Genomic DNA, 72,089 nt, shown 5'->3' with positions numbered 1-72,089 from the left:
GAGACACTAAACATTGATTTTTTATTTGAATTCTGCAATTCTGCATTTTGAAATAAGGAATTGTTAAATTCAAACAAATATATTTTTTTCAAATGGAAAGAATTCTTTCAAAGAAAGAAGGAAGTCGTTAAAAAACACGCAGTGAATGCAAAATAAAATGCATTTGAATTTTAAATGTCATAAAAACGACAGCAACTTGCGATTTTAAAGACATTATGTCATATAGATAAACAGAAATCGGAAATTAGAATAAATTGTAATGCCAACGATTGCTATACATGCATATTAAGTTTTAAGAATCCTATCGTATTTTCAGACTTATTAACAAGTAAACTACAAAGACTCATTATTGGCACTAAAATCAAAACAATCGGAAAGCCAAATCAAAAACGAAGTTGAGGAGCCTTGAAATAGAAAAAAAACATGTACCAAAAAAACTGGCCAAGATCGTCTATGACTTGGGGTATAAAGGTTTCGAATGTTCACCACATTTTATAAACATTTATATGTACACGCAATGAGTATTAATGATATTACAGAGTAACAGACAGGTGCGCAATACTAGCCTGGTGATACCCCCGGGAATTTAATCTTTAACCTCTCAATCGAACGAGTTGGACATTATAATGTGCAAAATATGCCTTTATAATTCTTAAAAGTTGAAACAACATTTAACCCGGCAAAGAGGAACAGTTTTCATGCTTTATTTGAATCCTTTATATTTCTTAGATGACTGAAAGCTTATTTCAATAGCAAAACAGAGAGCATATTTGTTAACTATATATCCACTTGTTTTTAGATGTATCACAACACGAAAAAGACATTTTACGGCTGGTCATACATTAAAACAAAATTGATTAAAAAGGGGGAAAAAAACGAAAAAATATATGTCATCCACGGATTAGAAGTCCGGCGCGCTATCCCCTGCGCTACGCGGACATATACTAAAAAATGGATTATTTCAATACAAATACATGACATGTAAAAATAACAACATAACCTATTTTCGTTGCAAGAATGTAGTTTTTATTAACTTATTGACCTTTCTGGTGTTAGGATGTATAAATACCCTGCCACGTCAGATCTGTGATTTTACAAGACTGAAGTTTTTCTGCTCTCACACGTATCGATCTAAGATATTATAAAGCACTTTCCAACTGACGTTTTAATTTTATAGTTTGTTTTTTTTTTTTACACCACTGACATAGTTTGGGACTGGGACATAATATTAAAATTATAATATATCCACATGTCTGAGGGGCCGGGAGGATTTATTGCCGACAAACTAGCTTAAACCCGCCATGCACATTCTGTGTATATGTGTGTGTCATGCGTGAGGCCCCTCATGGGGGTGTCCAAGTCATCCGGCATAATCACACCATGATAAACTCATCATAGATATATACCAGGATTAAATTTTGTATTTTATATCTCTATATGTTAACGCTAAATGTAGTGTTGTATTATATATATATTATTGAGACTCAGAGATAAGACTTAGATAAAATATGGAATTGAATTGAATTGTAAAAACGTTAGTAAGCATGCCAAGAAATTGCCTCCGTTGAAATTCTGCAAATATTCCATAGAGCAAATTACATGGATGATTAATATTGACCATTTTGTATATGGTCGTGTTCTTAGCGAGACGTACATAAATGTCATAAATGAATTTGTTGAATGAAATTAAATCTGTATCTACTAATGGGTGCCGCAGGAGGGTCCACCGGAATTTCTAGCTAGGTTTTCTTGGCATGATTGGGATTTTTTTTTTGTGTAGTTTACATAGAGCTCTTAGACTACATGTAGCTGTTGTCTGAGCTAGTCTTCCTGACCGGTTTTCACATTTATTTTAATCATATTTGATAAACTAAATTACGCTATTTACGCTCACTTATTAGGCAAAACATAGTATTTGATTTCCTCCTTGGCCTCAGGCAAAGAAACGCAAACGTCTTGAAGCTTCTAGAACATGATTTCCACTTGAGGCAACTGTTTATCAATAATCCGCGAAAAAAGCTTTTCCAAATTCATATAATCGTAATCTTTCTATGTCAGCTTCAATAGGCATATTTGTTGGTAGACTCTTCAAAATTTCTAGACTGGAGAATATTGAGAAATTACAATTATAATATTGTATACAAGAGTACAAGTATGTCTATAATTGTTAAATACCGTTTGTTAAATCTTCTACACAGCTACTTTTGCATAGGTACAATTTCTGTACTAAAAATCTGTAGTACTGGAAATTTACTTTTAATATTCATTACTATTTTGTTACTTTAAAATTATTGTAATATTTAGGTACCGGTATTTTACAGTACTTAATTTATACTTGAAATTTAGGTACTACAGATTTTTGGTTACTACCGTTACATTTTCATCATTTTGAAAGTTTTTCTATTTCAAATCTCTTAAAATTATGATTTTCAAACAGGGAATACTATATTATTTCTGTATCAAAATATTTAGTACAATTCAAGTACTGTAAAATACAAGTACCTAAATATTACAATAATTTTAAAGTAAAGAAATAGTACTAAATATTAAAAGTAAATTTCCAGTACTACATATTTTTAGTACAGAAATAGTACCTATGCAAAAGTAGCTGTGTACTTTTTATGGATGTCATGCATTTGATATTCAATTTGCCTCTTGACATTATTTTCTTATCATATTAACCCCCCTTTTTTTTATTCTTTATATGTGCCGTATGCTAATCAACGATACAGAGGTCAACTTTGGAAATTTCATCCAACTACAATTACTGACCGATATCAATATATATACATTTAATGATGTACATGTATGATATGAATGTTCTGTCAATATATAAGTATATTATTAACCTATTTGATTGAAATGCTTCTCTCAGTTTCTTGGGGTTTTTTTTTATATAGTTTTTCCCCTTGATATATATAAATATATATTTACGAATGTATACCCATAAAAAAAAATAAAGTCATGTATTCAAGTTTTATAATATTTGCATACCATTACTATCATACAATTGTTACATTTCAATTTTTCAGAATTCTGTTTTATTTTTATTAATTGACATCGTTTATTATAAGTTGTACGATCATATGTATGATTATAAAATATTCTGATTTGAAAACACATAGTTCAATTGTTTAACTTAGATATTATTGACAATCAAAACTTAACTTAAGATATTCAAAAACACCATATGGAATTTTAATAATTCTTGATAATATACTGCATTTTTGGTGAAATAGAAGTGGTTTACATCCTCATTAGACTCATGAGGGAAGATTTTTCGTTGGCGACCACACCACATCCTTTAATAAGGTAGCTCCCATTTGATTTTTATTTGGAAAAGGGGGGGGGGGAGTAGGGCGCAATTTGAAAAAAGGCAGGACATGAGATTTGAGTGAACCCCACAGTTAAACATCAAATGGTATCTTCCTAATGAAGTATAGGTCGAAAAAAAAATGAGATGTGTGAAGTAAAGGGGGACTTGTTACTTTTTGTAAATGTAATTTTTTAAATATACTTATAAGAACTAATTGTGAATCATAATATCGTTATCTAATCATAGTTGAAGTACGTGTTCACTCCGGTCAGGGCGAATTTGTAGGATGAAACCGATTTCCGTTTCCTGTTTACCTTCAATATCGGTCGCTGGCCTTGAATTTAGTTTTATCTTAATATTGACCACTTAGACAGTAGACCCGGTAATATTTTCTAGAAAAATCTACACACCAGGGAATTCTCTGTCTTTTATTTTTTACTTTTTTAACGTCGTCTGCCAGTTTTAAAAGAAGCCTGTACTCCCACAAACAATCTTATTTTAGCTTTATTTGCGACGGAAGAGAGGATATTATTCCATCCCAAAGGCAACTAACACAGATTGTATCGTTTACACATCGCCAGATTGATTCAAGAAATGAATAAATTAATTCCGATCTCCCAGGCAAATATTGTCTCAAACATATGCGTTGGCTCACTTATTTTTAATTTAACATATATTTAAGGTAGAAACACGAGGAAACTCATCAAAGACAAAATATCATGTTTGGTACAAGTGTCATTATTATACGGATTGTGTTTGCATTAAATGCCTCGGATGACAATGTTTTACTCCGGGGGTAACAAACTGCATGCTATATCACCCTCTGGTTTATACATTGATAGTCATTCTTGTTGTATTATATTTACATTATTACCCGTCATGCACTCTCATATCAAATATACTAGAACTAACAACTAATGTAAGTCATACCTTTTTTTGTTAAAATGGGGAATGCTATAACTTATATTTCTAAACTGGTATAATAATAGAAATGGTTGAAGCTGATAAGTAAATGTAACTTTATTCAGTGCAAGATTTAGCTGAAAATGATGTTGCTAACGAGTAATTAACCTTATTCAGCACAATTCTATGCATGTCCTATATACAAGACTCAATTCAGGCACGTGTTACATACAACATATAAAGCATAGTATATGTAATACACAAACTTATTACAACAATACTGATTTTATAGTACAAAGTACAGTGGCTCACACCGAACAGCAAGCAACAAATGTTCCTAAAATGGCTTGTGTAAAACAATTAAAATAGGAAAACCAACAGTCTAATCTATTATATATATATATAAGACCGAAAACGAGAAACACTTATGAACTACACCAACAATCAACAGGCTCCTGGCTACATATGTAGTATACCATCGTATACGTTGACATCAACATCATATTGGCGGTTGCTGATAGTATAATTGGTAATTATAAACTTGATACGTATTTGTCATTATATCAATATAAAGGATTAAAGTGTATACAATGTATGTCATCACCTTTATTTGATGCGACAATGCATACAGCTTTGAGTTACATTTCTATATCCGATTTCTTCCATACCAGCCTTTACGCAACCGATTTGTTTTCTTCTTCAAAGAATAACTACTTTATAACATGACGATATAATTATGCATATGCAAAACTAACGTTGGAATAGAAAGTATGACGATATCAAAGGGATATGTAAAATGAAGTATAGAATCGAAGACAACCAGACAAAAAAAAAAGAAAAATCAGAAAAAAAACAGTCTGCAAAACAGAATGTAGAACTGCTTATTTAACTGAATTTATTTGGATAAAAATAGGTTAATAGGATATATGAGCAATACGAAGCAAGAAGGCAGGGATATTCGCCAAAATTTTCAAAATTCAGATTGTACTCGTTTTAGATTAATTGGTATAAATTAAGTATTTGTGGGTAAAAACTTGAATGGTATTTTTTCTTCTTCTCCAGGAAAGGGTGGGGTGGTGGATATGGTACCACAGGATTCAGACGGGTGTACTCGGAGGTGCGATACAAACTTGAACCCTTACTGGAAGAACACATGTAATAATTTAAAAGGTGAAATAAAAACCAATTTTGTATCAAAATACGGTCCTATATATTTATAACAGCCCCCAATATGACTATTTGAGTTTCTGTGCTCTTAGATAGTAAAAATGTAAGGCTTGGTATATGAAATAAGATAACAGTAATATTAACGAATGTTTCTCATGTGATTACATTCTCATAACATAATGAAACGTTATATACTTTGTACACAAGATCAATAATTTTACCCAAATCCAGGTGTAAAAATTGATACTGATTAAGAACACTCAGTTGTCGTCTCAAGTGCCGTACATTTACCCGCCATTAAATAGGGTACGTATACACTACCCAAGTTCAACTTTATTCATATTTTTTCTCTAAAACTCTCAGGTAGTTTATTCACCCTGTATAACCCCGATACAGATGAAACCGGACGTTGACGCGTTCGAATCGAACAAACCGTGTAACACTGAGTTCAGACAGACTTTTAAAAATACTTTTAAAGAAAATCCAATTAATATCTATTCTTCGGATATTTTGCTCCAATATATTCTTTGCCATAATACTCATTAGTTACTAAAAGGTTTTTCAAATGTGTGACATTTTTATATACAAACATAAAAAAACGCACGACGATATCAATGATAAAACGTGCTTGGTATTTTTAAATATTCAAAACTTAATGTTCCTCGTACCTCATAGTTTTTAAAATATACATTTTTGAAAATTTCATAGTATAAATTAACAAACTTATAAAGATCGTTTGTTTATGCTGTATCTAGAAACAAAAAAAATACACGTTTTTAAGTGTCTTTATTTTCATGTTGTGTACGCTTCGTTGTCGTTACACCTTTTTCTACTGTACGCTTCGTTGACACAATATTGCGTTTGTCAATGATATTGCATGTATTAAATTATGCTTTGTATGATTATAACCAATATGCATGTATGAAAATAATAATTTCCCACCATAACATGCAAACAGCAACCCATAATATCCGTTATATTGTCGAAACACTCTTGGAGGAAATTTGTACATGTAAAAAAATCCTTATGTATACGAAAGTGTATATTGGTAGGAATAGTTATCAACGGTAGGAAAATACAATAACTCGACAGATGCAAATATGGCTAAGCATACAGATACACACGTCCGATTTCTAATTTGATAGCATTTTTGAAAGATTTTACCATACGACATTTAATGTACGGTTAGGTGGTGGGTTGAGTGCCCGCTAAAATGTTTAATCCCGCCATATTCTGTATGTGCCAGGAGCGTGTTATTCAGTGGTTATATATATTTTTTGTTTACTGTTTTGTGCATAAATTGTGCCGGTAGTTTTCTCGAATGAATTGTTTTACATTTGTCATGTCGGTGTGTTTTATAGCTGACTATGCGGTATGGGCTTTGTTCATTGTTGAAGGCCGTACGGTGACCTATAGTTGTTCATTTTTGTTTCGTTTGGTCTCTTGCGAAGAGTTGTTTCAATACCATATTTTTTTTTATATAGACAGCAATCAAATACAATCAATGGATTATAGGTTAAGCCTGTTGGCCTGAATCTCAGAGGCGGGTCTTAGGGGTCATATATTACAATAGAGTTACATTAAGGCTAACGAATATGTGTATACAATAAACATTATAGTAATACAGTTACTTGTATGTGAAGATATAAAGATGAAGAGATAATTCTTAATTATAACTGGTTTGCTTTGTCAATTATGTTTTTTTGTTTGTCTAATTTTTAAGGTATAAAGATTATGCTTAATTTCCTCGAATATTACAGTCTTTCTACTGTGGTGCCAAAGTCTAAATGTTTTGGTCATTCTGGTTATTATAAGCACCTTAAAGTCTATACTCACCCACATGCATTTCATTAAAATGTTTACTTATTTCGGAGAAGACCAAAGGGACCATATTTATATTCCCAGTTACCCTTGGCGTCATGGGTAAATTATGCAGATGAGCAAAGCATCAATCATCAACCTAACCTTAGACATTTGCTGTGTTTCTTCTTTCATGTCTTAATAGTTATCAAACAAAATGAAACGTTTCGCAGTTGGTATTGAACAATTTCTGGACCCTTTTATTTGTTTATGACACGCGTACGTAATGGCTGATTGTTAGTTGCTTAACGTTCACTTGCAAATATGTCATGCATGTTCTGACTAAACACAAAGTAGCAACACATACTACATGTAGGTCCTGGAAGGAGGCCCTCCGGAATTACGTTAGTGAAGTTTGGACTGCGACTGGATAAAATGAGGTATATTGAATAAGGACACAAATGTTGCCTTTCAACCTCTCATAAAGTTTTTGCAGGGGTTCATACAGTGTAGTTAGCGTAGTACTCTCTTTACACAAGACATTGGATCTTATATTCCCATTCGGACTGGACGTGACTGCGTACTTTTACATCCCACACAACTAAACGGGTGGGCAACTTCGGTCATGTTTTACTGCCGGTCGAAAAAAAAAAACCAAAGTGACCATATCTAATAGTATATTTCCCAGTAATCCTTTACCAAATCCTTTCATGAATAAAAAAAAATTTGGCTACAATATAGAAAGTTATGCTGTACCGGTTAATCACTTAACATTATTACAAAATATGCACACTTATGAGAACTTATAATACCGTACATCCTCTCGATACTGTTTATATTTTTTTTGTGTCGGTCCAACGTCAAGAGCCTGTAATACATTGGTTATATAGATCTGTCATTTTTATTTCTTCTTTAATACATAATTCATAAGTTATAAAAATATTACCGTTAGTTTTATCGCTTTATTTTTTTTTTCGGGGCCTTTTTTAGCCGACTTTATGGTATAGGTTTTCCTCATTGTTAAATGTTGTACATTGGACTATAATAATTGCTTTATACACCCACTTCATTTAAACTTTGGTGGAAAGTTGTCTCACTGGCCACCACATCACATCTACAAAGCTTTATATATAAAAAAAAAAGATAATAAAAAAATAAAGCAGTTGGAATGTCATCTATGGCATTCGGCAAATTAAGTTCAACGAGTTCCTATGTCTGCTTTGGTCTAGGCGAAATTGGACCAACATCGGCATTTGGAAGAGTCTCAAATTGTGAAAAGTAAGTCATTAAAGTTTTATTGACTGTACTATACTTTTTGAAACTTTATTTTTACAGGAATATATTTATTAATTGTTCATTTCATCTGGAATAACGTTGAAAATCCCAATTTTCAATAGAAGCATTCCTATCAGATGTCACGCTGGTTAAATATTGCAATTTTGGCTTTGGATTACAGATATTTTAAGTTAAACTACTTTGACTAAGTTAACAGATAAACATTTACAATAAAATACAGAAAAAGTGTCGTCGACACCATCTCGAATACCTTGACAAGAAAGTGATTTGTGACGGTTTTTTTCAACGAACTGTACAGTGATTATTTAAAAACGCACAACGAACGCGACACATTTGATTGAACGAACAATACAGTAAGAGAACATTTATTTTGTATGATATTGCGTTTATTCTAAGTTCTAGGGAACATTTGAAGACACGTAGTTATTCAACGTATAGTTATTTATTATTGCTTAAGTTATTAATATGCAAAGGTGTATGCACGAAAAGATATTCAGCATTGTTCACCTCATAAAACGTATGAAATTGCACCATGTCTGTGCGTTTTGCATCGAGCAGTTTTATCAAACGTTCTATGAATATATAAAACTTACAACAACTGAATAATTGAAGAAATAAACTAACATGCACATTGACATATTTATATATACTCAAATAAGTTCTAGAGAGGCATTCGAAATTGTTGTCATACGAAATGTTGTCCTGATTATCGCTTCGAACGCGTCAACGTCCGGATTCATTTGTATCGGGGTTATACGGGGTGTTATTTATTCCAGATTGTTTGCAGCAGTATTGCGAACAGAATCAATGTTATAACTTTTTATACTAACCAGGTCAATAGATGTGAATTGTAAAAGAAGAAAAGGCAAACCACTAGACACGCATTCAAATATTGAAAAGAACAATTCCAACCCGAAACCGATGGTAAAATTAGATAGTATTTAAATTATCCTTTATGGTTATATAGTTCTTCAACTATTTCGGTTCTTATACATCCTTGGTTTTCAAAAATTCGGCTTCGGGCTTTCCTGATGACAAAAAAAAAAAAAATCCAGAAAAGCGCTTCCGACACATAACGTGTTGTTTTCGTATATTAATATATTAAATTTAAAGTTTATTTTCAATTGCTTTATAATCATTGACCCTATTATAGTTAACAACACTTTGTATAAAATGTAAAATAACAAAAATACCGCACTCCGAGAAAAATTCACAACGGAAATTCCGTAGTCAAATGGCATAAGCGAGGGCTCAAACACATCAATCGAATTGATTACAACTCATATTCCGGACTTGTAGAAAATGTTGAATTACACCTGGTTTTAAAGCTAGCTAGACCTCTCACTTGCAATCTGTATGCCAGTCGCATAAAATTCTATTATATTGCCGTGACAATGTTTGAATATAACATTCAGACATAAAAGGTAAGAGGTATTTGTTCTATTATAACATAGCGTTGACGGTACCAATTTTACTGCACCAGATGCGCATTTCTACAATAAAATTATCTTCTTTGATAACCAGGACCATAATACTCATTAAACACACGATAAATAGCTAATCAAACCACAGCAATACATATAATATAGTCAAATCCGGACGAATCAGAGCTTTTCCACGAGATAGAGTTATATTCCTAAATTTAGAATGATTTTACAGCAGCAATTTTCAATAAAACAATATCGGTATTTTCATGTTAGGACTACTAGCTTCTGGGATGATGACACCCTCAGGGACTAGCAGTTCACCAGCAGAGTTATCCACCAATGTTAGTTATTAACATATTTTGGTACCCAAATTCACTTAACCATATGTGCATTGCGACAATTAACGTATCTTCAATGATACTCGAGGCCACAATATTTGAAAAATGCAAAACCTATTGCACACGTTAAACAGCTGACCAATCCAAAAAGCACTTCAAGTATAGTCAAATCCGGACTAAGAATTTTACAGTTTTGTCTGATAAGCTAAAGAAAAAAACAAGTCTTGAATATTAATCAGAAGAAAAGGATTGATAATTTCTTGTTACAATAAACGATTATCATAGAAATCACTTAAAAGGGAAACATATGAACTGATCTTCTTACACGTATTTAAAGATAAAACAATAATCTTCCTTCCGGTTTTTTAGACATACTGTAACGACTCGTGAATGTATAGGATGGTCTATGGGTCACGAAATTATACTTTAATTGTTATTTATTAATATCTAAGTATAGTATCTTATTTATAACAAATGAGGTTGATATATGACGTTTGTGGACAAATTATAAGTCATCTTAACCAAAATACCTCTATGGGGATCTCCTAACCTTAAATACTTTGAAAGGGTTTTTTTTTTTTTCATTTTAAAATTCATAACATTCCTTAATGTATATCATTTTAAAACTTAAAATACGTACACCTAATGAATATTTACCAAAAAACCTGTAAATTAAAGAATTTAACAGATTCATATCATTTAGGGCAATTGACTTTTATTTAACTCAGATTTAGAAAAAAGGAGAGAAAATTAAAGCACGTGCATTGAAAATTTGCAAACATATTAGTCACATCTGAATAAGTAAGTAATGTGAAAACACGTTACTAAGTTGAAATTTATGAAACGCGTATTTAAAAAAAATCGATTTGAAATACACATGACAAGTCTGACTTTTTTTGTTACAAAATATTTTTGTGATATTGCTGTAAAAAGTAAAATCTCAATAATACTGAACTCTGCGAAAATTCGAAACGCAAAATGGTGGATCAAACCTGGTTTCAAATCGACTATTGCTGATTTGTCAGTTCACTCTTTTTTTATGCAGTTTCATGGTCAAGTTATAACTTTTCAAACTCCGTAACAGTTGTAACATCATCCTGGCTACTACGCTACGATGATAGTTTAGCGAAGCAATGGTATCGTTGTATCGGAGTTTGGATACTTTTGAGAGTCTCATTCTTTATCTTTGAAATAACTATATGTCTTCTGTTGCTTTGAATTATTACATGCAGTGAGGGAATATCGTTTTGACTAAATTAATCGAGTTAGAGTTCCGATTAACGCCCAGTGGAAAATTAAATGTGTAATTTGACGACAATGGTTAACATTGTTTCTACTAAAACAAATAAAAAACAGAGAGACAAACAACCAGACAGACCATTTATGATCTTAAATACTTAACGGACGCATGAAATGTATGAAGTGTTGATTTAAGGAGGTAGACCTAGGTTAAGGGAAATAACTCTAAAAATCATCAGTACGTTTGTGTCAGCCATTTTCATAAATATGTTCTAAGCTTCTTGGATATATAGATTATTTCCAATCTGTTTCAGGTAAATGCTTAAAATTCATTGACGAAACTTTACTTTTACAAACGCATAACTGATTTAAAGAGTTATCTCCCTGAACCAAGGTCTACCCCTTTAAGTTTTTAACGTACTGCAAAAGCCATGAACTGAGTGTGGTTAGTTCAGTTATAGGAAGGCATGCAATACATAAAAAAAATAAAGCCTTTCAAAATGCAGTGATAAGTTTGTTTTCACAGCGTTTAAAAAAAAACGAAATAAAGTTTTCGAATTAGCCGACCGAAGACGAATAATGTGTGACATCGGCATTTATTTCTGGTAAGTAGAAGTGTGAATATAGTATGATTTCTTGAAATATATTTAAAAAAAAAAAAAAAACATAGCGTCCCGTTTTGATAGCCAGGAAAGAAATGGAGTTTCTTGTTTGTGCATATACATTATACAATTATTTAATGCTTTATATCTATCTATATATATATGTAGAGCCCAGGTGGTCGTGTGGTCAAGCGGGACGGCTGCAGTGCAGGCGATTTGGTGTCACGATATCACAGTAGCATGGGTTCGAATCCCGGCGAGGGAAGAACAAAAAATTTGCGAAAGCAAATTTACAGATCTAACATTATTGGGTTGATGTTTTGAGGACGAGCTCCGAGGTCGATATACTTCTTTGGGTCAATATATCCTGTATTGACCCCATACAAAGGCTATACTAGTATTTGTTTGTATCAAAATCGTAATTTGATTTTGTTGGAATTTAATAGATATCATATTGTCTCCTTGACAATAACAAAATATTAGATGTTATTTCATTTACTTTTTTTGTTTGTTTGACAACTTATGTATTTGAAGATTTTTTTCGTCAAATAATCGATCACAGATATCATTTGTTTCACAACCTTAACAATATCCTGAAATTCATTACATGACGTCACAAAGTATATCGGTTTTTAGATATTCTAAAAATAACCGTGCACTATGCTTTTTGCTGTGCAATATGCTTTTTGCTGTCCGCCGTTTTCTCTCTACTTTCGAAAATATTGTTTTTAACATGTGACTATCCCTAAACGAATCAAATTTGTTAAAATATACGAATTAATAATATATATTTATATACATTTAGCATGGGTTCGAATCCCGGCGAGGGAAGAACAAAAAATTTGCGAAAGCAAATTTACAGATCTAACATTGTTTGGTTGATGTTTAGACGAGTTGTATAAACATTTATATATATGCTAGTTACAAAATATTGTTTATTAAAGGAATTAATGCATTGTTCATTTACTTCAAACATTAAAAGAGTCCAATGTTATAATTTGATCTCGCTAGTATGACCAAGTTTGTATTGCATTGAAATATGATATTACCGTAACTGAGTTTGACCAGAGTCACCTCTTGTTAAAACTTCAATAGTTTGCACCAAATCCTCAATTTTGTTATCCTTTATTATATCACAAGGCAAAAGTGAAACAGTTTAAAGGCAATATGAATTCATTTACTTTCGTGAGTACCAAACATCGCGAATAAAGAAAATTTGTGTTTTCGTGAAAACTTGATGTTGTATACTTGATTTTTCACAGTTTTGTAAAATTCTAAGATACTTTTATGGAGATCGCAACAGACGAAACTTACGGCTAAATTTATTTTCTATTCTTTCTTTGGCTCGCTAGAGCACTTATTATTTGTCAATGAAATTGAAATCGAATTTTCTTATTTGTTCTCACATAAAGACTTTTTCAACATTTCCTTGCATAAACAAACCACTATATTTTACCAGCACTTCACAATTACACTTTAATTATTTTAGTATGTTATATGTGTATTTGGTTTTTAAAACACTAATCCTTGAAGTGTAAAAGAAACCTGATTAACTAACACCTAGAAACCAGAAATAAACCCATAAACCGAACAGCGACACATGGAATCATGCACTCACGTTATTTAAATTATAATAGATGGTAACAGTTGTCTAATTACTGTAGGGATGGCAACGAGTACTCGAGTACTCGGGTACTTGCTCGGAATGTCGAGTACTCGAGTACAGTTTTAGCACTCGGATACTCGATTGTCTGTTATACATCTCCACATTTCCGCTCACTTTAGTTCCGTTGAAATATCCCCTTTGTAATACTAAATAGAATCAATTAACAACATAAATATGTTTATCCTTAGTATATTATTTGTTATAGTAGTACCAGCAACGTTCTTTCCTACTGAAGGAATGTTTTCATGTGCACAACTTGTAACAAAAAATAAAAAGTCCAACGGTCTTTCGTCTGATATTGTTAACCAGATCATATTCCTAAACGGTTCATTCCCTCTATTCCCCGCTTTTTATAAATCTGGTAAGAAAAGGTAAAATTTCATGTGGGAGTAGAAGGAAAACTTATTCAAACAAAGGATTATACTGTACAAACATTTTTTTAATCAACTGTTAATTGACCAGTGTTTTTTTTATATTATTATGATTAGAACAGGTAATAAGTTATTTTTGCATCTGTATGAATTCTGTTTCTTTTTAAACAAAATAAATACAGCCCGTAACAGAGAAGTGATCGAATTGATGTTTCTTTACCGTCAAAATTAGCTACGTTATCGACAAACTTAATTGAGTAGTGACCGACCTATTGGTACTTTACCGTTAAAAAGATTGACAATGCTGACAAACTTTCATGTGTCGATAATCAAGTTTAATACCGATAATATTGAAAATAATTCTAATAATATATGAAACAAAATATGTCCATGCACCATTTCGATTGGGCGAAAAGTAGTCATTTCATCAAAGTCAGAACAGAAAAAAAAGATTTATGATAGTATTATTTCCTTTATGTGAAAAAGCCCGCCGGAACTTTGGTTTAATTTTTAAATCTTTTTTTTCCATGTAGAACGGTGTGAATTATTCAGCTTGAAGCAAGAAAACTCTTCGATCAAACGAAGGAATCTCTGGTGTTAATTTACCAATTTTTGTCGAAATACACATACATTTCTGCTTAACCGCGTTAATTGAACAACTTAGTGCTAACACACATCTGCTAAGGCACGAAACATTTGATTTTCAGGAGGGGAAAAAGAGGGGGTATATGGTTATATATCTCAGAATATTTTAATAACCGCTTCGCTGGTCAGATTTATATGCCCCCGCCTTTAGGCGACGGGGCATTAAGATTTACCCTTGTCTGTACGTCTGTAAGTCCGGTCTATAAATTTTTTGTTAAATATATATCGGCTTGTGTATGTCGGATTGGTTTGATAATTGGTCTGAAGCTTTATCAAGGTGATTTGTACCGTGTCTCTCCTTTTCAGATCTGTCATTAGTCTACTTCCTGTTTGGCGGAGGCATCTGTGTCTCATAGACACATTTTCTCTGTTTTCTATTACAGTTTATACAGGAAAATTTTGTTGACATTTTTTTTTTCATATGACAAAATATTGAGGCAGCAGATTTTTTAAGTTAAAATCAGGGTCAGAATATTGTTTTCTAAAAACTACCAGGCCCCTTCCTCCATGAAAATTAAATGGTCCGTGGCAAAAATAAAAAATTCCCACATGTTCAACTTCAAAATTTGACCAGATTCTATTCTTAACTGTCGGATAATATACTAAGATAACATAGAAAATGTCCTGTATGGTACGATTCTGTACTCATACACGCGTAGTTGAGTACAAGTGTCCTCGTAGTGAACGTACCCGACTACGCCTGCAGTAAAAAGTGTACTCTTACGTCGGATACCGGGCAGTTTCTTTGTTATATCTGTACTTTATCAAATACATGTACATGTTAATATTTACTTAATATTAAATAGGTAAAAATTATTGCTGAAAGCCTGTTCAGGGTTTCTTTCTTGTGTATGATTATATACAATTTTTCACATGCCTGAACTCATTGACGATAACGTAAGGTGCTCTATTAGAAAAAAATGGATTTCTAGTTCGGGTTTGAAAAAGAAATTTCGCCTTTTCTTGAGCCTGTTTTGTACATTTAGTTCAACAGATATGATCCAATGGAAATTTTCATATGGAACCTTCGGTAAATAGGAAAATGAAATGATATGGGGTTATTTACAGAGAGACCACACTCCATTCATGAGAAAAACGGAGGGAATTAAAAAAATCTAGAGGTCTCCACAAGGCTTTCAACAAGGGTGGAATCTCACTCCTTCTGAAAAGCTCTAAATCGCCCCAACGTGTACATACGTTTAGTCATCAAGAGATTCTTGTTTCTCTTTTTGTGTGTCATAAACATTCAATTCGGATTTGAAATTAATTTACCGAAACATTTCCGTACATTAAATCTTAGGACGGTCATAACATTTTAAGGACGCAACAGATCGAAGTACAATTTTAAGTTGTACATAGATGTGCAATAATTCAGCTTCCTGTACATGTTCATGAAGTTCTAAATTTTGAATGTTGATTTCTTTATAAAACACCATTCTTTTACAATAAAAAATCTTAAAATGTCCGTTAACAATGAAAAAGTTTGACCATGAAAAATCACATATCTAAGAAAAGCAGTTCTTTAATTGATTATAAGAAAGTTTCAGTATATCATGTCCAATTTCTTTAATTTGAGAGTTATCCTTTAGTTACAAATGTAGCTCCATTTCTGATGGTGAAATAAAAATGAATGTCTCAGAAAGTGGTGAATTAGTTTCCATAAATGACAGATGAATCGGGCTAAGCTTAGTAACTTACAGTAAACAGACTACTGTAACATTGACGCACTCGTCGATCTGTTTAAAAGATTTGTATTTATGACCAAAAATTAATATACAACTTCATTTATAAATTAATCTGAATTTGATAGCGTCGTCACAATAATGAAAGTTATAAAAAAAAAATCTATAACCAGCAGATCTATACTTCTATAAAGAAAGTATTCTTGTACAAAAGGGTATTTATTATAAAATGGTCCTAACTATAGAATAGATAGTTTACCACAGAAATCTTAAACAGAAGTTTCGACAATTTTAAACAGAAGAGATTTGAAAATAAATTTAACTTTAAATAAACACTGAAATAATTTTAATACCTCGAAGGTGTAAAGAATAAACCAACACTCTCAATCTTTAAAAGTGTCTTCATTGCACTAACCGACGAGTTCATGTTTACAGTAGAAACAGTGGATGTGACTCCAATAAATTCATTATCATTGTAGTCATGAATATTTATCGCTTATATTAAATTGATAAAGATTTTATCGAGGTCGCACCAACTGTTTCTACAGCTAAGATCAGTTACATGTAACATGATCTCGTCGATTCGCACGACGAAGCCATTGTTTATGACAGAACACACATTCTAGATTATGTATTTTTATTTCCGTCAGTTCGAAAGTATTTGATCATTTCAACTCCTTTGTATTTCATAATATGTGTCATGAACAAAGACATATGTTCGATTGAATAATGATTTCCTCGTAACAAATGATAGAAATTTTGGAGATCCCGTATTTGATCCTTTACCATTAAAATGGAAATGCCAATGACAGAGGTTGGTTATAAAAATGTTTTACTGTGTTAAAAAAACTTCGACTTAAACAATGAAAACTTACACGTTGGACATGAAATATTTTGTCGATGAAGAAAATTAAATTATGTCACTTCTGAAATAAATTTGTCGATAACGTAACTTATTCTGACGGTAAAGAAACGCGAATTCGATCACTACTCTGTTACGGGCTGTATGAAAGAAATTAATTTAACAAATATAAGTAAATTATTTTATTACTTTTATAACACAAATTCAACTGCAGATTCAAGCAAGCATGATATAAAACAAATTAAACAACATCACTAAATCAAATCACACATTGTAGCAGAAGCATAAGACAATCACTGTATACAGATTTATTAAAGTTAATCAATCTATTCCACTTAAAGAAGGTGGAAGGCTGCATCACCAAACTCTACTGTTGTGACTTCCTGGTTGCGGTGTCTAACCTTAAGTTCGTCTAATCTGTTGTTGATTTCTACATACTTCTTTTTGGGGGCCACTCTCTTCCAACTGGCTGTATACTGGATCATGGTCAGGGTGTTTCAGAAGTTTAATTAGTTGAAAGATGTTCAGATGTGGATGCATGACATGCTTCTTCAGGTTGCTGTGTCATCCCTCTAGATGATTTATTGTCCTTGCTCCTTGTGTTAAGTAGTGGTTCAAACGGTGACTGTTCTGTTCAACCAAGTATGTTGTTACATAGTCTGTACATTGTGTTCTTGAAAGATGGAAAAGTTTGAATGTTCTCTACAAGTTCTTGTGTATTGTCGTTCCAGTCGTCGGTTCTGAGTTTATACAGTTTTCACCCATGCCATTATTTTAAATCTTTGATTATTGCTCCAAGTATTTATATTTTTAGAGTATACTTTTATTCCATATCTTAAGATTATACTTGGTTATAATATTATTTTTATTATGATTTATTAGTACAGCTAGCAGACATTTTAGATTACAAATTCAAAAAATTGAAAATACATCTAACCCCAATCTATTTATCATATTTTTTTTTATTTTTAAGTACAAATTCAAAAAATTAAAAATAAATCTAGTAACCCCAATCTATTTATCATATTTTTTCTTTATTTTTAGGTTACAAATTCAAAAAATTAAAAATAAATCTAACCCCAATCTATTTATCATATATATATTTTTTTTTTTAATTTTAAGTGTTTCTTTGATGATTTTTTTTTACAAATAAACAAGGAATTATACATAAACAGTGTACCAAATATGTTATGCTTTAAAAAAAATACATGCAAATCTTAGGTGAAATTCTAATTAACCTTGATTGTTATAAAAACAAATTATTTATCAAAACATCCATTGTTATTTGCAAGTGGGAATAGAAGGAATAGTGTTTTTAAAAAGTGGGAATAGGAGGAAGACACCTCCTAAACAAGAACAGAATCAAAGTGACCTGCGGTGAACCCTACGCAACTGATTAGAGACATTTTTAACGGTTTTTGCACACGGATCAACACTTCATGGATTAATAATTAACTGATCACAAGCCGTAAAAACTTACCTTTGTTTGTTAATCAAAACTTCTATGTAAACGTGATTGGTATGAGAAGATGTACATTTTAATTTTATTACTCTGTATTTGAAACTTAACTATAATTGTTTAATTTCAATTTAAAGATAGGCAAAAATACGAAAGCGATATTCCAACCCAAAAGTCGAAATCAAACAGGCAACGTCATGGATAAAACAAAATCAGACAAACGATAGTGCAAAAAAACAAAACACAGAAAAGGTAAGACTGAACAACACGAAACAAAAACACAAGTAAATTAATCAAGTCGTATTATGAAAAATACCAACTCCTCATGAACAGACGATACATATATTATCTACTTTGTCGGACTAAATATGCAAATATTAAGGATTTTATTGGAAAATGGTTCATGAACACGTATACAAATAATAATTTCTATTTTGATTTGTAGAAACGGCGGTCGGTAATTCATTGTTTAATTGACAAAAAAAAAACAACAGAGGATCAAGCTATTTTTGTAGTACGTTTGTCTTTCGTTAATATGTTTATGTAAGGTTATAACAAACACACTGCTTCCAACCTAAAATCAAAACTTTTCGATAGACGTTTAAGATTCATCCGAGTACTCGCGAGTACTCGAGTATCATGACCGAGTATCCGAGTATTAAAGTTCAGATCTTTTGACATCCCTACTAATACAAAACTTTGAATTTTTCGAAAAACTAAGGATTTTCTTGTCCCAGAAATAGATTACCTTAGCCGTATTTGGCACAACTTTTTGGAATTTTGGATCCTCTATGCTCTTCAACTTTGTATTGTTTGGCTTTATAACTATTTTGATATGAGCGTCACTGATGAGTCTTATGTAGACGAAACGCGCGTCTGGCGTACTAAATTATAATCCTGGTACTTTTGACAACTATTTACACCACTGGGTCGATGCCACTGCTGGTGGACGTTTCGTCCCCGAGGGTATCACCAGCCCAGTAGTCAGCACTTCGGTGTTGACATGAATATCAATAATGTGATCATTTTTATAAATTTCCTGATACAAAACTTTGAATTTTTCGAAAAACTAAGGATTTTCTTGTCCCAGGAATAGATTACCTTAGCCGTATTTAACACAACTTTTTGGAATTTTGGATCCTCTATGCTCTTCAACTTTGTATTGTTTGGCTTTATAGCTATTTTGATATGAGCGTCACTGATGAGTCTTATGTAGACGAAACGCGCGTCTGGCGTACTAAATTATAATCCTGGTACTTTTCATAACTAATTAAGTCAAAGCGAATTAATTTACTTTCGTTTGTACCAATTTTCGTGAATAGGGGGCATTTGTTTTCTCGTGAAAACTTGAGTTTGTTGTAGTAAGATACTTGTTTTCACAGTGTTGTCTAATTCTTACAAATATTCATCAAATATTTATCAGGCTCATAATTTTGCTCGCTAGAAAATTTGTTTTTGTTGAACAATTGAATTCGATTGCCTTTACGATTCAGACGTATTTGGTACAATTTTTCGGAATCACCAATTTAATTTTCTTCAACGTCGTTTTGTTTTTGTGCCTTCCAATTGGTTTTGTTTGAAACGACACTGGTGAGTATTATGATGACGAAACGCTCATTTGGTGTTTTAAACTATTAAGAAAGACAACAGTAGTATACCGCTGTTCGAAACTCATAAATCGATAGACAAAAAAACAAATCCGGGTTATAAACTAAAACTGAGGGAAACGCAGTAAATACAAGAGGAGAACAACGACACAACATTAAAATGTAACACACACAGCAACGGACTAAGCATTAGACAAAATCCGATGAGAATAACAAATATAATCTATCTCTATACTAGTATTTTATGATATTAAGAAACAAAGGTTACAACTCCCTCAGGCAAAGTTGGCTTTAGATGACTTTGGCTATTTATTTTATGTATTTTTAAGATATACATATGTAGTACTTATACCTCTTCGGATTTCAAATGTTTGGCTCTGAGCGTTCCTGATGAAGGTAAATCCAGAAATGCACCTCGTACGCAAGAAATTATTAAACGTGCTGTTTTCATTTTTTTTTTTATGAGTTTGTATGCCTTAAATGTGGCACATAACACTACAATGAGATACCTCTGAAATAATCAACAGAACGTTTTAATTACATTCTATCGGTAAGAAAATATTAATCTTTAAATAATAAAAAAAAATGTTTGTCAAAATGCTATTTATTTAATAACTGTTTTCAAATAATGTGTGTGGTTCAAGTTTTTGAAATTTTTATGTATTTTTCAAAGCTTCAAAGTAAATATTTTGTCAAAATTTTATAAAAAATGAAGAGCCAATTTGATTTTAGTCAAGGTGTTTTGAATCACATTAATTAGTGAAATGGTTATTTCCTCTAAGATTCTTTTGGTTATATAACTCATCATGTATATACATGTTGTTTTTTTCAACATAGCTGGTCCGAGGACACAGTTATTTCCCTTTGGTTTTCGTTGTCTATATATATAAATATTTGATAATAGTCCCTAGTGTGAACAGTGTGTAACTTGCAATTTTTTATACACTTTTTTCATAGCCGGGCCAGCTGGCTTTTAAAAGGCCTGAGAGTTCTAATGAAAATTAAATCCAGAAAAACGCTTCTGATAAACGAAGTTTATTTTCTTTTCGTTTAAACGATACTATAGAAAAACCAAACAAAATGATATTTTTATTTCATAAAAAAATCACATATTTTGCCAAATACGATAAGAACTATATTGTACATATGCATTGCATGTTACGTCACCACGCTATTGCGTCGGAGATTTTACGATTGAAACAAATTGCGATAAATAATCTTGCATGACTTATTGGTCGTTAGAATGTCTATTTTCTGCTTCTACGAGGAAGTATATCTTTTTAATCCTCTAATTTAGTCCTTCACGTGTCTTTCCAGGAAATGTTTAATTGTCTCCTGTAGTTTACAACCTGGATTTATCATTAACACAAATGCTTGATAAATGATGACATTTTCTATAGTGTCCTGGATTCTAGTTTTAGAAACATGTCAACCTTACAGGAAGACTGGCTGACTGGTTTATTGTTTAAAAATTAAAAGGAAATTGTTATTGCGGAAAGGTCGTAACTTTTTATTGCTGTTCTGATGATGCCGTCAATGGAAGCAAGGTTCGGCCTTAGTGTCTGTTTCTATATCGATGTTGTTTTACTATGAAATCTTTCTTTTAACAACTAAAGTAACTTTTATTGTTTTTCTTTTAAAATAATGCAGTCAATGAAAACAGGGCTTAGTCATTTGACATTGACATGGCACTGACATTTTTCTTAAGTTTGCTTCCGTATATATGTTTTTTTATATGCGGACTGAGACGGAAAAAAAGAATTAGATCTTATATTTTTAATTGCAATTCTGTAATCAACAACATCAACATGGACTTTATCTCTGATGTCTCTTGTAGCTGTTGTAGATATAAAAAAAAAACAAATAAAATCAAAGAACCTAGTTTATACGGGGTTCGACTTACAAATATTATATTGATTAAAAAGACATTAAATTAAAAAATAAAGCACCTCAAAATTAAGAAGTATATCTCTTTAATGCAAACCTCTGAATCCAATTCCAAAATGCAGGTATGATTTAACGGATCTGACATGAGTCATAACTACGTTCTGAAAATGTCCGTAATTATCAAAAAAAAACCGGTTCAATTCTTTCAGGCAAAGATGACGTTAGATACTATTTCGGTTCTTATTCATCCTAGGCTCTTAAGTATTCGGCTTTCCCTGTTAATAAGGTGAACATAATTCCAGCAAAGTGCTTCGGATATATGACATTTATACAGTTTTAATATTTGAGGCCTTTTCGGGTTTGATTTACGTTTCTAAATGTGTTAAGTTTTGGATGAACATTCTGATATTTTTGCGTTGGGCATCACTATAGTGATATTAATTGTCGAAATGCGCAATTGGTGATGAAAATTTGATACCGATATTAAGGCGCTGTTGTGTTGATCGATTTATTTTTAATTCAGAATGTAATATTCCGTTGATGTAACTTGTAAAGTATTATTATATTGAAAAAAAATCTTCGGTTGATAGCATAAGCATATACTTAGTATCTACCACGGTTAATCTTGCTCAGTAGACTTTCTATTTGTATTGATAGAGCACGATTTATATGAAACAACTGTAATTAACTACACCAGCCGAGTTAATTAAATTTAATATCACAGTTGTTTTTTTTTTCTCTCTCCAACATTTTATATACATGTAGTTCACTTACGAACACGATTTTTCTCGCAGTTACCAGAAATAACAAAGTTATTAAAATGTTTTGATCTAAAAGAGTGGCATGCAAGTGACAAAATTCTAGGAATTGTCCTAACTTTAGGATAACAATTTAGGTGTCTTAAGATGGTCTTAGGATGGTCCTTACTTTAGGTTATATTCGAATTTCGTCTTTTGATCATTTTCACGCGTATTATTTTTAAAGCAGTAGTAAAAATAGCTGAAATCCTCAATATTGATATGAATAATGCACGAGATTTGCATTTGAACTGTTAAAGAATGAAAATGACACTTCGAATTCAACTCACTCAAAAACATGTTATGATTATTGCGTATCATGTATCTTGTTTACAGTAAGTTTGTTACATTTTTATTTTTGTCTCATGTTTTGTTTCATACAGTTTAAATGTACAATTATTTTTACAAAAAATCATTTCTTACCTTTTATTTAAAACTACTTATTAGTTATTAGTTTCTAATTAACCATATTTGAAATAATAATTATTGATAAAATATGATATCATAATTTATTTTTTTCATATTCAGTTTGTATTTTCTTTTCCCCCAATACTTAGGACATCAGTTAGGACGTCCTAGCTAAGATAATTCTAAGATAGCTTCAATGTGCATGCTGAGACGTGTCGTAAGTCGGTCCTGACTTTATCGTGACTTCTGTCCTAAGAAATTGTTACGACCGATCTTAGGACAGTTTCGATAAACAGGCCCCGGATATTGCAATTGGAAACCAATCGTATTCGAACGTATATATTTGAAGTAACTTACAATATAAAAAAAGGAAACGCTAGCTTATTCTGAAACAGGATTGTTAACATTTCAATGTTAAAATTATGTGACTGTTGACTTTAATTAGATACAATAGGTTCGGAACCTTTCTGAAGATAATTAAAGACATTGGCATTGTTGAATGTTCTTTATCAATAAACTCATCATAAATACCAGGACTAAATTTTGTATATACACCAGACGCACGTTTCGTCTACAAAAGACACATCAGTGACGCTCGAATCCAAAAAAGGCCAAATAAAGTACGAAGTCAATGCACACTGGCTGATAAGGTCATTTTCCATAATTTATTTATTCAAGAATTTTGAATACTTTCTGCGTTGGTTCTATATTTGTATACTATAAAAAGTAAAATAACAAAGTTACGTGGACATAATATGACGCGAGCGCAACATAAAAAAGAAAAACAGTAGTTTATGGGAGGATAAAATCCTACTTTATAATCAACGGTTTGAAAAATCTCATTCTCAGAAAATGACAAGTAGAACCAACTGTCCGACCTAGTTTTCATACTTGTTCTTTTGTTCATTTCAGACAAACATCATACAGAAGCTCCTGAAGAAGCTTGAAAATGATAGTATAATAATTCAATTTTTCGTTCCACTGTTGATGACCTCTCACTTCACAAAATAAAGTTTAATGACTATGTTGCACCGATCTATCCCGTCCAGACTTGGGGTAATTGTAATTGTAATCGTTAATCAGTTGTAATTGATTACAATTTTTCAAGTAATCAGCGTAATCATTAATCAGCCAAAAATCTGATTACATGTAATTTAATTTAATCAATTACTTTTCAAAATACCCTGTAATCATGATTACTTTTTGATTACATTCTGATTACAATGAAAAAAATTTAAAATTGTGTTTTTGGTCATTAAAAGAACCTCTTTGTTATTCATATTTGATAAATTTTTAAACATACTAAAATGGTTTGGTTACTTTAAGCATGTCTACTTCAGTAAAAAAATAAACTTGTACAGTATTGAAGAGTCATCATTAGCCTAAGCAGAGATATATAATACAATTATATACCTTTTATCTTGGTAAAAGATATTTTACATACATGTATATTCATCATTTTATAATGATCTTCATATTAATATTTGATAATAACTTTTCTTTAACCCTGAATTATAATCTTTTGTTATTTTTTGTGATTTTTGTCAACATTGAATTGACAGGTAGGAGACTAAATTAAAGTTTGTTTTTAATGCAATTACCAATTGAGTATAGCTGTAGGGAAATATAAATGATAAACGATAAATCAGATATGAACATTTATCTAATTAGCACAAACTAAATTAAAAGTTTGACAATTATGTTGTTTAAATTTTTTTTTGTATTTGGACTGGACATTTAAAATGCAATGATTTTCAGTACTTACATATTGTTTACAATTTGATTAAACATTTCTATTAAAATTAAACATAGTTTTAACGGGTAACTTTATTTCATCCATATTTAAACTTCCATAAACTGCAACTTGGAATGCATAATATAAATTATGAAAGAGGTCAGAAGACAAACAAAAAAACTCTTGATTATGATATATCTTTATTAAATTTAATTCAAAATAATTCAGAGATCATTGGTGATCAAGTGTAATGTATATATATGTAGTGAAATTTGGTGTTTATTTAAATAAATGAAGTTTAATTTGAAGTTATCATTTTATAATTGAACAAAATAAAATACTTTCTCGAAAATGCTATAGTTATATTGAACGTTTATTCATTCACATCATTCAAAATGTTTTGTTTTTAAATTCATTGTAATCAGATGTAATCGTGATTACTTTGCCAATGTAATCATTAATTTAATCAGATACTTTCAGAAATGATGTAATCATTAATTTAATTTAATCGTACAAATGACAAAGTAATTGTAATTTAATCAATTACATTGAAAGTAATCGGACCCATCTCTGATCCCGTCTAACTTGGAATAAAGGATAAAAAACAATAACCATTAAGCCTGCCTCATATCTTGACTAACATCTTAAAATTGATAATAAGATCGTTACTTTTTATAACTGTTCAGATGATTCCGTCAAAGGAAGCAAGGTTCGGCATAAGTGTTTGTTTCTATATCGATGTTGTAGTGCTATAAAATATTTCTTTTTAACAGCCATAGTGACGTTTATTATTTTTCTATTAGAATATTGCAGTCAATGAAAAAAGGGTAAGTCATTTAACATATTGACAGGGCGCTTATATTTTTTCTAAAGATTGCTTCCGTATATATGTTGTCTATAGGCGGAATGAGAAGTTTATAGAGACTTTGTTCTATTACTTGTAGTTGCAATGGAAATGATAACGAGAACATCAACATGGACATTACTTCAGCATTTTGCACAGCTGTTGACGACATTAGATGGTCAGACTAACGAATATTAATCATCAAAGATTTTAAGGAGATTCAGAAGATGTCAAAGGGGTACTCAAACCTCGACTCAAACTCAAACATTCGGAGTTAAGTATAACGTCCATTATCACTGAACTAGTATACATATTTGTTTAGGGGCCAGCTGAAGGACGCCTCCGGGTGCGGGAGTTTCCTCGATACATTGAAGACGCATTGGTTGCCTTTGGCTGTTGTCTGCTCTATGATCGGGTTGTTGTCGCTTTGACACATTCCCCATGTCCATTCTCAATTTTATAATTCGACGACGAAACACTGACAACTCAATACCAAAAAACAAACGAAAACGACCATGAAACAAACAATACAAACAAAACGACATTTAATATCAAACATAGCCGCAATTATATCATCAAAACCAACATCTTCAAATTAGAATAGTGTTTGGGCAATGATTTCTGCTTATCACACGGAAAAGCTTAATGCGATTGAACGCCTACCCACCGTACCCTAAATCATTACCCGGATATTTCCGTTTGGAAAACCAGATTTTAAGAACAGGATTCAAATCTAATTACTAATTTACCAGCAGGTAATTTTCCTTTTAGTTAATGTTTTTGTTTGCGAAGAGATTTTGTTTATTATATCAATATGTGTTTCCATGTGCAAAACATATTTGATATACATTTTTCAAAAAACTGTCAATATAATTTAAGTTCATTTTAATTTTCTCTTGCTGCAAAAGATATATTAATGACCTAAATTTGTAAATAACACCCAATCACATTCGAAGTTCGTTTCGATAAGAATTCTATTTGAAGCAAATTTAAATGATAGCCATCCTAAACTTTAAGGGACTATTGACTTCATTTCGGTACAATACTTTCGGGGCTTTCCCGGAAATAGTTTAAGACTAATGAATGTTTTTTAAAACAATTGATGAACTGTTTTTTTGGGCTTTGCACTGACACGGTTATTTCCATTTTATCAGAAATTAGAATCCTACGTATTTTGTTCTATATACATATATATACAATTGAATTAGGGTGATGATATAATACGATAATAAAAGAGCAACAAACAACACCACCACAAAATAATCAAATATTACGAATAATTAATATCCATTTTTTTTATTATTAATTATTTCTTTTTGTGTTTGAACGTAGCTGCATGTAATGTTGGTTTACGATTTTGTACTTGTTTTTTAAACGTTAACTGACATTAATATCCGATTGTTCTGCCGTCTGTGGGGATATCATCGATATCATCAGTGCTTCGGTACTATCATACTTTGTAACATACCTTTCTTAAACACCCTTTTGATAAATGTAGAAGTATGTAGAGAACAACTGAGGTTCCAACTCCTAAAGGAAAAATTAACCACATATGGATTTTTCTATTCGTTTCTTATTTGGTTCATACAGCTCCTAACTTACTTTGATATCCAAGTAGTTGATGGCTTTGACTTTTTTAGATTTGTACGTTCCTGCAAATTTGAATATGGAAACGGTAAGAATGTGCCAAATCTATAAGTTGTTATTTTTGTTTTGTTTCTTTCTTATTGTTTTCTATGGAGGTATGAAGGGTACTGATAACTGTTTTCCGGCTTCATAATACTAATATTGAATTGAAACATTTCTGTATAGTTTATATGTTTCTCTGTTCGTTTCCTCGCTTTTCTAATTGTAGCTCTGCTTCTTGTTGATATGTCGGAAGATTCCTAGCGACACTATTATAAACCAACACTTTTCTTATAATGTTATTATTTTAGTAGATGTTTATTTCATACATATATGTATCTTTTCTTGTTTTTGTTAATATTTCGTTTTGATCGAGTTGTAAGCGAATTCATATTTTATAGTGTGTTTTTCTATGTTGTAATGTTATGCCACTGTTTCAGGTTAGGTTGACAATTGGCGACTGTTAAAACTTTAAACCTGCTGCATTTAATTGCACCTGTCCTAAGTCATGAACCAGTTGCTGATCAGTTTTTGTTTGTTGATATTGTTCATAAGCGTAACCGTTTCTTGTTTTACACTAGCTATATATATGTATTGTCATTTTAGGGCCCTTCATAGCCTAATGTAAGGTGTGAGCCAAGGCTCCATGTTAAAGTCTGTACTTTAACCTGAAACGGTTTACTTTTTATAAATTGTGAATTGGGATGCAGAGTTGTCTCATAGGCACTCATACCACATCTTCTATATATATATATAAATAATCCAAAAATGGGTGTACCTCTTGTTCTGCAATTAAAGAAACAAGCACAAAACTAAATTCAAAATAACAACATTTTATTTTGCAATATTTTCGATATGTTTTTACAAACAATAAATCAAAATAACAATTACAAGACTAGTTTAACAACTTGTAATATCATACATGATATATTTGGCAACACAAGTAAATAACAGCACTTTCTGGCAATAACAAATGCACTTTTAAAACACATTTTAATGCAAACCGTTTGCAAGAAATAATATCTTCAAGTTTGTGCAAACCGATACACAAAAAAAAAAAGAATACTAATCGCATTTTCATCAGTTTATTTTAAATGCAGATTCATTTTAAATATAAAATAAAATTTTAACAAATATAGCTAATAACAAAATAATAAATAAATAAAGGAAATAAATAAATAACATGCAACGTCATGGACCGGGTTTTTTCTTTGGTGATTGACAGAATAAAGTACTTAATAATTAAATAATGTAAAGCATACTTTCAGAATGCTTGAATTAAGTACATTTTGCTTGATTTGTAAATAATAATTGGGCATTGATTTTCCACGCAAATGTATGTCCCTTGAAACATTTGTAGATGTTCTGGTTAGAGTATAATATTAATTAAACACAATTGCACTGCACATATTTCTTTGATTAACAGGGAAACAATTGTTTCAAACACTAAGTTTATTAGGGATGCAATACAGTTCATATTTAAGGGCGCACATTTCAAAGCAAATAGTCTTAATCAGAATATAAATTGTCACAAATGTATCACAATAAAACAACAAAAGTCACAACTCTCTGGCAATAATGCTACCTAAAATTAATGAAATGAACCATTATAAATAAAAATATCACTTAAAACCACAATGAAAAATCTAACATGAAAAAGAGTTTGTAGAATAAATGTAAAAATAAATACTTATATATCACAACCTTTTGCAGCGCTTGGAAAAAATAAATAGTTGAGCTTAATTCACATATATACACAACTTTCACCAACATCTTTCAATCTTTTTAACTGTATTTGAACTTCACTAACACACACTGTACACACGTTCACAACGCACATTTAATCTTTTTATATGTACAAAAGCGTTCATTACACACAAAAATAAATACACATGTATTCATACATACACAAATTTACACATGTAAAATATCTGTACATTTTGAAAGATTTCGTCCATCATACTCTAACTGAACACAAATGCGGTATTAAATGTCTGTACTATCACCCGAGACTCCGTTCGTGGCCTGAAGCATGTCTATTTAGATGGAATATCCGTTGAGTCTTGTGGAAGGATTATGTCACCTTGTAGCTGCGTGGGAGCAGTTTGAGAAAAGTCATAACAAGATTATTCGGTATCGGCTCCTACCTATCGATGTTCCGTAGTTTAACATTTACTTGAACACCATTCTTTGGCATAATTGTTGCCCCTTCCTGACAAACCATTGGAATGTCAAGTTTTTTGGACGGATAAAAACTGTACTTTTTGAATAACTTGACAATTGCCATTTTGCCTTCTAATTGTGCAAGTCGAAGACCAACACATGTCCTTGGACCCCCTCCAAACGGTAACCAAGCCATCGGATGTCTATTTTTACGTGCCTCTGGTGTAAATCTGTAATAAAAATTATATTGTTGTATAAATTTTGTATTTCAATTAAAACACAGACCTGTTCAACAAATAATTTAACTACATGAAAATGTAGTAAAAGCAATACAAAAAAAATAGCTCGATTTTAATTTTTTTTATATATATATCCTTTCACAAGACGAACATAGTTTAAAGAAAGTAATATCTGTAAATATACTGTGTTCGTACTTCTAGAATTAGGTATAATCAATGTCACTTTCTTGGTTTTTGTTTAATAAAGAGTGGTCGACTCCAAAGCAAGTTTTCTTCCCCCTCCCTCGCTTGAATCTGTCTAGTTAGAAGATGTACACTATATTCTTCCGATAAACTATTACCTTTATTGATGTTTATTAGATAAAACAAATGTGTTGACTGTCTATGTTACCAATTGGTATTAGGGCAGTTTAAACGAAAGAAGTGCTTCATAGTAAAACAATGTAGTTATTACAATTTTTTTAAACCAAAATTCATGAACCTACTCAAACAATGTCTTTGCGACTTTATATTCAATAACAACCGGAGCCTTTTGTTCTTTATCACTAACTTCCTTAAACAGTATTGTTTATTCACAAAAGGCATAAATAAGTATCTATTTGTAAAGGCTTTTCCGTAAAACTAACACATTTCATTCACTGCTTTGTTTCGTTTAAACAAATTGTAAACATTGAATGAATATTTTATGATTGTCGCCTATGTACCAAGTTAGAAACTATACGCAATCCCCAGCAGTTCAATAAAAACAATAGAACAACCTTCAAATGGCATTTTTATTTATTTAACTTAGTAAAGCAAAGGTCAACTAATGGCTCAGAACACACTGATAAGCGTTAAGATCCCCTGCAATGTTATATTCTCCCCGTAAGTTAAGGTCATTGTTAAACCTCCAATATGACTATTGTAAATTATAGTGAAACCAAATACAATAATCTATTGTCTTCTTCGTGGGAGGCTTAAATACTACGGAGTCTCTATCTATTTTTATGTTTATATTTGGATTATTGATTATCATTGTAAATTTAATACAAAAGATTTAAACTTATTAGATATGCAGTTTTTAAATAATTTTAATAATATTTTCACTTTTTTTTAAAATCAAATTAATAAATATGTTGATCTGCTAATAACAAATTTCAGAACACATTTTTCTGCGTTGAAAAATGCGGTTATTAGGTTAGCAAGTACATGGACACAGACATTTTTAAATCTATAATTCTGTATTCAATATTATAAACCACTCTTAAACGATTTTTCCTTTGCTCAAATCTATAATACCCAAAGTTTAGCGTAGAAATTGTCAGTTCGTTATCAAGAAGCTAAACAAAAAACTCATCACAAATACCAGGGTTTATAATTTGGTACGCAAGACGTTCGTCTTCTTAAGATGCAAAATTAACACTAAAATCAAAAAAAGTAATTTAAAAGTCAAAGTAAGTACGAAGTTGAAGAGCATAACCCCAGTCATTCTTTTTATATTTCTTGCAAATTTTCAGAGTGTATTCATACGTCGAAACATAATTACCTTTCTGGTTTGAACTGTTCGGGATTATCTCCCCATATTTTTGGGTCGTAATGGATATCCCAGACATTCGCTTGAACAATCATGCCCGATGGGATATCTATTCCTTGTACTTTTGATGGTTCCATACATTGTCTAGCTACAACCCTATTAATAAAAAACGGATTTTAAGTAACATTCATTTGATATACACTATGTATTTGTATCATATTAAATTGAAATAAATGTTTAAAACTTAATATTCATTTATTCTATTTTCTAACTCGTCTCCAAGAAGTAAAGAGTTATAATTTTTTTCTCATGCCAGTGTTATTTCGCTTTTTTAATAAAGCTTTTAGTGTTATTGTTATTATTAAATAATCCGCTATGTACATTATTTTGGTACTAGTATATATTTTTTCTTTTTTTAAAAAGCAACATATATTAATATGATTACTTACGTGCTTGCCAAAGGAAATTTTCTTAGGGTTTCGCACCAAACCATTTCAAGGTATTCCATTTTTGTAAGCGCATGGAAATCTGGTTGTTCTGTCTGAAAACATAGATTTAGATAAAATTATAAAGTATACAAGCTAGGATGCAGAGCATGAGTAAAAAATCAGTTTGACGTTGAATAAAACAAAGACGAAACTCTGTGCCTACTTAAACGTACAAGGAGAAAAAATGTACAGGATGGCAAACTCAGGAATGGCATATCTTGTACTATTTTATAGAACGACTAATCAAATTATGTGAGGTTACCTGTTTACGTAAAAAACTAAATTTTCATTAAAACTGATAAAAAAAAGTCACACTTAAAACTTACTTCGTCTGGAAAATTCTCATCAATTTCCTCCTGTAACTTCTTTTGAACTTCCGGGTTAACCGCCATTTCGTACATGATATATGCCAATGTTGTACTGGTAGTTTCGTATCCAGCCAATAAAAATAATAAACACATTGCAGTAAGTTCCTGAAATTAAAAAAGTTAAAAATTATAGCACTTTGCATTTTTTAAAAAATGATGTATTCAGTAAAATGTCTTTAAGTTCAAAAATATTTAAGAAGAGAAACAAAAATGTTCATACTTGATGTTATATGACAGTTATCATATTTTGTTTGTCTTGTATCATATTTATAGATATATATATATATATATATCTAAGTAAATGGTGTTACTAGCAAGGCTTGAAAATATCAAGTTTATTTTTGCGTCAAATTCTGTCTGAAAGTGTATTTTCCTAATAAATTTATTCAATAATAAAGTAAATAAAACTCTTTTTTGGTTTGACTTTTATGTGAAGGATTCTTTTATGTTTTACCTTTACGCTTTTATTACAATAGAAGAATGTTCTTCACTGCATTTTATATGATTGAATTCGCCAATAATTAAAGGCAAGTGCTTATCAATGAACGAAGACTCTAAATTGAATTGATTGATTAATCACTCAACTAAACATTACGTTTCCCATTGCAAAATATTGTGAAGGTCTTTTGGTGTGCCCTTGAATAACCGGAACTTACGTCATTTGTGAGGAACCTCTTTTTGACGACACTGTCGATGCTGTCGGCGTCATCTTCGCTGGTTTTTGCTGTTGGGTCAAATTCTGACGTCACCATTAGTTGTAATAAATCTACCCTGGATGCCTGTGAATAAATATTGATTCTTTATAAAATGCTTGTTATTTCAAACTCTCGTCAATGAAGACAAATAATAACTCCTACGTCTGACAATCAATTCGATAATACTAGTGTCATCTATACCACAATCTGCCACGTGTTGCAAATTGATTCTCTTAGCTAAACAGTTACATACAAGATTTTATTAATTAATTACAAAATTGATCTCTTAGTGGAAAATTTTCACGATTTAATTGAGAAAGACACAACATTATCGTACATTCGTTTTCAATTTGTGTTACCGGAAACACCTACAACACGTAGTCTCTAAACTTAGATAATTTAAACATCAAATTAATCTGCTTTTTATAATTCTAAAACGAATTAAAATCAATTGGATTGTATTAGGCTGACGTACTTTTACAAAACACTTATTGAAAACGTTTTAAAAGCGGCAGTTGGAAGCTGAGATTCCTTTTATTCGTGTCCTTGAAACTTGTAGTTAGAACAAAGGGCGTGTTGACTTTTTAAAATTGATTCACAAATTATCTCTTAAATGTCTATGAAATCAGTAAAAGGTTTTGTTTTAAAATATATTTTAAGTAAAAAACAATAAATACCTTTTTCGATTTCCTTTCTTTGACAATTCGTGCCATGTTGTCCTCCAACCAAAATACTGGATTAAATGAGATGTATCGCAGGATATTGTAGATTGAAATCCATAATGAGTGAAATGTTGGAAATACGACTGAAAAAGATCAATTTTGATATATATAATAATAACAAAAGATAAATGAACATTCATAAAATTGAGAATGGAAATGGGGAATGTGTCAAAGACAACAACCCAACCACAGAGCAGACAAAAGCCGAAGGCCACCAATGGGTCTTCAATGTAGCGAGAAATTAAAAATCATACAAGAATAACGAACGTCAGAGGCTAGTCTTGATCAGTACAAAATGAAAATGTTCTCCAAACATTTCAACGAATATCATTACGACTTGTTTAATGGAACATACAGTTTGAGCACATCTGACCAATCGAGGGATTAATTCAAAACAAATTGCTAAATTAATGCTCAGAAGCCAATATAACATGAACAATATTGAAGATTTAGCAACGTGCCAACAGATATGATGAAATGATTGATGCATGATGTGCAGTCAGTAAATATTAATCTGCAAAAAAAAATCTTCCAAAATGAATGAATATACATTTTTACTTACATCCCAACATGAACAATATAGGTCTCTTCGTTGTATCTTTGATAACATTTCGACAGTTTTGTAGACACACATCGTCTTTGCTTGTTAATGATTCTGATTTCAGACCAAAACCACAATCAGCAATGGTATCTAAGGTTAATCGTTGAAATAATCTGCAAAAAACAATAAGATTGTGAATGGGAATTGCTTTAGAAAACTGATAATTTTTGTAGGTAAGCTTATAAACTTACAGAATTTGAATCGAAAGAAAAGGTAAGATACTATTATCATTGATTTCCTGGCCGGTATTTATTTTATGTGTTAATCTTTATAACAAGTTCTCATTACAAATAAACTCAAAAAAGTGTTTGACCGGCTTGTAATAAGATGTTGAACACGATACTAATTATATATGTAAACCAATTTTAATATTTCTTCTTTACAAACATAAAATTGAGAATGTAACATGTAGAGCAAAATTATTATGTAGAGCAAAATTATTATGTAGAGCAAATCAATAATAAAACAAAATCATTGGATAAGAATTGATCATGTGCTTATGAAGAGAAAACAAAATCATTGGATAAGAATTGATCATGTGCTTATGAAGAGCAGACGATATTTAAACTCCGAAACCGCGGTTACGTTGAATTTATAAACTTTTGACGTAGCGTAGCAAAAGAGACCATACCACTGTTTCGGATTTTGTACGACCTTCAGACTACATTGGTAAGATTACACCTCTAGACATGTACAGCACAAGTTGAAATACTTACTCGTACATATCAAAGTGTTGGTTGTCCATGCGTTTCTCTTCCACAATATCCATTAATTCATTCACTCTTTTGTTAATTGTAGGCATCATCTAAATGATAATTTAAATATGTGTCATACATTTATAAATTGGCAGTAAATTAATGAGTTTTAAATGACTGTTTTACGAAAGCTTTGACTAATGACTTATAAATAAAAGTTGTTCTACTTATTCTGAGTATAAAACAGAATCTGATGATTGTCAGATATGTTGTTCAAAGTGATAGCTGTTTATCATACCTTTCTATAAAATGGTCTTTTTTTAAATTTGAAAGTCAAATTAGTATTATTATGGGAAATTAGTTTTTAAAAGATTTTCATAGATTATTTTGCTGTTTGATGTAGGTCCGACCTCAGATGTCCCTGTTACCAGATAATTTTCAAAGCCACTTACGTCCTTCATTTTTGATGTACTAAATGCTGGATTTACAATAGACCGAAGACGACGCCATCTTTCTCCACGAGCAAAAAACATGTGAACATTTTCATCTTGATCAGGATCAACTTGAACTGGGTATACCTGAAAATAAAAATTCACTATTGTATATTACATCCGCAAGAATGCCTATTTTAAAAAAAAAATTTCGTTTGTATGATGTTCAAGTACGCATATGTGTATACATGAGTTATCGTTTAACTTATATTTTGTATGTTACTTATATAAATGTATATGTGTCATTCTCAAAAACAGTAGATTGTTTGTCTTATGTTAATTCGATTGGTTAGTATTTTTAATTTAACTTGAATACAAACTAATTCTTCTTACCTTTCTTGCATGAAAATTTTTAAACTGCTTTACGAACACTTCCTGTAAAAAGTCCAGATCACTAGATACGATGACTGGTGTTGGTCCTTCGAAGTATCTGTAAGGAGCAAAGAAATATAAATGTAGATTAAGCAGACGACAACAAAAATGTGTCTGTAAGGAGCAAAGAAATGTCAATGTAGATTAAGCAGACGACAACAAAAATGTGTCTGTAAGGAGCAAAGAAATGTCAATGTAGATTAAGCAGACGACAGCAAAAATGTATCTGTAAGGAGCAAAGAAATATAAATGTAGATTAAGCAGACGACAACAAAAATGTGTCTGTAAGGAGTAAAGAATACAAATGTAGATTAAGCAGACGACAACAAAAATGTGTCTGTAAGGAGCAAAGAAATATAAATGTAGATTAAGCAGATGACAATACAAATTTACTTAAAATCATTGATATTGCAATATGTATATATATGATTTGTATCATTTTAATTTGAAAATTTTATAATTACACACGATGGTGTTGTTACGGAAACTACAGCTGCGGTTGGAATGATCAAGCGTAGTGTTTCGTTATCGGTTTTCTGATACCGCTTGATTAAAAAAGTTCTTAATGAGTTTTTTTCTAGCACTGCATAATCCCGATTTTTTTTTTTTTTTTTTTTTTTTGTAAGGGCTTTTTTGCTTCTTTTTCTTGTATTAGTTTGTTTGATGTATTTCATTTAACTATATTTGAATTATTTCAAATTAAACATTTCTCTCTTATCTGGTTCCAAATTACATAAATAAAAAATCGGTTCCCAAATTACATAAATAAAAAAAAAGATGTTGACTTACCCATATGTTTTTCCGTAAATTTTACACCAGTTTTGGAATGAAATATATAATGGCTGAAAAATTAAATAATAAAACAATGTTCAATTGATTTATTTAAAGCATATTTATCACTGTAATACATCTCAATTAATTGATAAACATGTAAACTATTTTATCAATAGCGTATATTGATGATATCTCAGAATTTGCAGACAGATATTTTAAATTGTGAATAAATATTTGTGGTTTGTTTGATATCTGTTCATCATAACAAAAAGAATTATGTTAAATTAAATGATATGAAGTTTGATGTTTTTCATTAAAAGCGATATTTTGTTGATGAACTGAGCACAGTGTCACTACGCACTAGTTCATATCGAGACCTCGAATAAGGTTAAGGACCACCAAAATGCAGCAGTTTAAATTAAGACCATGGGTAAAGGTCCCGTATTAACAGACATAATCTCCCAGTGAACCTAGAAATTGTTTACGCATTGGAGGTTCAAAAATGGTTTAACAATACATTGTATCTTGTAAGTGTTCTGGTTTTCTTTCCTTCGAAAGTCTAGGTATTAACTTGGTAGTAAATATTCGCTTGCTCTAGCTGAATGGAAGCATGAGTTTTAATATTTTACGAAATATCAGTATATTTGTCTTATAAGCAAAGATTGAAATCAGGAATAAAAATTAAGAGTTCAGTCCTTTTGCTTTATAATTTAAAATCTAAATGTATCATACATGGTTTATAAATATATCTAAATGTTCCCATTTAAATATTTAACTCTCGGTGCTTTCTCATATAATTTCCGTTATCAATGACAAGACCTTAATCACAAATGAAAATCCCCGACAGATTTTGTATCTAATTTTGTCTCCTTTTCTTTAGATCTATTCCTATTAGGTCATAATGTAACAAAAATATACATTTAAAGCGTTAAAACCTCAAAGACATCACAGATTTTACAGCCATTTAAGGACTTTTCAATATGCACAAATAAAATATAACCCGCTGGCAGCCTTTATTCTTGTACAATAAGTTAACGATAAATTCCCTATTTTAAGCAAAATCGACAGAAAGTTACTCATCAACATAGAATGTAACACAGTACCAAAATTTAAATTTTCATTTCAAGTTTCCGTATATAAAATGTTATAACTAAGTGATTTACGCCCTACAATACTATGCCCTTAAATTTCTTTAATTTTTGTAATAAATATAGAAATTAAACGTTAAAATGTGACTCGTTAAGGACCAATAAAGCAACAAGACAAATTTAAATCCTCAAATGTATAAAGGGCTTGGTTCATGAGAATATCTATTTGTTCAGGATATCCTATTAATTTGAATTTACTGTGTATTATCAAATAGTCTAGTTTGACCTAAACGGTATGTATTCAGTAAGTGCTTCCGTATTTTGGTCCTATCAGCATTTAGTCGTTTTTTTTTCATTCATGTTTTTTCACTATGTATACGTGTGTGTCTAGAAACAGCAGCTGCGTTATCAAGTAGATAAATCTATGTAGTCTGATTGGTTTAAAAGGTGTTTTTAAATGGTTTAAATCTTACAATTCATTTTACGTTAGTAGATGTATGTTATTTGATATAAAGATAAATATAATATCGTAATATAGTAAATAATAGCATTATCTACTTAAAAGTCCTTGATAAATATGAATACATATTTCACCTAGAGTGATTTGAACCCAACATCATGAATTATAGATGTATAAAACAATACTACCACGTGTAGCCCAAAAAAAGTATTATATAAAACTTACCCGCCACAGAAAGTATAACAGATTTCCAAACAAAAAGTTAGGCTCTGGGCCTGGTAGACCCAGTTCCTTAAAAATGGTCATTTGCTGACGTCTCTGTCTGAAAATTAAACAGAGGGTAATAAATATTAAAACAGACCAACAAATTGATGCACTAAGAAATTCTTAACACCATTACAAGTCATATTTAGGCCATATTCGAAACTATTGCTTGTCAAATACATATATATGTTTTCCAGTATAAAAACTAAAACGTATTTAATAGACAAATTATTAGAATCGTTCAAGTACATTTTTAACCGAGAAAGATTCCCGAACTTCTGGTGTCATGTATAGTATGAATTTGGAAGAAGGTTTTTACAGAAACACAAGAAGGCACTGTAATCGGTTTCATGTTTATAATACTTAACGAATAGTTATAAGTACTATTAACTGTTTGTAGGAGTAACAACAATATGAAACTACATGTACATGAATAGTACATATTTCATGCGTCAGCGGAAAAGTATATATGGTCTTACAAGAAGGAAATGGTAGTAGCGGTTAAAGATTGTTAAGTTGGTTAGTAAGAGTGCATTTTAAGAGTGTTTTACTAACATAACTTCATTGACTTACAACTTATTATAAAAATGTTAAATACAATTATTTTTACACTAAATTGATAGTAAATATTAGAAAAATGTGGTTTGATAATATTGATGAATATCCATGCTTTGCCTTCTAATACAGTATACGTTGTTTGTGTCAATGCCATTTACAATTTTCTCCTATAATTTGTTTGTTTGCAGTGAGAATTTCACGAGTTCTCTTTACTCGAAGACCATTGCAACTATGCTTAAGAAGGTTCAGTATGTGGTATGTTGCAATACAAACAAATGTTTCCCTTACATGTGACCAACACTCAACCAATCATTTCACTTTGTTAATAATGATATCGAAATCATGAAATCATCAACACCATTTAAGTGACTATTCTGATTTTTAAGCATATAAAAGGCAAAGTAAAATGTGGTATTGCATATTTCATAAATGAGCAAACAAAGTACCTCTTAAGCAGAAGTATTGGTAAATTGAGTTTAGTAGCTTCATTATTGCATATGCAGACGTTACGTTACCTGTCTGTTTATCTATAGCCCTTTTCCAATACATGTGCATTAAAATGATGCTTGCGGAACAAATGTAAATAAATAAATTTTTAGACGATATAGGAAAATTAATTCAATCTGCGTATACGGAAAATAATAAGTTAATGTATATATGTTTCAAATTAAGCGGATTTAACAGATTCTTCACGGTTTTATATTAAAATAAATTACGGTTAAAATACCGCTAGACACACGTGGTTTGTGATAAATATAATAATATAAAAATGAAATCTACACTTACCTGTAAAATATAACGAAGGAAATAATCACAATTGCAAGTAGTAATTCTGTTAGCATTTTATTGTTCTCTGAATAATAGCAAAAAATAATCCTTTCAATAAGTAAATGTATATTTTAAATTTTTCAATGAATACCCGTTAAATGATATGACGATTGAATATATTTGCTTTTAGTACCTCTTAATATATACTTACTAACCAATCAGTATTGGTAAGTACGATTTAAGGGGAGGATCTTAGAAGTGTCGTGTGTAGGGGTATAATAAAATTGATCAATCGCGGTTCAGGTTTTATTACGAGTGTTAATTTATGTTTTTATCAATGGTATTTTACAATTCATTCAATACTAGAAAAAATCAATATACTCTCGGAAGCATGTGGCTTGTAACATCTAAGTAGGCTTGAGTTAAAGATAATACGCTAAATGAAAAATCAGTTGGTTTGTTAAGTTTATTAATGGGTGGTAAAGCGAATGTCATATTTCAGTTATAAATGAGAATTTAATGGCAACTGATCATTAAAATATACACTTTAAAAGACGGTGGATTTAAGATCTGATTTTATCAGCGTCTTCACTGATGATTTACTTTTTCATGAACAAAAACCTCATTTCCACTCAATTAACCCCTAAAATTAAGTAAGCTTAGAGAAAAGAGTTACATAAATGCATTACGACTGTTTAATCTTAAGAAGATTGGATGCTGTCTGTCTGTCTTTTTTACGTATAGCAAAAATGAAAAGAATACGAAGAATGTCTCAATTTGATTGCTTATAAATCTTTTACATAATGTGTATATAAAAAAAAAAAAAAAAAAAGGAAAAAAATAAGGGCCTTTAAGTACAGCAAGGATAGATATTTACTTTTTGTTTAATAAAAAGAAAACGTAATAAAAATAAATTAGCATTGTAAAAATCACTACCACAGGTAAAGGGTCGGGTGCAGCTCTCGCAAACATGTTTTACATTCCACACACTGTAAAATCCTGTCCCAAATATAGAGTCTGTTATTACGTATAGCAGTCGTTGGTTGCTGTTATTCTGTTATTCTTTTATTCTGTTATGCTGTTTATTCTGTTATTCTGTTTATTCTGTTATTCTCGTTTTAGTTCTTTACGCTTTGCTATTTTGAATACTTGTTAATCCTACTTTACGATATTGTGTCTGCATGTTGCTCGTTGTTGAAGATCGAACGGATACCTACTTCTCTATACTTTTAAAAATGAGGGTTGGGGGGGGGGGGGGGGGGGAGGGGTTACCTTCATACCACTGTGTGTGTCTATTGGTTCATTAAAAATGAGGGTTGAGGGGGGGGGAGGGGTTACCTTCATACCACCGTGTGTGTGTCTAATGGTTCATTAAAAATGAGGGTTGAGGGGGAAGGGGTTACCTTTATACCACCGAGTGTGTCTATTGGTTCATTAAAAATGAGGGTTGAGGGGGAAGGGGTTACCTTTATACCACCGAGTGTGTCTATTGGTTCATTAAAAATGAGGGTTGAGGGGGAAGGGGTTACCTTTATACCACCGAGTGTGTCTATTGGTTCATTAAAAATGAGGGTTGAGGGGGAAGGGGTTACCTTCATACCACCGAGTGTGTCTATTGGTTCATTAAAAATGAGGGTTGAGGGGGAAGGGGTTACCTTCATACCACCGAGTGTGTCTATTGGTTCATTAAAAATGAGGGTTGAGGGGGAAGGCGTTACCTTCATACCACCGAGTGTGTCTATTGGTTCATTAAAAATGAGGGTTGAGGGGGAAGGGATTACCTTCATACCACCGAGTGTGTCTATTGGTTCATAAAAAATGAGGGTTGAGGGGGAAGGGGTTACCTTTATACCACCGAGTGTGTCTATTGGTTCATTAAAAATGAGGGTTGAGGGGGAAGGGGTTACCTTCATACCACCGAGTGTGTCTATTGGTTCATTAAAAATGAGGGTTGAGGGGGAAGGGGTTACCTTCATACCACCGAGTGTGTCTATTGGTTCATTAAAAATGAGGGTTGAGGGGGAAGGGGTTACCTTCATACCACCGAGTGGGTCTATTGGTTCATTAAAAATGAGGGTTGAGGGGGAAGGGGTTACCTTCATACCACCGAGTGTGTCTATTGGTTCATTAAAAAGGAGGGTTGAGGGGGAAGGGATTACATTCATACCACCGAGTGTGTCTATTGGTTCATAAAAAATGAGGGTTGAGGGGGAAGGGGTTACCTTTATACCACCGAGTGTGTCTATTGGTTCATTAAAAATGAGGGTTGAGGGGGAAGGGGTTACCTTTATACCACCGAGTGTGTCTATTGGTTCACTAAAAATGAGGGTTGAGGGGGAAGGGGTTACCTTCATACCACCGAGTGTGTCTATTGGTTCATTAAAAATGAGGGTTGAGGGGGAAGGGGTTACCTTCATACCACCGAGTGTGTCTATTGGTTCATTAAAAATGAGGGTTGAGGGGGAAGGGGTTACCTTCATACCACCGAGTGTGTCTATTGGTTCATTAAAAATGAGGGTTGAGGGGGAAGGGGTTACCTTCATACCACCGAGTGTGTCTATTGGTTCATTAAAAATGAGGGTTGAGGGGGAAGGGGTTACCTTCATACCACCGAGTGTGTCTATTGGTTCATTAAAAATGAGGGTTTAGGGGGAAGGGGTTACCTTCATACCACCGAGTGTGTCTATTTGTTCATTAAAAATGAGGGTTGAGGGGGAAGGGGTTACCTTCATACCACCGAGTGTGTCTATTGGTTCATTAAAAATGAGGGTTGAGGGGGAAGGGGTCACCTTCATACCACCGAGTATGTCTATTGGTTCATTAAAAATGAGGGTTGAGGGGGAAGGGGTTACCTTCATACCACCGAGTGTGTCTATTGGTTCACATGGGGTTTTTGTTTCTGATTAGTTGCGTAGTAATCTTTGTATAAATAAGGTATAAGGCGAGAAAGATAGCCGTTGTAAAATAAATAATCTTTGCACAAAACAATGTACATATAAGAATTGGTAATAGATAAAACATAATCCAAAGAACTGAGATTGCAATGGAATATAAGGACTAATTTTATAGAATATTGTTTCAAGTAGAATATCATATTTAAAAAAGAAGATGTGGTATGATTGCCAATGTTTGTACTAGGTTGCGCATTTTGTCTAACAAATACTTTAATTCAAATATACCATACTGTTGCAATGTGATTAAAAAAATATATGAGGAACAACACTGTGCATCGATTATATCTCTTGAAGTTCCGACATTTTTCTGGCGCTAATTTACAAATCCAATATAGTTTCGATCGGTCGGAAAGACAAAGTCAGAGGGCATTTTAGATTCGGAAGTGCTTAATTTACTCTTCAAAAACTTGTACGGTGGTACAATGAGTCCCTGCATGGATTTTATTTTCTAGATAAGCTGGTGAATGGTCTTATTTTTACTTTTTCTTATATTGAAATGGCATCGTTAATCTATTTTCGACATATGATGTTTGAAAGTTCTTTTGGGACAACTCGCCTCTGTTTGTTTATCACTTAAATTTAAATGGATAAAATTATGGACCTTTTGGGACCTTTGTACTCACCAAATTCCCTCCCTTCATTTATTTCAAATGACCAAACATAAAAAACAATTTCTAAGTACTGGAGTATCATAAAGACAAAATAAGTCCAAATAGTTCAACCATTAATAATAACAGTAGCATGATGAATTGTGGTCCGTCGTATGATGCTTGTAGTCCAATAGAGATTTGTCAATGTATAATTCATTTACAAGATTAAAACATTTGTTTCCTACGTTTAATTTGATCAAATAGATATTACATGATTCAAAGTCAACTGAGAATGAAGTACTTGGAAATATGCAGCAATAAAATGGTAAGTATTGACATTTCCATTGATTTTTTAACACTTATCCTGAGTGGGCATTCGGGGTATGCAATCAAATAGGCATGGGGAACAAACTTGGTATGTCGAAGATAACTTTGTTATTTTTGCGGTGTTGTGTTGGCTGCAAATACACGACTGCATATAAAAACTAGGTTGAATAAATAAAAGGGGGAGTGTCACCATAATTTGTCGCAGATTAAACACAAATGAAGATTTTAATTTTATACTGGAAACAATTATCATCATGCATAATGCACACAAGCGGACATCATTTGTTTTAGTAAACGGGGCATACGTGAAGGGCTGTTTTTATTTTCTAAATAAGGACGTTTATCAGAGCTTGTTGTTTTTAATGATTTTTTTTGCTATTTGAGAAATAAGTGGTCATGGTAGATCTATCGCAGTCTTTGTTAAATTTATTTTAAACTTTGGCCATTTAGACCGTGTCATCATGCATAGGCATTTTTACAGCCTGAAGATGTCTTTTGTATTTCAGTTTCGGTCGATTGCTTTCTACTAGTAATTGAAAATTATCCTAAATTAAAAAAAAAAAAAACATTTTGAAAAGCATAGAAAATGTAATAATTTAGTGTAGCGTACATAATGCATCTCTTCTTATTCCTACCTACAAAGTCGACTATAAATATTCCCAAACCTAATCTACATTACAATATAAATAATAGATGTCTTAATTCTTACTTTAACTCTAATTAATACTGAAATATTAAATTACATAAATATGAATTTTACTGATATGTTCTTTATCACAAAATATAACAACTTTATTGCATAAAGAAACGTAGTAGGCGGAATGTTTTTTTTTATTGTTATTATTGTAGACCATTTCACTCCAAGGAATGATCATCTGGCTGAAGCAAATATTGATGTTTGATGTAGGCATTTACTTACTCTTTCTAATAACATTAATCAATTGACTTATTGGGTTGTTCTATTTTAGAATAGCTAGACGTGGAATCGTTAATGGTTAAATAAATCAGATATCGACCGTTCATCTTCATCGTGAATTCTTACTTCCTGTTTTCATTTCCTTTTTATTCCGTCTTTTATTTACAGTTGTTTTCACTTTGTGCACGACACCCATAATTCACAAGAACATTTAATAGCGGATATAGATTACGTTTGATTGATCGATTGATTGTTAGAGTATTACGCCACTTTCAGCCGTGACTCTTGGCTTGACCGCGGCGACCAGTTTTTATTGGTGGCGGAAGATTGAGAGAACAACCAACACTGGAAATCATAGTTTACCAAGATCGGTGACAAACGTACATGCAACAGACAGTGTTTGAACGCACAAGCCTAGTGTAAGTTAATCGCAAATTTACAGGTCTAACATTGTTGGGATATTTTTTAGACGAATTATATATATACAGATTGTGTTTTCAGCCTTGTAATACCATCACTGGTGGTCCAATGGATAAATTATGTCGTAGAGTTGTTATTGGTTAAACTGTCCTTGTAATATAATTATTTCTATGACTGAGTTAATCCTCTTCGTTAGAAAATTCAGCTGATCTGTAATAATCCATCTTCAGGCCTTGTATGTCATGTACTATGTTACGCCGCAAGATCAAAACCGACGAGGAAAACCTGGCCACCGAAAGCTTGATTCTTTCCCCGGGAATAATACAAGGCGATATGGTGCCACGATATCTCAGTAGCATGAGTTCGAATCCCAACCAGGGTAGAAAAACATTTACGGATCCAAAATTGCTGGGCTGATATTTAGACGAATTATATCATATAATTAGTATATTATATTTCTTTATTACAAATTTGATCATCAGCTTAGAAGACAGTGCGTCAGTATTGGTATGATTAATAATAACCTACTACATGTATCATAATTCTAAAATATCCCGTTAATAGATAAAGAAATAAATAATACATAAGTTCAATATGGCGATTCGTTTATACCTCTTTTGGTTATATAGCTCATTTACTGTTTCATTCCTGGCTTTAGATGTTTGGGTTTGATCGTTCCTGTTGAGTATGATAAAAATTAAGAATTGCCTTGGACGCACAATAATGTGTTATTATCATCGGTAACGTAGTTAGGAGCCCAACTGGAACAGGAACTCGAAATCAGTCATTCTGGGTCATGTTACTCCGAATATTTTATTCGTGTTGCCAAAATTTTTTGGCAATCAGTCTTTTTGTGGTGTTTTTTTTTTTTTTTTTTTTTTTTTTTTTTTTTTTTTTTTGTGGTGTTCTTGTCTTATTTGTTCACTTGGTATATTAATACATGTATATTGTTTGGTTACTATACATTATTGTGTGCCTAATACTCAGGTTTGTGTCCAATAATGAATCTATAAAAAAAAAAATCTAAAAATTGTACGATCTGAACTTTATATCTACAATTTACATGTATCACATACTACTACATATTTTTTTTGAGAATCTTGCTTCATAATAAGTCAAGTTGATATGAGGGTATGGAACGGGGTTCGTCATTTTTCTGCCATCTTTTTTCTCTTTTCTTCATTAATTTTGCATTCCAATTTCAATTGTTCATTATTCTTTCTTTTTAGACTATTTTTTGTTTTCTTTATTTTTGTATCCATTTTGTATATTCGAACTATTATTCTCTATTCTATATAACCCATACAAACCCTCAAATATCATACATTCTATACGAGATCTCACGTCATTCTGGTGCATCTTCTTTCAAACGTTTTTGATAACACCTATTATCGTATGACATCATAAGAGTGAAATGACCGGATTTATTTCTCATCAGAAATATCGGGGTTTTTATATTTGACAAGGAAATCACGATTTTGCATTGCAACCCCTCTCAACTATGTGATAATGATAAGGGAGAGGTCAGTTTTCTCGGAAGCTCTTATGTCAGCAGTTGATATCATACATGTATACATGTGGTATTATAAATACACAATGGGTATTGTATATGTGTATCATCACACGTATCTTTAACAGGAAAAAAAACTAAAACATTGCATAATACATTTGTATATAAACATTGTTGTATTATCCATATTTGGTTTTTGTTTATATACATGTAGAGTTTACATTTATGTCAATTAAAAATGAACTGAAATGTTAAAATATGAGTTTTGCCTTTTAAGATTTTTGTAACAAATAGTATATTTCACCGGAAATGTTTCTGGTATAAGTAAACAGAAGTTTTCACATAGCTTAAATTTTCAGGAAGATTTATTATACTAAGAAAACGTATAACATATTTACCTTGACTTATTTCTTTTACCTTGAACGAAATTGATTGAAATGATTACAAGTGCGAAGAAATACGTTTAAAAGAAAAGACATATTGTTGTCTCTCCTTGGCAATCATACCGCATATTTTTTTTTTATATTATCCTTGAAAATATACTTGATATATAAATAACAAAATCTGCTACTGAGTCCATAATCCTACTGGCAGTGGCAGGGATGACATGAGAGATGGTCTTAACTGGGTACCTTTCATTTCTATATTCTTAATTTTTTTTCTGCCTTTATCACCCTTGTTTAGTTTTTTTTAGTTTTTTTGCCCATTATTCTCAATTCTTAAATTTCAATATCCAGTTATCTCTGCGTTATAATTTTATCATTTTTTTCTCTCTACATCTTTCGCGCATTACTCTGCACTTTTTGCCCTTTAATCTGTATTCTGTAGATCCCAACCAGACTCTTATGTGATGATATATTGGTTTTTCATTTCTGTGTAATTTATCTCTATCCAGTACAAAAATAAAACCACTATTTAGTGCAAACTGTGTAAAGGAAACTATGAAAAAATGTTAGAAATGCTATCAAGAATAAAAATAGCACCCATAAGAGAAACTTTTATATGTCGTGTTTATGTGTTTATTGGGGTCATTCAAATTGAAATCTGATTGAACAAGATAGTTGCTATAATATTCAGTTTTCAAGTATATTACAATATAATCTACTAACTAATATATTCTAAAACCAAATGACATATGCAGTGAAAGAGGTTGCAAAAACCTAATGATGGCAACTGCTAACATTGCAAAAATAATTGTATATAGTTCGTTACATAAGTGCGTCACTGTGTGTGCTGTTATCGTCGATGGAAGATGTTCGTTGTTGTTTTACTGTTCGCATGTAGTGTCGACTATTATATTATTTGTTTGTACATTTGTCTGTGATTGTGTTCCTGCGTGTATTTGTGTTGTATCTCTGTCACATAATGTTGTCATTTAAGCGATATTTTTTAAACATAGTCATTTAAGTAGGAGGTTTTGCTAGCCGCACAACTAGGTTCAACCCACCATTTGGTCTTAAAATGTCCTGTACCAAGTCAGGATTATGATAGTTGTTATATAATAGTTCGTTTCTATGAATGTTGGTGTTTGTTTTTGTTGCACTGTCCTGTTGTTCCTTTGTTTTCCTTTGATAGTTGATGTGTTTCACTCGGTTTTAGTTTGTAACCCGGATTTGTTTTCTCGCAATCGATTTATGACTTTTAATCAGCAGGATACTACTGTTGCCGTTATTTAAACGGCTTGTTTATAGATATTTTATATGATTTTCAAATAAGAAATTGTCAAGCAAATATCGTTAGACAGAAGGTACATGTAACTGTTTCTAAAGATATTGCACCTCTTATAACTTAGTATCCATGGTTTTGATTGGTCATTGTTTGAGTTGTATTGGTTTTTCGTTTATTTGCTTTTATATTTATAATTGCCGAGAGGATATGCCACTATTTTGTATGTCATTTTATTTGCCAACACAAATATGTCTTTTTTCCTCGAGAAAACGCTTGATCATTTTTGCCTCAATAAACATATTTTTATACGTTAAACTTCAATTATCTGAATAAGTCTAAAATGTATGTATTGGTAAATAAAAAAAAATGTTTGCGTTGATCAATACCCCTTTCAAGAGTAAGGAGATATTACAGATAATGTGACCACACAGAACCCCGATCCATTCCACCTTTTACTAAAATGTTACATTTTAAATTGCGGATTTTCTCGTGTGTTAAAATATCATAACCTGAAAAAAGAATATTTTATCCAATAATTTATTTTACTAATATTTCCTCATCTTTTCGTTATTTCATATGTGGCACATCCGACCTCGCCCATTGGAATACGTGATGAATATTGAATATAAGTAATATTTCAGCAACGCATTTGTGGCCAAGGGATGGCGCCACTAATAATCTTGCTCAGAAAAAAAGAATAATAAATTTTGCAAAATTAAGCTAAAAATCTGATTTCTCGAAATTCACCTATATTATTGACGTCACAAATACATCACTAAAAATGCAGATAGTTCGTTAAAATCTTAATTTCTATCTGAAACAATCGGATATTAGTATTAAGGGTTCTTAAACTCCGTTCGAATGTTAAGCTTATCCATCGCTATTGATCTTTTTTTAAATACATGTATATCTTCTAAAATATTCATCAGTTATATTCAGTCAGTCCGAAAAGATCAAGAAACCAATTAAAAAATCATTTAGAGCACTAATAAGATAACCTAGTTATTTAAATGCACTCGTCATGTGTTTCTTGAATAACATACTTCCGGTTCATTTAAGATGGAAAGATGGATAAAACGTTTGGCAGCATAAACATCAAAAGGATCTACATGTACAAGGATAGCAAAATTGTTTTATGCCAAAATCAAATGAAATATTTGCCACTGGACGAAAGAAAAGCAACAAATATGCGAAAACGGAACTAAAGCTTCTTTTAGGCCAACAACCGGTGCTGCTGCTTATTAGTCTTACTCGAAAGTGGGTGAATGGCAGCATTTTGTCAACAAGCAATGAAAGTAATCATGATAATTTTGCACGATAAATGCTTTTACGGGAAGTAATGATATGCACAATAAATGGATTTTTTTACGGAAAGTAATGATATGCACAATATATTTTTTTACAGGCAGTAATGATATGCACGAGAATGTTTTACGGGAAGTAATGATATGCACGAAAATGTTTTACGGGAAGTAATGATATGCATGATAAATGCTTTCTGATTGTTTCTACCTCAATCTAACAAAATATTGGTTTTACTCGCCCACTCACAAGTAGAGCACTAACATTTGAAGTGGACTTGTGTGTAAATAGAACTTCGTAATAATTCTTCAAAAATTTGTAAATAACAAGTCATTTTGTAATTTCCCTATTTCTCAGATATGTTTCCATCCTCGTCCTAGATACTGACCTTATTTCCGCATGCACTTGTGACATTTTAACCGGACTCGACTTCTTTAATTATCGTTATGTTTAAAACATATAAGAATGAACAGATTTGATAGCTACGATGTACTTAAGAAAACTAATTATATGAAATAAGTATTGCATTCATTATCTGAGGATGAGATCACAACATGAGCAAAGGAGAACTCAGGATGAGATCACAACATGAGCAGTGAGGAAAATTGTCTTATTTTCAGGCTAGGTTAAGATTTTATAAAAAGGCCAAGGCGCTGTTTTATTTCATAATACCTTTTGCGAAAAACTTCCTGCACCTATATATCTGTGTAAGTTCAATTTTTCACCTGCTGTCACTTTTTCACCCGTTCTACTTTCGAAAACCTCAAAAACATACTACTTCTAATAATTTATAAAGCATATGCATTGTAAATGTATTATACTCTAGTTGAAATTTATTTGTTTTGTCAATATAAAAAAGATGTGTGACAACTCTTCACAAGAGACCAAATAACATAAAAATGAACAATTATAGGTCACCGTACTTACATTGTACGGCATTCAACAATGAGTAAAGTCAATACCGCATAGTCAGCTATTTATAAAAGGCCCCGAAATGACAATTCGAACGAGAAAACTAACGGCTTAATTTATTTACAAAATCAAATATGTAACACATCAACAAAAAAAAAAAAAAACGACAACCACTGAATTACAGGCTCCTGACTTTGAACAGGCACATACATACAGCATGTGGCGGGGTTAAACATGTTAAATCTGATAGTAAATATGTTATAATTGTGTATAGGGATGGAACACAGCACTAGTGTATCACCCTGTTGCTTTCTATGTTAGGTTCCTAACTGTCTTCAATTTCAAACGTTCACAGCTCTTTTGTCTTAAGTTCGAATAAAGTAACAGCCATTGCAAGTCAAAGCAACATCTAATATAGTGTCTCGTACAGAAAAAAAACAACAAATTTTGCATTTAATTGCATATATATAGACTCATCGCAGATACCAGGATTAAGATTTTGTACGCCAGACTCGAGTTTCGTCCAACACATTAAACTCATCACTGACGCTCTAATGAAAGTTTAAAAGGCCAAATAAAGTACGAATTTGAGAGCATAGACGATCTAAGAGAGTACTGGTTTTCGGATCATCGGAAGGTTTAAACTGGTTCTTCAGATTTGAAAATCAGGCAAAATGTACATTAAGAACGAATGTGTTAACCCCTTGAAATAAAAAAAAAGTTGTGTTCGTCTATCAAATAAGATCCTCAAAATATTATGTTAGATATCACATGTAAAATATAATACAATAGATATATTTTTTTCTTTTACTCTCTTTAGAGCTACAAAGTTCTGGAATTATCTTGCATTTAATGGAAAATTGTAGAAATTTACAAAATGACTCATTTCATTTGCTACCATTTACATTTAATTATGACAAAGTATAAAAGTTGTCAAACTGCTTTTACAAAGATGGCCATTAATGTAGATATACTATTTAAGCTTCTAAATACATTTGCGCTAAAAAGAAAATATATATATGAAAAGCATCGTTTCAGGTCAAATATGTCAATTTCGACATATGTATGACACAATAGCAACGTCACAACATTTATTCTAAAGCTTCATATAGTAATAATCCTAAGCATTTATCAATAAATTAAGGAGCCAAGAATGTTAATATTGCAATTCCAAAGACTAGATAACAAAACCAGAGGATTGCGTGCAAGGGTTTCAGGTTTTTGTTTGATCTAATATTTTTTTTTTAATTCTCAATGTTGATATTAGTATAGTCTATATTATGCCATTCCTATTAGAGACATTTACACAAGACTGCAATCAGTCCATATTATTGGATTTAATTTTAATTTTCTCTTTTATTTCCGCAGAACATTGTTTCAAATGAAAATATTATGTATAGGACTATAGTTTCACATTTCGTCTACCGTTATCTGCGTACATGTAGGAACTTTTAATTATGTTAGTTATCTGCTAAATAAATATAAGTATCTATTTCAGTATTTTGTTCCATTTATAGCAAAGTACAAAATAAATAAAAAGGGTATTAAAATGTAGTCGAACAAAGCTGCATAGATATTGAATTCCGATACAGTTTGCCGTTATTTCTTGCGATGTTGTGAATCTTGCATTGTGAACCGTTTCCATGCAGGATTTCTTTTTCCAAAGACACATTCTTATTAGAACCTGTTTGTAATCATCTATTGAATCTATATACACAAGCATCATTGCAAACAAGATATATCTATAGACCCAAGGATAAATAAATGAACAGCAACAGGTTTATCAAAAGATCGTCAGCAAATTGGCAGCAATGAACTAACTCATAAACACATATACTAAAAAAGGCTCCAGTATGATAGAATATGAAAACGTCAGAAGAGCATAGCAGTGGCATGGTCTATGTGTCTTTACATTTTATGTTTGTTTGCTTTAGTTTGTATTTTGTGTCTTTTCCAATACTTGCTTATGACCTTTCCACCTCTATGAACATTCTAAATAGTGCACTGCGTACTTTTTTTGTCGAATTGAAATTGTGGATTTGATTCTCGTACTCATAAGTTATAAAACGAGAAAGCTGCCACTTTGCTGTCAAAATCCATAATTAAAAGAAATTCGCAAAAACACGATCAAACGGGAAAAAAGAACACAGAAACCACGCAATACAAATAATTATAATTCAATAATACAACCTTTTGTTTAGGGGCCAGCTGCGGGACGCCTCCGGGTGCGGGAATTAAATTGAAGACCTGTTGGTGACCCTCTGCTGTTGTTTTTTATTTGGTCGGGTTGTTGTCTCTTTGACACATTCCCAATTTCCATTCTCAATTTTAAAAACGAACTTAGGCTCTATGACCTATATGACCTAGGTTAAAATAATCGTCTGTTAGCCTAAATATGCATGTTACATTAAGCAGTGGATATAGAGAATTCATCAATTAATCAGTCAAGCTGTTGACATCAAAATATCAATAAATATTTTGTAGAAAATGAAGCATAAATAACGGGAAGATGTGAAAAGGGAGGACGGGGAAACGGGGAAGGTATCCATTAATTCGATGATTTCTAATCGATGATCATCGATGAATGTCAACTCATTGTATTTGAACACAAAATGTTTTGATATCATTTCAAGCTATGTTATTTAACTATTGAGTAAAAAGAGTGCATATTTTACATATAAATACCAATTAGGCAACTTGACCTTCACTATTTAATGAAACCCATACCTTATGGTAAGCTATCATGAAAGATCCACTGGCGGATCTAGAAATTTTCATAAGTGGGGGCCCACTGACTGCCTAAGGGGGGGGGAGAGACTCCAGTCACGCTTCAGTGATTCCCTATATAAGCAACCAAATTAAGCCCCCCCCTGCCCCCCCCCCCTAAATCCGCCTCTGAGATCCGGCATGACAAAATGTGATAAATTTGCATCCGTCATGCCTTTTTAATCTAAGATTTCGTAAAACATGCAGACATGATCATAAATTTTAACGCAAAGATAGTTTTGCTTCACAATTTAATATTGCTTCTGCAGTTCAGAGGAATACGATTTCGATTAAAAGTAGACTACCTTTTTTTCTTTTTTAAAGGGGGAGAAGCCCTCCACATTTTCACACACGATTCGTATACAAACATAAATAAATAATACTAATTAGAACTGTCCAATTATTCAAATGTCAAGAGTAATAAAAAGCAATATATAAATATCAAACATTCTTTGAAAAAGTGATAGAGTTTTATGTAAACAGTTGAAATAGACCTTATCGACTATTCAATACGATAATTGTCTATAGACAACTTTAGAAACATACAACATTAAACGCCTTTGGTGTGGGCGTTGTTCCAGTGAGAAGTGTTTAATGTTATTGGGTCATTGTATATTGGTAATTAAAATAGGTTTAAGAGTCACAGGGCTAATTAACTATCGCTGTGATCTAAGAAATGAACGGTATTATGGCTCATTACTTTCTAATTGTGACTTGTTTATACTAATTATCGATCGCGAAAAAAATCTAAAACAATGATTAAAAACTGTCTTTAAGCTGGTTGTCACACAATTTCTAACTGGTCAATGTATTTCAACAGTCATCCATACCACAAATCGTTTAACGTACTTTACTTTCTGCCAACTTTACTTTATATTACTTTCTCTGTTGCCTTCTAGTAGTGGGCTATCTTAGACATCATACAGAAAGATAGTTTATTCATTATCCATTATCAAACAGAATATTTCAAATTGGTATTTGTTGTAAATTCGCACGCCGTACTCGACTGAGAAAGAGAAACCATGGTAAGCACAATAATGTTCCTAAATATATATAGTGTGAAGTGTATTGTGAGCTAACGTGTCGGTCTTTTACAAATATAGGGTTCAATATCATTTAACATTAAATTGTTATCAAGGTGAATATATGCAAGTGATATTAGCCACTGAACGTTAATTGAGACAGTCTTTATTAGACAAAATAAAAGATATGGTAGAGATGTACAAGAAACATCACATAAAATGCTTGTGGTTCTTCTTCTTCTTTTCTTTCTTTTTCTTTAGGTCATCAGTAGTCCTTCATTGATCTGAAGATTATTTACTGTTTTGCGCAGCGTGGCATATATATATATATATATATATATATATTCTTAAGCGGTTAACAGCAGATTCATGTGCATACATGTCAGCATGACATTGAGATATTAAAAGTAGATTTAGATATATCAAAATAACCGTTGTGCTATCTGACTAATGAGCTCAAACATGTAAGTTAATTTTTTCAACGAACAATGACATAATTTGTAGGTCTCCGTGATTTTGTTTAAAGTTTCGTTCGGTCTATTTTTGTTTCAGATTTAATATCCAATTATTATATCCAATATTTCAATGAAATAAACTCTGAAATACATAAAAAAACTAAATAAAAGTTAAAAAAATAAACAAACTTGAAGACTAACAATTTAAAAGCCAAAGGCTCCTGACTTGGAACAGGCGCAATATGCGTCGGGTTTCATTTCAAATCATGGTGGTTACGATGGTTGTTGGGCGAGAATACAACTAAAAGAATTCAATTATAGTGGCATGTTACCTTTCATTAATTTAACAATGTTTAAAACAAACATCTTTAAAATGTGGTCCGATACTAAAAAGACTCGATATTAGGAGATTTGTATACATATAAACAACTATTCATACTAAATTTTCATCGTACCTTTTAATAATTTAAATTTTCATTTTAGTAGTTTCATGGTATTTGCGTATTTGTCTGGCAGCTGCATTTGTCTGTTCTGCTATATTTGCTTTCATATCCAAAAAGAATACACATTTCTAAGCTTTCCTGTTTTTCCACGAAAGACGAAAGATCATGTAAATTCAAAAATAAACGAGTCCTGTCGTCTAATATTTATAGTTTTATATACATCGATATTCTTGATACGAAAGCCGGGAAAACTCGTCATCGTTCAGAGATGAACACCTGGTTCTGATTTTCAAAATCAGCTGATTCAACGCAACAAACCTTTATAAGAGCTGAAAAAATCATGTGTACGTGTTTAAAGATGTAAATACCATCTTCCTAATAAGGGTCGAATATTCTCCGAACTTTCCCGAAGACTGGCGTTTGTTGTCGAGTTTATCAGCATCTGTCCTTGCTTGGAAGATGTATAAATACAGGTATAAGTATGAATTTAATAATTCATATATTGTAGGTGGAGGATAATCAGGAAAGGAATGCATCCAGTATTTATTCAGTTTAACGATATTATATATATATATATATATTTTTTTATCTATATTAACTTGCACATAATTATGTAAAACTCTCATAAAAAGACAGACCAATTAACTTCGACTTAACCGCTTTTTCGTGTTTTTTTTTAAGAAAATGAATTTATCAATGGTTGATAGTCAAGGTCGAGCTGTTAAAAATTTAAGCTTTCGATAGTTTTGTTATGTCTTTATTTTGTCTCCTTCAACGTTGCACTGACTAACTCGGGAAAGTTTAGGATGTTTAAAACACGTAACAATTTTAAAATATATAGAATTAAATAAAGCAGCATATTAAAGGAAAGATAATCTACAAGAGTGTCCGTAAAAGTCGATAAAATCGAAAATTATACGTGAATGCTTCTGACTTATTTTGCGTTAGTACGTGATATTTGAGGCTTACATCCTGAAAAAATAGTTATTTGCAAAAATGATTGTGCTGATCACGAAAATAAATATTTTGAAATTTTCTCTTTATATTTGGCATTTTTCTTCTTTTTTTTTTGCTAAGAGCATATGAGTAACAGTGTGTTTAAGCAGTAGTTCATTGTTTCTGCTTTCTGTTAGTAACACATCCACTTAAAATTTAAATTAGTCACTATGACTATTCAGTTAGTCAAATATTAGCCGAAAGGTAGTCAACAGCATATATGACTACCCATCAAGTCATTGTGACTACCAGCATGGTCAATTTGACTATGTTAGTGGTCACATCACCACGTGGTGTAGAGTATCGGTTTTCACGCGCACTATTTCGCGTTCTCTTTTGTTCCCTATATCGTGTAGATGTAAACAAATCAGGAGGCACGAAACTGTTATTTTGTCAATTAAACCAATTGTTTAAAGTAAGTATTCATGTATATTTGTTTTAATTTTAACTTACACAAATCAAATTTAAGAAAAAGAAGTGTAATGAATGTAATATAGACACATGTTGACGTAATGACAATAAAAAAAGGAGGAGATATGTATACGGGGTATCAATTTTGATACACATACAACGTATTGTCACACATACAACGTATTGTCAATTGAAAAGAGTATTTAGCGATATCCTTTTTTCACCTGACCAAAAGCTGTTGAAAATAAACACTGCAATCGATATTCACAACAATAAATAAATAAAAAAACCTCAGGGTAGCTGTCAAGATCCTGGTGCTTACATTATGTGCATAACAATGCTGTGATATAGGATGGGTGGCTGTCAAGATCCCGGTGCTTACATTACAATGTTGTGATATAGGATGGGTGTCTGTCAAGATCCGGTGCTTACATTACAATGTTGTGATATAAGATGGGTGGCTGTCAGGATCCCGGTGATTACATTACAAAGTTGTGATATAGGATGGGTGACTGTCAAGATCCCGGTGCTAACATTACAATGTTGTGATATAGGATGGGTGGCTGTCAAGATCCCGGTGCTTAAATTACAAAATAATGGTATAATATGGGTAACTAAATCACGAGATCAATTTGAAAGATTTTAAAATTTGTTTTTTTTCTCTAACTTTTAACATGACTGATATATATAATTTTTTGTTATATTTTAGCTTCTATAATGAAATAATTATATTTTTCAGCAAATGAAGACATTTCTACTTGTATGAACACAACTGAGAGATTTTTTACCAGAGAGAATATTACACTGACAGATGCAGAGTTGATGCCGAAAAAATATCTGAAATAAACACTTCAAATTCTGACATACTGAAAATGTATAAAATATATATTGTATGTTAAAATGAGTTGATAATAAATATATTTTCTTTTCTTTGGTTTTTAGACTTCAGTATATGTCACTGAGTAATGGTAACACATGCAAACTTAAGATATAGGAAGGTTTTGAACATTGAGCACTTTGTGTTTCTATACTGTTGTCATTGTTAGTATTGCATGCTGCTGTGGTATTTTTAATGATATTATATTCCAGATGCATTTGCCAATCTTTAAGAAGAGAAACAACATAAAGTAGAATAATAGAAGAAATGAAACATAAAAGTACAAAACGGATAGAAGCTCACACAAAGTAAAGTGGTATAACAAAAACACAACACAAATTAAAATAACAGTCTAACAGTCTATTGGTCGTGACTATTCACAGTAATCATGTTGACTAACCAACATGGTCACTTTCGACCATTTCAATAAGTCATATGGACTGCATTCAATTGCCAAACTGAAAAATGTACATAGTCAATTGAATAATCCAATTCGTCATAACGAGTGTAACATATAGTCATTTTGACTTCCTAACATAGTCATAATTACTATCCTACTCAGTCAAATGTGACTAACCATCTAGTCAAACAACTAAGAGCATAGTCAAAATGATTAAGTACATTGTCATCTAGAAGACAGTCAAAATGACCAATTACATTGGTCAAATTGACTAATTTAGATTTTCAGTGAGATCTGTATTTATATCAGACAAAAAATGATATGTCATTGAACCGTTGCATTTTCTACCTTAATATAGGGCTGTAAGAATACATATTAATACAAAACGCCTTTTTTTATACTGTCATACAAAGTTTCAGTTACTATTTATAATACCTCTTTATTTGCGACAGCTCTACGATATATTTTTTTCCATTGGATAGCCAAAGGAATGGGTATAGAACTATAACTCATTCTATACTACTTGTATTCAATTCAGTCCAACAATGCTAGAACTGTATATTTATAATATTTAAAAAAAAAAAAACTAAAGCCAAAGCTGCAGTGATATCAACGGCAAAACCACAAGCTGTGGTAAAAATTGAGGCGTCATAATTCGTTAGGAGCCATAGCCCTGTATTTTAACCCCGGATCCCTAATCAAAACCTGGAAGCCTTATCATTGTAGCCTGGATCCCTGTATGTTTAACTTTGCACATTATCAATGGAGCTCGGAACCTCTCAGAACTGTGTAAAGGAGCCGATAGGCTGTAATGTGAATCATGGAGGCCAACAATAAAAGCAAAGATCCTAGAGCCCAAACTGTGCACCCAACCCAACACCTTATACATAGAACACTTGACTTTACAAAAGCTGTCTAGTGTTAATTGCTCGGACCATGCCTTTTTTCATCAGATTCGTATGTATTTAATCTCAGTCTTTCATATCAATTTTGAATTTCCAAAGAAAAATACTTCAATCATATGCTAATAAGATTGAGAATGGAAATGGGGAAAGTGTCAAAGAAACATCAACCCGACCATAGAGCAGACAACAGCAGAAGGCCACCGCAATGCAGCCGCAGGCCTTCAGCTGACCCCATAACAAATATGTATACTAGTTCGTCATACTTAACTACGAAACATAGTTTGTACTACATCATAAAATCGCTCTAAATATGTGATCTTGTTTTTATAGAACTGTTTGTTTTTAACGGATGATATGAAAAAAAATCTTTGCAAGGTCAGTTTAAAAATATTCTTAAAAAAAGCTCATTTCAGTGTTTATTTTCAAATGATTTGATAGAACGTGGAGATAATAAAAAAACAAATAAATGTATTCGAAGTTTTTGCGTCATTCTTCTGAAAATGTATGAATAAAAAAAGGAGATGTAGTATGATTGCAAATAACACATTTCTCCACAAGAGACCAATTGACATAGGAAATTATTAACTATGGGTTACCTTACGGCCTACAACAATGAGCAAATCCAATATCGCATATACAGATACATGTATAAAAGGTCCCGAAAGGACAAATGTAACACAATTCAAACGAGAAAATAAATAAAAAAATGAATGAAAAACAAATATGTAACTCTTTTACAAACAACAACCACTTAATTACAGGCTCCTGACTTGAAACAGGACCCGTGTCAGCGCTCGACTGATACCGTTACTTATTCGTTCCTTATTTGCTTATACGTTGAAATACATTGCACCTATTACGAACAAAATCTTTTCAATTGTTTCTGGTATTAGCTATGGGTTCTCAAAACTGAAACAACTTTTAGCGCGTATATACCAGTTTTAGCGCTAGACCGATGACCTGTTACTTATTCGTTAATAATATGTGTGTTATAGGTCCCACCTTTTAAAACAAATCTTTTCCATTTTTGTTTCTTGCCTCTGATGCTAGCTATTGGTTCTAAGAGGTAAAATAACCCTACTAAGGCGTAAATACTCGTTTCAGTGCTCGACTGATGCCCTGTTATTTACATGTATTCGTTCCATATTCGCCTACTTTACGTGTGTAGTTCGGTGCACCTTTTAAAAAAATATCTTTTCAACTGTATTTATTCATTATTTTTTTTTTATTATTATTTTCTGTAAATTACTCATCTTCAAACGAAATCACCGTTATAAGTATTTTTTTCTAACAATTTTTTGCTTTTAATGACTTATGACATATTAATCATAAATAAAATTAATAAATGCAGAAGTATATAATTTTCTAATGAATCAAATATTTCCTTATTCAATTTTCTACGATTTTTTGTTAACGAAATGGTTAGACCGATTATTTTAGGTTTGCAATGTATACTAAATGTAAACGCACAAGTTCTAAAAAGATCGAAAACGCGAGATGCTCTTCAGAGATCGATTTAATTTCAATTCCGTGCAAGTGTTAACGGGGTCTAATTAACATCATTTCTGTTTTGATCATCCTTCCTTATGCATCTATGAATATCGAAATATTCCGTTATGTTGCTAGAAACTCAGTCTAAGTATACTCATACAGCTGTCATATCGTGAGTATGAATAGAACCTAGTCAAACCTCATTTCTCAATTCTACTGTTAATTGATGTTTTATCCCCATATGCATTCCTCGGTAATTCTTCATTCCGACAACTTTCAAACACAGACACGATTATGTTTTTTTTAATACAAAAATTGCACACCTTGTACATAAATATCAAACTTGGTAAATCCGAACAAACTCGGAATGGTTATATAAAAAAACCTTCAATGTTAGAAGCGTATATGTTAACTTCTCTAGATGTACTTTGTTTTACATGTATACGTCGTTGGGTTACTGTTTTGTTGGTGTTTATCAGAAATCTAAGTGCCATACACATTCAAAATACGTCAGTGCAATTTGCCATATCCATTTATAGGTACGAAATGTACCTATTACCAAAGATACATTGAATTTTGAGGACATGACCAAAATGATTGTTGATTTTTCGTATTTTCTTAATGATTTGTAAAATATCGATATGATTAAGAACCTACGAAAGTCTATACATGTAGAAAATGAAGGAAATAAGTATTAAATTATAATTTGATTGGCTGATCTTGTTGTCGAGTATCCATATTCTGTTTCGTTTCTTGAAAGTCATTTTTGTGTATTTTTTGTTGTTAGATTGCTGTATAGTTGACTCTCTTTTCATTCACATACTTTATCCAATTCTGGAACATGTCTTTTATATAAAAACAATTTTTACTTTCTTCTCTGCAAACTAACCGATCAAAACGATTGCCACTCTCTCCATCGGTTCAAAGAGGAATAACTCTCATAAACGTTTCCAGATCGCCGAAACCGCGACGTCATAAATCGCTTGATGGCATAGTACTGTTGCGCTTGTATGTGCGCATAAACAATAGAGGGATTTGTCTTTAAGCTGCTTATTGTGTCGAAATATCATGCATTAATGTAATGTACGTTATATTCAGCATATTCAGAAACGTTATGAATACAATTCTTTAGAGATCAACGTTTGAACGGTAGTTGAACCTTCGTCGCTTATCTATGCTACTAAAATAACGAGGTTCAATTTGTCAGCCGTCATCACGTAAAAACGATGAATCAAAAAATTCAACTTTACATATAACTAATATTTAATGAATGGCTATTATCTATTTAAAATTTATTGAACCATAAAACTAATTTTTGACTCTTCACATTGAAAAATGTGAAGAGTCAAAAATCAGTTTTATGGTTCAATAAAATCAAAATAAATTATTGCCATTCATTATAAATAAATTTTTATGAAAAATAAGGCTCAAAGAACTTTTTATATTATTTATATTAACAATAACAACGTACACACATGTTGGCGTATGAATACACAACGTCAGAGTGGGCGTGTCGCCTTCAAAATTGACAACATTGAAAATAAAACTAATAATTATAACCAATCAGAAGACAGTAAATACACCAAATTTATTTATAGTACAATGGTGTTGATTAAAAGAATTCAACTTTATATATAACTAATATAGTACAATGGTGTTGATTAAAAGAATTCAACTTTATATATAACTAATATAGTACAATGGTGTTGATTAAAAATTACACCACTCCAGGCCCATTTGTTTTCCTCGTTATTAATATTGCCAATAATTAAGAAGTTCCGTGTCGAGTCCTTATCTGTACTTTCCGCATCTAACAGACGCACCACCAAACGGTGTATTTAGAATTTTGCTGTATACTGTTGAGTACAAAATACTTCACTCCAGGCCCTTTTGTTTTCCAAATTGTTAATATCACCAATAATTGATAGGTTCTCCAGGTCGACGGGTTAAAACAGAAATATTTTAAAAGCAGAGAAAACTGTGCATCTTATAATCGACATGACTTTATCAGATGACAATACCAATACTAAATTAAGGCATACGCATAGTTATATACTTAAATTCAGTCACGGACTCGCGATATCACGGGTGTGTTCCAGTACAATCAATGATGCTGAACAGTATGTCATGTGACTTTAACCTGCTTGAACCAGTGACCTTAATTATATGCGCTGACAACAAGCAGACGATAGATTCAAATTTGTTCTGTTACAGCTATAAAATTATTTATAAACATTTTATTACATGAAAACTTCATTCATTTTCTGTACATTCACCTTTGCATTATTTAAAATGAACAAGGCTATTTTGTTAATATTATTTGAATATATTAATATTTTGAGATATATAATCCGCCATATTTGCGTAGGTAACACCATTATGTAACTTATTGAATATATTTAATTATTTGGAACCAATTTAAGTGTGCAAAACACGTGCATAATGAGGTTAAGAAGATATATTGAATATATAATGTCTTACGACAGCAAACTGACGACACCAATATATTATAAGACATATATGAGGACCAACGTTTGAATGATCCAAGTTAACCATAGTGACAATATTCTGTATATATAATGTGTCAAGTTCTCAAATGGCCGAGTTTATGATCGTTTAAGTTTATTACAAAAAAGTCAGATTTAAAATAGACAATATTGCGGAATACCGATGATGTTGAACTGTTACGGTAAATATTGCTTTGTGTTTTATTTCGTTGACGGATTTGTAACATTGGCCGTTTAAGTCCACGTACACCGATTTTACAATGCAAACATGTTTTTTTTGTGTCTGATGTCTTTTTATGTGTGAACTTATTCGATGCAAAGTGTCGGTCTAGTACAAAGCAGGTACATGTGTTCGTTCTGAATATATACGTAATATATGCCACTGTTTGTTAACTAAAGCAGCTTAATTACAATCAATTTTGCATTATCTATGGCTTTTAACGTACTTGCGTACATAAATGTTGTAAATTCTACAAAAAACTGTTTGGTATATGGTAAAAAGACACTTACCCTTTGTTGAAGGCCGTTTGGTTGGACTATAATAGACGACTTTTAGTATGTTTATATTGGTAGGTTTTGGGATCATTGACATAAACATTTATCTCCTTTTTGTTCACTTACAATCATTTATAACATAGTCACACATTTTGATTTTTAATTTTATTGAATAAGAGTAAATCCAGCAAAAATGTTTTAAAGTCTAGAACATTATTATGTTTCTTACTTAAGGATATACAGGTCCAGATGACTTGTTTCGCTGAAATTAATATTTTATTTACATGGAAGAAAATGTGGAATGATTGCCAATGAGACAACTTTCCACAAGAGAACAAATGACATAGAAATTGAAAACCATCGGTCACCGTACGGCCTTCAACAATGAGTAAACACGAATCGATTTTGCTTTAAAATTGCATCGCTATATGTTATTATTTTGTGCGTTAAAAACTCCTATAAATTTCAATAAAATGTGACTAATAAAATCCTGTGCACATCTTCATTAATTCCTTGATTAGGACGAAGTTCTCGAGTTCGTTTACCTTGAACTGTTTTGTCCATGTGCATACCAATTGGTCTTTTAAGGAGTTACTTAGGTCTGGTTTAATTTTCAGATGTTTGGACCTTTTTTTTTCTTGTGATACAAGGTAACATACTTATCCAATATGACCAACATTTTATTTAAAATAAAACTTCAATAGCTCACAAACAAATTAATTTCCAAAGTTAAAGCCGATTCTTGATTTTCTCTTATGATTTGAGACCTAAATAATGCAACTGCTTATAGATAGAAGGAAAAGTCCGAGTCAGCATTTTCCCGCCAATTAAAAAAAAGCCAAATATCGCAAAAAAAGGAGTTTTATAACCTATGAATGATTTTAGCTAATTTTGTTCTTTTACTAATGCTCTTCTGAATTATAGTATGTATTTTAATGCTCTCTCTCTCTCTATCTCTCTCTCTCTCTCTCTCTCTTAATTTCACCAAACTACATCTTTAGTATTAAAATGATTTTTCACGTAGAATTTCGGTTTGCATTGACATTTGTCAAATATTTTCTATTCCGGTTTGACTAAATACCTGTCAACCAGTTTATTACGGATTGAACCGACATCTGTGTACATTAACAATTATAGCATTTATTGACTTGCAACTTATTCAGATACTAAATAAAACAAATCATCTCAATCCGGATCACCAAAATAGAACCGGGAATATTATTGATTGTTAATTGATTAACACCACCACCCATTACCTATCAAAATGATCACATCGAAAAATTGAATTATAAAGTAAACAAATTGATTCTTGTTTCCGATGACGGATACATCAAAATCTACTTGTTGGCGTAAATTATGCCATTGAAGATCACAAAGGGTGTTTAAATATATTAATAGGGTTTAATGATGTTAAACGACATATTGCTATCTTTTTATATGGAAAGTTTTCAACGAGGAGAGTAAATAGATGTCTACTAAAAGAACTACAGAAGTAGGGGCTATTAATTCTTTCTCACTCAGCGTCTAAATATAGAATGCTGTAAATCCAAAAAGGATTAATGGACGTTATATTTGTACGTTTCTACTCATCAGTATCAAATGCAAATTAATTCAGTTGAAAGATATTGATATTGTGATGCATTTCAAAAGGTCAAATAGCTTTCAAGTCGCTGTGAATGTGCAGGTTAACGGTCGTTAATACGTAAACGCGTGGTGCCGAATAATCCTTAGTTTGTTTTTGTTAACGGAATCGGTTCATTCTGCATTTCAATTAATAAGCTAACAAATAAAGATTAAATATGTGATGAATATAAACATGTACCATTCTTTCATTGAAATGATTGAAAATATTTTTTTACATTCCAGCGGAATAGTAATGTTAAAATTATCACGTCACCTTTCATTTGAGGTGAATGTTATTGGATTCAAATTGTCTTTTTACTTGCTTTTATTGTGTTTTAAAGTTTGTTTTCACGTTGAAGTAATGCAGCTTCACATTTAATTCGTGTTTCTGTCCCACTTTATCACGTATGATTGCTTTGTAATTAATTTTTTGACGTAACATAATCAGAAGTAAAATTTTAAATAACAAAAAAAAACCGAACTCCGAGGAAATTCAAAAAGAAAAGTCCTTAATCAAATGGCCAAATCAAAAGCTTAAACACATCAAACGAATGGATAACAAATGTCATATTCCCTTTTTTGTACAGTTATTTTCTGATGTAGAAAATGGTGGATTAAACCAGGTTTTATAGCTAGCCAAACCTCTCACTTGTGTGACAGTCGCATAAATTCCATTATATTGACAACAATGTGTGAACAAAACAAACAGACATGACAATCTTGTATGATTTTAAATTTTAGTTTCTTATATGTTTTTTAGAGTAAGTATGACGTCCATTATCACTGAACTGGTACACATTTTTGTTAATGGGCCAATTGAAGCCCGCCTCCGGGTGCGGGATTTTCTCTTCGGCTGTTTTCTGCTATTTGGTCGAGTGGTCTTTATGACATATTTCCCATTTCCATTCTTAAATCCTATGTTTTGTAAAATGTAAAAAAATGAACACAACAGTCAACATTTTGTTAGAGTCTTAAGCACACTAAACACAAACAAATATGTCAACAAAGAAAACAAAGTTTTAAGCATTCTTGAATAGGGTTATCGCTAAGTTTGCAAAAGACTTCCTCAGCTAAATCACATATTATTTTTGAATTAAGTTACAACACAATCTCGGTTTAGCATGTTGCAATTGCAGTAATTATAGATTATCGTTGGTTATCTCAACGCGATTGATTTTCTCGCTTGAGTCGATTCGGCGAAAGTGAGAAAAATAATCGAGTTGAAATGACCGATGATAACCTGTTTATAGCTATTTTACATATGACGACGTTGTTAATTTCATTAACAATAGCTATTTTACATATGACTAACGTTGTTAATTTTATTAACAACTTATTCATTAGCAACGGCACGTGCTCCCTTTGTTCTAGCGATATATTTTCATATCAGTCGACTGTGCTGAAAATGATAGATTATCGTTGATCATCTCAACGGGATTGATTTTACGGCGGCGAAAGTGAAAAAGCAATCGAGTTGAGATGACCAATGATAATCTGTTTATCGCTATTTTACATATGACGACGTTGTAAAATTTCGCTGACAATGGGCACGTGTATCCTTAATTAGCGATAATTTTTCATATCACTTGACTCCTCTGAGAAAGGAAATTATCAGTCAGAAAGATCAGTGGAAAATTACGTAAAATTGCTATAAAGATTATTATCAATCAGTTAGATCAAAGAAAAAAATCGTAAAATAGCGATAAGCACGATCTCGGTTAAGCATCATTTTTAATCCTTTAATTAGTGACGATTTTTAATTTGCATTAACTCCATATAGTGGGTTATGGTGTGTCTTTTGGTCCCATCCTATAATAGCATACACATTTAAAATCTTTTACAATCAATGCAAATTGGATGCATGCTTCTGATCAGTACTATCGAATACCTTAAAACATTGATATATTAATCCTTATTTTTTATTTTCTACTTCAATATGCTCATACGAACATCAAGGGTGTCTTAATAATGCATAAATAACCCAAAAAGAAACGATGGATGAGAAAATTGCACTGATCATTTAATAATGAATGATGAACATTCTTTAAATTATATTATGGTCCCAAAGAGCTCCCAATAAATGGAAGGAAATTTACAAATACAAAAATGTTCAATCAGGAAAGAAATGATTATGTTGCTTGTCAACTGAAGTTTCCTCTTTCCCGCGTTTACGTTGAACAAGCGGTAATGTAGATATTTCTTTTTGCGTAACAGTTTATTTTGGTGTCCCCTTCGCGGTCCGCGTTTAAATTGTGTCGATTTCTTTGAAAAATTCGAGACAATGATTTTCATTTTAACAACTTAAGTTTCAAGTGTGTCCAATGTAAATTGCAGGATAAAAATATATATGTACATTGTCGGAAAATTTAAAATTTATTTGCACTCGCTACGAAACAGGAGAAAAGCTTGGTGAGCGTTGCTTTTCGTCCTGTTTGTAAAGCATAAACAAATAGTTTTCTTTTTGTAATTTCCGACAATATATATTGTATAGCTATCCACTTCTTGGCATGCATACCACATCGTCTTGTATTTATAACACTTTTTATGTATAGTACGAACATTTATTAATCTACCTATGGAAGTTTATTGAAGATTTAAAATATTCCAATAACGTCTTTGTTATGATCTTTTAACTTACAACATCAGCAGATATTTCCAATGTACTGAAAACATCTAATGTCAATTGGTGTATTTCTTTGCTTGTCAAGTCGTGGAATTGTTCCAATTTTTTTAACATTTTTATTAACAGACGTCTTTCTGCAGACATTGTGCCATTAATTGGAAAATGACAGCAAACATTGTGTTCAAATTCATAAGGAATTAATTTGACAATATTCAATTGTTTCTTTTATTAACAATAAGTATACAATAATTTGTACGTTTGTCAGGAATCAAATAAAAATGATTGTGATAAAAGAAGGATACAAATACAATTGTTTGAATTTAGTATCAAACACCTAAATCACAATAGAATTAAACGGTACTTTAAATATTTACTTGGCGCTAAGATGTTTATTTAATTGGGTGTTTAAAATTTTGCTACTAAGAGCAGAATATATAATATATATCTGAAAAAAAATAAAAGTCAATACCGTTTGAAGTATACTTAACTTATATTTTTTTTTATTTATTGACATGTTTAAAATTTTAATTTACGATGTGGTGTATAACGCTCACCATCAAACAAGTGTTGAGGTATTTTCTCTTCTTAAAAGACACCTATAAAATGTATATAAAATTGTAAGAATTAGGGGGAAAATAAAATTATGCTTAAATATTTTAGCCAACATAACCTTATGACATATATGTATATAATAGATGAGAACTTATTATTAATTATGATACGAATATTAATCATAACGAAAATACTATGTAAAGTTGATTAGACAATAAATATATATATTATAATATTGTTGTTTGTTCGTTGTATAGAGTGAGTCTTATATTGTGGCCGTCTGTCCGTCTGTTCGTTAAATCTAGTTGATGTCTTGAACTTTTTCAAAATTAAAATTTGAAATCATTACGCCAAATGTAACAATTGACCACTATATGTTATAATTGAATTTGAACTTTTCGAATTATAACCAAAGATGCAGGGCCCGAAAAAATGAGTGAAAATTAATATAGAAATATGGAATCCAGAACTTATCCTTTAACGGTTACAAGAGCTCAATCATTGTTAACATTTTATCGTCAAGATGGTACTCAGAATAGAATCTTGTAGGCTTCTGATTGGATGATACAGAATTGGAATAACGTTTAATCGAATTCAAAGCTTATCCAATAAGATTTTTAAAATCCAGACAATCAAATTCAAATTCTAAATATCTGCCATTTTTGCACGCCGTAACCATTAAAAATTATGCCTTTTCATTTAGCGAAAAAAAATATAGGACGTTCTTCAACTGCATTTCAAATCAATTATAACCACATGACCATATATATTTTTGAGTTGTTATGCAACACTGGCATTTTTAACAATTACCAGTGTATTCCTAGTTTGTGTAGTCTTCCGAGAAATTAAATATAGAACACCACTGGTACTGTATGGAAAACGCAATACGAATAATTGTGCTCTTGTAACAGTAAGACAGTGGAACTCATGCTCAACAGTGGTTGCTTTAGTTGTATCTACAACAAAGATTACATATCATGCTTGTTCAACGATAACAATTGATTGATTAACGTCCAGTGGCAAATATTTCATTCAAGTTCAGGACGATCATGTTCAGAGATAGTCAAACAAACTATATACTTCTTGTTCTCTTACTTCGATTATAAGATTTTTTTAAAAATAAACCAAGGCTATATAGTGCAGTTTGACTGCCTTAAACATGTTTACATATAGTGTCTAGTATTATTTTGAGAGATTTATAAAATAATTATGAAAGTCGAATTCAAAAATCCAAAAGTCCAAAAATGGTAAAATCGTTACTTCTCATAATTATACCAGAAACACATTTTTATTCATAGAGCAATAGTTAAACTCAACGGCTTAATAATCGACCTACATGGGCGCTATTTAAACGTCAGATGTGTTCCCTGAGAGTACTTAGTACATTAACCTTAAACAAGCAAAATGCTATAACCACGCGTTTAGTTAACAAATTTAAATCATTTCGTATCATCAATTTAAGTTTATCGCGATAACACCTAATTTTATATTATAATTTAAATAAAATATTTATTAAAACATATTATAAGATGATATGTCGCGATAATAACGCCTGGTTTGATATAATCTATAATTTATGAGGTATATCTTTCCATTGGCTAACTTCTAATATAAGTATGATATACTTAAGGTCACCACTTGTCAATTAAGGAATACATAAAACAACACTGTGACGGTAACAATAAAATTATGCACAAAAATTATCAATCGAGCGAAACAATAACAATATTGAAACATGTTCGATTGGAAAACAATTAAAATTGAATATAGATATCATTAACTATATCTCGCGATATAACAATGACACCAAATATGCATTGACGCCTATTTGGTTATGAAATTATCAAATTAGAAGATCGCAGGTAATTTGCCATAAATCTTAAACTTAATGAAAAATTGGTTCATTAATTTCTCTTTGTACCAAAAGACAAACCGGAACATTTCTGTATAAAACTAAGTTGGCTCATATACTAGTATAAGCTAGATTCTCATTCAAACATACCCTCATTTTCGGATGGCAGTCAAAAATAGTCCTGCCTTTCATTTCGGTCAACCCACTTTTCAGAAGATGCCTATTTAATTGTGTCCTGTTCTAAATAGCCATGAATATTTCTCATTGGAAGTTAAGCTAACATCAGCCAATCAATCATATGCCAGAACTGCTGTCGCAAATACAAGTAGATAATTGATAGATAATTTAGTGATTTAAATAGCTAGTTCCGAAACAATGTAAATAATTATGTTAATACTAAACTCCCGCCCCCACCTTTGCAAATTTGACCCTTTGTGGTTTTGCCATTTTCGGTAGCTATTCTATATAGCCACTTCAGGTTTCCACACCACCTTGGTAAATTGACCCTATTTAGTTTTACCATCACATTAGCTATTCTAAATAGCCCTTTTGTTTTGATTCTAAACGTTTTTGCTTTAAAATTTTGGTCGCGATCTTACCTTGTGATCATTCATAACAAACTGCCATGGACACGATTACAAAAAAGCAAAGGGACAACGCTTTAATTGCTGTTTTCTTCTCAAAGTCAAAGTGAGGTTGTAGGAATTTTAGATGTACAGTTCAATCTCTCAATGATTTATGATTTTGTTTTACCTTTCGTGGTATTTTAGAATTCGTGTTTTCTTTTTAAGCAATTATGATACTTGAATTTCCTGATGTTTTAGGTGCGTAGCAAATAATACTTAGTATGCTAGTCATATGTTTTATTAAAATAAAAAGGAATTAGTTTATTTTTCTATAAAAACATTATCTACAAAACAATCGCAACAAAACAAACTCCCGTGTAACCACATGCATAAAAATACCAGGACACGAGTATCTCTATGAACAGGATGACGACGTTGGAGTGTCCGTGTTTTTTGTTTGGAAAGCCAAAGAAAGTACGTTATTGTGTATTGGCTTCGCTTGGGTGACCATTCTGAAATTAATACTCAATAATTAAATACATATAAAGAAACGGAATTCCATGCAATAAAAGCGTAATTAATTGTTTCATCATATAACGCCAAAGTAAGAATATAATTGTGACAAATATTCCTGAACATAATCAAAATATTTGCCATTGGACGTTAAGCAACTAATAATCAACCAACCAAACTAATGTTATTTTTGTTAAACTTACCATAGTAATACACGTGTCTTCATCAATCAAAGCTTGTTGTTTTAAAGGACCCCTGTGAAGGCCCGTATAAACTCAATATAGTAGTAGTTATTTACCATTTTACATAAATTATACGAGTACCATGTTAATTATGCTGACGGTCATGGAAAACACATACTTCATTTTTTCAAAATCTCAAGATACTGTACATCTAAAATCTCAAAGATACATTTCTTATTTCAAAAGTATAAATTTAACTTGCATTACACGGATTCTGTTCTTTTGTCATTTTCTTTTTGCATGTCCAGTTATGATTAATTGTAAGTACATATGATATATGTACGAAGCGACAATGTAATACTGGTGTTCAAATTCGTAGTTCTATTTTGTATCTACACATCAATATATATAATTAACCCCAAACACAGCATAACCTTGTGCGTCTCCAGCAATTCACGCATCGCTCATGAACCCCAAATAGAGCAAGACCGTGCGCGTATACAGCAATACACGTATCACACTTGAACCCCATAACAGAGCAAGACCAGATGCAACTGCAGCAAAATACACACCACTCGTCATACAAATCCATCTTCAGTCAAGAGAAAGATACAATCAGTAAATTATCTGTTCATAGGGCCTTCAACACTTTGCAAACTAAAACCATAGTGTACTTTGCAAACTAAAACCATAGTGTAAAGAAACAAAATGTGAAAAAGTTCGTGATAGAAAAAAAACTTTGTTTATATTCACTAGAATTTATGATTGTTGATTTCTTTAACATCCAGTGGCAAATATTTCTTGCATATTCTGGACGTCAAGAATTTTTGTACGCTACACATTATTTTGATATTACACTGCAATACAGGTACATG

General features: G+C 31.6%; 1 protein-coding gene across 1 annotated transcript; it reads right to left on the bottom strand.

Moving 5' to 3' along the window:
• Positions 1-29,114: 29,114 nt before the first annotated feature.
• On the bottom strand, positions 29,115-40,115 carry LOC143072198 (putative cytochrome P450 CYP13A4). Its single transcript, XM_076247025.1, has 13 exons — positions 39,955-40,115; positions 38,572-38,668; positions 36,814-36,866; positions 35,986-36,082; positions 35,614-35,739; positions 35,183-35,271; positions 34,428-34,579; positions 33,821-33,948; positions 33,105-33,227; positions 32,407-32,553; positions 32,042-32,133; positions 31,605-31,748; positions 29,115-30,070 (listed from the first exon to the last, which is right to left on the bottom strand). The coding sequence occupies exons 1-13, from the start codon at positions 40,008-40,010 to the stop codon at positions 29,821-29,823; spliced, it is 1,554 nt and encodes a 517-aa protein (XP_076103140.1). The 5' UTR covers positions 40,011-40,115; the 3' UTR covers positions 29,115-29,820.
• Positions 40,116-72,089: the final 31,974 nt, after the last annotated feature.

This window comes from Mytilus galloprovincialis, chromosome 4 (assembly GCF_965363235.1).
Source record: "Mytilus galloprovincialis chromosome 4, xbMytGall1.hap1.1, whole genome shotgun sequence".
In the NCBI taxonomy this organism is placed as follows: Eukaryota; Metazoa; Mollusca; class Bivalvia; order Mytilida; family Mytilidae; genus Mytilus; species Mytilus galloprovincialis.
The sequence above is the reverse complement of the archived record's forward strand: the minus strand, read 5'-3'. Positions and strand labels throughout refer to the sequence as shown.

What these genes read in the sequence shown, in the direction of transcription:
- LOC143072198 (XM_076247025.1), bottom strand. Translation starts at nt 40,010, where the DNA reads ATGCTAACAGAATTACTACTTGCAATTGTGATTATTTCCTTCGTTATA. An exon ending in TGTTATACTTTCTGTGGCGG is followed by an intron (nt 36,867 to 38,571) that starts GTAAGTTTTATA and finishes TTAATTTTTCAG; the next exon opens with CCATTATATATTTCATTCCA. An exon ending in ATGAGAATTTTCCAGACGAA is followed by an intron (nt 32,134 to 32,406) that starts GTAAGTTTTAAG and finishes CTATGTTTTCAG; the next exon opens with ACAGAACAACCAGATTTCCA.